The 72,089-nt window shown below is 41.7% G+C and overlaps 1 protein-coding gene across 2 annotated transcripts; it reads left to right on the top strand.

The window, feature by feature from the left end:
• Positions 1-17,709: 17,709 nt before the first annotated feature.
• On the top strand, positions 17,710-67,334 carry mlec (malectin). Of its 2 annotated transcripts, XM_033043669.1 has the most exons (6): positions 18,082-18,193; positions 32,913-33,005; positions 35,373-35,551; positions 54,385-54,564; positions 56,430-56,487; positions 63,637-67,334. In XM_033043669.1, the coding sequence occupies exons 3-6, from the start codon at positions 35,387-35,389 to the stop codon at positions 63,861-63,863; spliced, it is 630 nt and encodes a 209-aa protein (XP_032899560.1). In that variant the 5' UTR covers positions 18,082-18,193; positions 32,913-33,005; positions 35,373-35,386; the 3' UTR covers positions 63,864-67,334. The 2 variants fall into 2 exon arrangements, with proteins under 2 accessions (XP_032899559.1, XP_032899560.1); XM_033043668.1 differs by lacking the exon at positions 32,913-33,005 and having other exon boundaries at positions 17,710-18,193.
• Positions 67,335-72,089: the final 4,755 nt, after the last annotated feature.

Here is a 72,089-nt window from a genome sequence, read left to right as displayed (position 1 = left end):
AGTTTAGTTTAGAGATGCAGCATGGAAACAGGCCCTTCGGCGCAACAAATCCGAGCCAACCAGGGATTCCCGTTCACTAGCACTATCCTACACACTAGGAACAATTTACAATTTTGACTGAAGCCAATTAACCTGTAAACCTGTACATCTTTGGAGTGTGGAAGAAAACCGGAGCACCGGGAAAAAACACACATGTTCACAGGGAGAACGTTCAAGGTCGAGGCCAGTTCATTGGCTATATTTAAGAGGGAGTTAGATGTGGCCCTTGTGGCTAAGGGGATCAGAGGGTATGGAGAGAAGGCAGGTACGGGATACTGAGTTGGATGATCAGCCATGATCATATTGAATGGCGGTGCAGGCTCGAAGGGCCGAATGGCCTACTCCTGCACCTAATTTCTATGTTTCTATGTTTCTAAACTGCATACAGACAATACCCGTAGTCAGGATCGAACTTGGGTCTCTGGTGCTGCAAGGCAGCAACTCCATCGCTGCGCCACTGCGCTGGCCCAGGCTATTAGCAAAGGAATATCATCATCATAATCATAATCATACTTTATTAGCCAAGTACGTTTTGCAACGTACGAGGAATTTGATTTGCCATACAGTTTTGCTAATAAAAAGCAACAAGACACACAAAATACATTTTAACATAAACATCCCCCACAGTGACTCCTCCACATTCCTCACTGTGATGGAAGGCGGGAAAAAAGTTCAAAACTTCTCTTTGTTCTCCCACGGTCGGGGGGCCTCGAGCCATCCGTTGTCAGGGTGATCTTGGCTGCCGTAGCAGGCGATCGGGCCCTCCACGTCGGGGTGATCAAGCTCCCGCAACGGGGGGGATCTCAGCTACCTGCGCCGGGCGATCAAACCCCGGGAGGGGCTGGTCAAACCATCTGCGACTTTGGAGCTTCCTGACATCAGTCTCTACCCAAGACTGCGAGCTCCTCGATATCGGAATCCGCAGGCCGTGGTTGGAGCACGATCCCAGGCAAGGGGTCGCAGGCTCCGATGGTAAGTCCACGGCCCTGCGGTGGGGCTCAAAGTCAGTCTCGAGCAAGGCTGCCAGCTCCATGATGTTAGGCCGCAGAGTGACTGGAGATACGATCCGGAAAACAATCGCGTCTCCGGCAAGGTAAGAGATTGAAAAAAAGTTTTCCCCGACCCCCTCCCCCATCCCCCACATAAAATAAACCAGAGAACATGAACACAAACTTTTTAAAACACACTAAAAATAACAAAAAAGACAAAAAGACAGACAGACAGGTGAGGCTGCCATCGCTGACAGCGCCACCCGGTGGAATATCAGTTAGTGTTTTCGTGAGTAAGGTGTTCTGTTCCATTTAGCGTTTATTTCTGGAGAAAAGGCAATGCCACAGGGACTCTGCAGGGTCACCACAGAGAGTTGCATTTACTGTTGGCAGGTTATGTTTCAGTCTGAAGAAGGATCCAGACCCGAAACCTCACTTGTCCATCCCCTCCAAAGATGCAGTGTGACCCGCTGAGTTCCTCCAGCACTTTGTGTTTTGTTTGTGTTCAAACAATCTGAGTTGGCAGTACCTCAAGTACACAAATTAATGAGCATGACATTATCCGAGCAAAGGTAGACAAAAATGCTGGAGAAACTCAGCGGGTGACTCAGCATCTTATATATACGGAAGGAAAATTGCAGTCCGGGCTGGGTCCGAACTGGGAGGTAGGGAACTGGAGCTGGAAACCATGAGGTACAAGATGGCAAGTCCCAAGAAAGCAAACGTGGCTGTGGTACCGGGTCTGGGTTAGGACGTGGTCGTAGAGCTGGAAGGAAGGGGGAATCCCAGAGGGGGATGAATATTTAAAAACAGAAAACCAATTGGCAGAGACTAAGAGAGCACTAACTAGCCAGGTAATGGGCAATCCTGTTAACATGGATTGTCCTTCAGAGGTCGATATTTTAGAACAATTTTATGAATCTCAATTTATTTTAAGCAATTACCAAGCAGATATTGCTAAGTTTAGCCTCTGTTTAACTCAGGCCAATAAAGAGGATTGATAACACCATGTAATGCTGCCAAGATTGCACTCGTGTTATGAAGCTGGCATCGATGATTTAGAATTGGAGGTCATGAAAATCGAATTAGATATTTTAGTGCAGCTTTATTTTTTAGAAGAGAAGACACCGATTGCTGGAGTAACTTGGTGGGTTAAGCAGGAACTCTGAAGAACATGGAGGTCTGAAGAAGGGTTTCGGCCCGAAACGTCGCCTATTTCCTTCGCTCCATAGATGTTGCTGCACCCGCTGAGTTTCCCCAGCAATTTTGTGTACCTATGGATAGATGACGTTTCGATTCGGAAACCCTTTTTTCAGACTGATTGTGGTGGGGGGAGGGGGGAAGAAGGCTCGAAAAAAAGGAGGGGCAGGACAAAGCCTGACTAATGATAAGTTGTGAGATACAAGTGTGTGGGGTGGGGGGGGAGGTTACAGGCTGATGTTTGGACAAAGGCTAGAGATGGAGAGACAACATATGTAAAATAAGGATTGACGGGTTGCAAATTGTGAAGTCAGAAGAAGGAATATAGGTGGAAAGGGAGGGGGAAATTCAAATTTTACTAATACAATATTGTTCCTAATGAATACATACCCAGTTAAAAGTCTTACAGTAAATAACTTTACTGTAAGGACTCCGCAAGGACTTTGTTCCATTCCCACAGTTCCTCCGTCCCTATTGCTTTTGTCCTGATGAGATATTACACACGGGTGCCCCTGAAACATCTTCCTTCTTCTTTAACCGTGTCTTCCTTTCCACCAGTTGCCTTTTTGAGCTTGCAAAAAACATACACCGAGAAATCAATGAATATGCTCACCTGGATGCTGTCCTTGCACAGCAGTTTGATATTGTTCAGCTATCATTTTCTGGCTTCCTTGCAGGTGCAAGGGGACATGGATTTAATTTGAGCTTCCCTGGTGTCAAGAATTTTAAAGATTTTTCCCTCCAACGTATCCAGGGCTGCATTAATTGGAACAATAGTAATATTACGATATATTTATGGACACTTGATACATTACTTTCTTCTCTGAAGATAGACTCAAAAAGCTGGAGTAACTCAGCGGGACAGGCAGCATCTTTGGAGAGAAGGAATGGGTGACGTTTCGGGTCGATACCCTTCATCAGACTGGTACATAAAAATGCTGGAGAAACTCAGCGGGTGCAGCAGCATCTATGGAGCGAAGGAAATAGGTAACGTTTCGGGCCGAAACCCTTCTTCAGACCCCCCCTTCATCAGACTTCCTTCTCTGTTTTATCACGTGAATTTTAATCTTAAAAATTAAAATGATGATGTTTTGAATTTTTGCAGTCATTGTGATTTTTCATTTTTATTGTTTCACATTGGGTAATAAAGGTATTTGTATTTTTTTCTCAACGCATCAAATGGCAGCATCAAAACTGATGATTGGTTCAAGCCCCTCCCTATCAGGCAAGAGGAACAGAAGTGTGAAAATGCACGCCACCAGATTCAGGGATAGTTTCTTCCCAGCTGTTATCAGGCAACTGAACCGTCCTATCACCAACTAGAGAGCGGTCCTGACTTCCTATCTACCCCTTTGGAGGCTTTTGAACTGTATTTAATTGGACTTTATTTTGCACTAAACATTATTCCCTTTATCCTGTATCTGTACACTGTGGACACCTTGATTGTAATCATGTATAGATTTTTCACTGACTGGAGAGCACGCAACAAAAAGCTTTTCACTGTACCTTTGTACGCATGACAATAATAAACTCAGATAAACAAACCCTCATCTTGGTTGTCTCAGCTCTCTACACTAGAGCTTATGCCTCAAGATTTGATTCTGATGCAAGATCTGCGTGAAGGACCTGTAGAGAAACTACTTAAAAACCTGAACTAGTGTTGTGTTCATATAGAACATAGAATGGTACAGTACAGGAACGGGCCCTTTGGCCCACAATGTTCGTGCCAAACATGACGCCAAGTTAAACTGATCTTATCTGCCTGTACGTGATCCATATCCCTCTATTCCTTGCACTTCCATGTGCCTATCTAAAAGCCTCTTAAATGCCACTGTTGTATCTGCCTCCACCATCTCCCCTGGCATTGCATTCCAGGGCCCCACCACTCTGTGTGAAAAACCTGCGACACACATCTTCATTAAACATTCCCCCTCTCACCTTATAACCAAAGCTTATAACTATGCCCTCTAGTGTTGGGCATTTCCACCTCTGGAGAAAGGTTCTGACTTACTATCTATGCCTATCTATCTCTTATAATTATATATACCTATTCAATCTCCCCTGAACCTCTGACGTTCTAGTTTACAAAGTTTAAACAATCTTAGTTTACCAAGATCTGATTGAATTGTGAAGCAGACTTGAAGGGCCTACTGTTGTATCTGCTCAACACCTCCCTGTGTGCCTGGGTCCTGGACTTTCTCACCGCCAGGCCCCAGGTAGTCAAGATGGGAGGGAATACATCGAAGTCCCTCACCCTGAGCACAGGATCGCCCCAGGGTTGCGTCCTCAACCCCCTATTGTACTCCCTGTACACACATGACTGTGTGGCTAGGTTCAGCTCCAACTCATTAATTAAGTTTGCTGATGACACTGTGGTGGTGGGCCTGATCTCAGACAACGACGAGAAGGCCTACCGGGAGGAGGTGGCTGGTCTAGCACTCTGGTGCCAGGATAACAGCCTCCTCTTGAACATCAAAAAAACGAAGGAGCTGATCATGGACTTTAGGAGGGCACATCATCTGAGGACGTACACTCCATTGAGGATAAATGGGGATCCTGTGGATAGGGTGAACTGTTTTAAATATCTGGGAGTCCACATCTCCGAAGATATGACATGGGCATCACACGCCTCAGCACTCGTGAGTAAGGCAAGGTAGCGCCTTTACCACCTCAGGCAATTGAGGAAATTCAGAGTGTCTCCGAGGATCCTCCAGTGCTTCTACGCAGCGGCGGTGGAAAGCATCTTGTCCGGGAACATTACCATCTGGTTTGGGAATTGCTCTGCCAAGGACAAGAAGGCTCTGCAGAGAGTAGTGCGTTCGGCCGAACGCACTATGGGAACTTCACTTGCCCCCCTGCAGGAATTATACATCAGGAGGTGCAACTCCAGAGCCAACAATATCATGAGAGACCCCTTCCACCCCTGCAACGGACTGTTCCAGCTGCTACGGTCAGGCAAACGCCTCCGTTGCCATGCGGTGAGGACGGAGAGGTTGAGAAGGAGTTTCTTCCCAGAGGCCAATCGGACTGTAAACGCCTATCTCACCAGGGACTAACTCTACTGAACGTTTTTCCTTCCATTATTTATTATGTAAAAGAATATGTGTGTTATGATTGTGTTTATAGTTTGTTTGGTTGTTTGGTTGTTTGTCTTTTGCACAAAAGTCCGCGAGCATTGCACTGCACATCTCGTATGTGTATGTGACAAATAAACTTGACTTGACTTGACTCCTGTAAAATACACATCAATTTTGAACTACAAGTGTTAAAGTTGTTTAAGTAGTCTGGGTGGGTTTACAAGCCAGTCTTGCTCAGACAGAGGAATGTGTAAGGAAATAATAATGTTATGGTTCATGCTCTCACTGAAGTGGACGTTCGACTATTCTGCTCTCTCATTTATTGCCACAAATTTAATATTTCTTATTTACAATTTGGACCAAGTACTCGATCTTAAAATCTAAAATCCATCATATTTATTAGGATTAATGTTTTCAATTTTGGAAAGAATGTAGGAAACATTAAAAATGCATTAGAGGTGCAATAGAGGTCAGGAAATGGGGAGAAAGTGGGGAAAGGGGGAGAGGGTGGCACAGTCACCCAACTCCAAGAGCTAATGCCTCACACTTGCAGTGACCCGGGTTCGATCTTGACATCTGGTGCTGTCTGTGAGTTTATACGTTCTCCATCTGCATGCGTGTGACCTTGTTTCCTCCTACATCCTAAATATGTTAAACTGCCCTTCGTCTGTAGATGAGTGGTCGAATCTAGGCGAGAATTGATGTGAACCTGGAGAGAATAAAGTGGGTCAGTGTATAAAGACTCAACAGCCAAAGGTCTGTAGCCTCCTTTTGCTCTGGTATTTTATTTCATTCTTCACGTGTTTAAATTATGTTTTATTATTAATTGTCTACTGTATATCGTGTTGTTACTTGCGAGCAAAGCACCAAGGCAAATTCCTTGTATGTATACATACTTACCTAATAAAATGTATTCAATTCAATTTAATTTAATATGAGGGCTTGATAGTTGATGTGGACTCAATGGGCTGCATCTCTCTTTAACTACTAACACTAAACAGACTCCAGTTGGTAATTTAAACATTCTTGTTGGTTATATTACGTAGGCTAATCCTTTCTATGGTATCTTACATGCACATTGCTTGATTACATTTCCAAATCTAATTATCGCTGCTCCTTCTTCTTCTTGCGTATGGCATGCACAGCCTAAAGTTGTAAGACAACTTGTTCTGTTTGATCTTCTGTTTGTGCACGCCAGGTTGATTGCATTGAAACAGGGTGGACCACGTGAAGGTTGCAATCTCCCACCCCATTATCGCTGCTGTGTAACCATTATATGACTTACATCTGCAGACAGATAGAAAGTCGTGTTCCTCTTACATGTCAAACAGAGAACAGCTTCCCATTTTCCATTTATATCTTTACAGTTAAGTATAGCCTTTCGTGTGTGTCAGTATATTTTACACCTCATCATGGTATTCAGTGCTTGCTGGCAAGAATACGTTTATAGCGTTTCTGATTTCTACGGGTATCATTTCAAAAATGTATTGACTTTATTCCTCCAGAGCAAACCTTCAGTGCTTTGCACCCAGCTGGTTCTCTAGGGTTTGTCCAAGATGAAGTTACTATTACTTGCACACAGACTCAGCAGAAATTCCTGGCTTAAGTGTCAGAAGTGACTCAGCTGGCAGCAATCCTCCCTCTAGTTCAGAAGGTCAAGAAAAGTCTGTCTCACTTCAAAAATGTTTGGAAGAGTTCCATTAATACTTGAAGAGGAGCGGGAGTTCTCCTTGCCATAAACAAAGGTAAACCTTCAGATAACATCCAAATTGAATCATTTGAACACGTGCTGTCTGTGGGAGCTTGTATTGCACAAAATGATGGCCGTGTTTCTTAAAAGTAAAAGTAGTAAGTAGAGGTGACACAGCGGTAGAGTTGCTGCCTTCCAGCACCAGAGACCTGGGTTTGATCCTGACTACGGGTGCTGTCTGCATGGAGTTCGTACATTCTCCCTGTGACTGCGTGGGTTTCTTCAGGTGTTCCCACACTCCATAGATATGCAGATTTGTATGTTTATTGGCTTTGGTTAGTAAAATTGTTGCTAGTGTGTATAGGTTAATGTATGGGGTGATCGCTGGTCGGTGTGGACTTGGTAGGCCAAAGAGCCTGTTTCTGCGCAGTATGTCTAAAGTAAAGTCTAAAACAGAGCTATATCAAAAGATACATCTGAAGAAGGGTCCCGAACTGAAATGTCACATATCCATGTTCTTTAGAAATGCTGCCTGACCTGCTGAGCCACTCCAGCACTTCGTGATTTTTTTAATCAAAAGACATTGCTGGCTCAAAGGGCCGAATGGCCTACTCATGCACCTATTGTCTTTTATCCATTGGTGTGAAACATTCCGAATGGTTCACAATCTGGTATCAGAACCGGGTCTTCCCGCAATCAATTTTTCTTCTCAATCCAATCTACCTGCCCCGTCCCATCCCATGCATCCTCCTTCCACATTCCATCATTAGCCAATCCACAGTGATTCACGGCTTTCCCCGGGCGCTCCGGTTTCCTCCCACACTCCCAAGGATGTACAAGATTGTAGCCTAATTGGCTTCGGTAAAATTATACCTCATGCCCCTCGTGTGTATAGGATAGTGTTAATGTAAGGGAATCGCTGGTTGGCGCAGATTCGGTGGGCCGAAGGGCCTGTTTCTGTGCTGAATAGATAAACTAAACTAAATGAGGTGCTACCTCAAAAAGGTGCAATTATCATCAAGGATCCTCACCCTCTGGGCTACGACCTCTTCTCGCTGCTACCATCAGGTACAGAAACTCAAAATCACACACCACCAGGATTATGGATTTAAGATTTAACATGTTTTATGAATAATATAAAATCTTATGTCCATGGACAATCTTTTCCACTATACGAGTTTATATTTTCAGATTTATATTTGAGTGAAAGGAGGTTGTGATTGGATTGTAAAAATAAAAAATAATGTTTGTACTGCACATGACATACACTGTTAGTAAATGCAGAAAAATACAAATGTAATGGATTCTCATTGCAATAATAACAAACTTGAACAATAAACGATGAACTCCCACTGTATTAATAATGAGTTCACATGATAAAAGAGATGGATCTCAAAATAAAATTGTTTGATTCCTAGCAAAAGCAGAGGATTCTCACTGTAAAAAATCTTGGATTCCCACTATAAATATAATAGGCTTTCACAATAGAAGTGTTGGATTGCTACAGTAAAACTCAAGATTCCTTCAGGAAAAGTATTGAATTCAACAATGTATGACGGAATCCCTTCCATTGTAGAAATAAAATCTCACCCAATATTGTTATGATGGACAGTCATCATGAGGATGAAGATTTCATCTGGTGAAAACAGCAGTTACAACACTCAAAATGATAGATCCTCAATCTATTTCTGATGGATTGTCATTAAAATCTTATCAACTCCGGCACTATAAAGCATTGGTCTCCCAGAGAATTACTGTGGGAACCAATCATTTTTACAATAAGAAATGTGAAATACACACATTCAGGGTCTTTTAAGAATGTCAACGTAGGATTGAGTAAACGTAGGATTGAGGAAAGTTTACAATTACTAATTTATTTGCAAGCCACTTAAGGCAAAGTTTGGTTTAGTTTATTGTTGTCGTATGTACCAAGGTACAATGAAAATCTTTTGTTGTGTGCTATCCAGTCAAAGAAAAGTTTATGACGATCATATCTACGTCCTCAGCATAGAGACGTAACCACAAAGAAGGTGTGCTTGTTCCTCCCCCTCAATAGAAGCTTAAAGACATTCGGCATATCACCAAATACCCTAACAAACCTCTTTGGATGCACTGTAGAGAGTATGCTGACTGGTTGCATCATGGCCTGGTAAATAATTTCAATGCAAAGCAACACTAGAAACTGTAGAGTGCTGGACTCAGTCCGGTCAATCATAGGCACAGTTCTCCCCACCATTAAAAGCATCTGCTTGATGCAGTTGTTACCATCGGGCAGTAGAAGCAGAAACCTGAGGCACCGGGGACACCATCAGGTTCAAAAACAGCTACAGGTCCACCAGCAATTTTCAGGCAACTGCTGGTCCAGTACCTTCTTTGATCCTGACGAAATTAAAAATTAGGAGAGCGCACTTTAAATCCCCCCCCCCCCCCCCCCCCGGAGGTCCCCCCAAAAATGTGGTGCCGAGGCCACAAAGGGTGAGACGGCCGATCTTGACCTCATCGGGACTTCCTTGCCAATCCTTGGAGGGTCGGATTTGCCCCCGGCATCCAGGGCTCTGGAACTCCAGCTTGGCTGAAACCGGCAGATCCGTTCCCATAGCTGACTTCTGCAGCTAACTTTCAATCTCAGCACCTCAGCAGCCCAGGCAGACCATCCTCGTACCGTTGGACTCCTTGTAGAGGCCATGACCTGTTTGTCCAGCAAAATGGAAAATCCAGAAAGGCTCTGGAACAAAGAATGCTAGAAAATCGGTGGTGGACCTGGACTTTCTTACAACCAACAGGTTCTTGAACCAATCTCCACAACCATAGACCTACCCTGACAACATACTGATGTCTTGTTGTTTGCAGTCTTTTTCTTTTCACTTGTAGAAATTACGTATAATTTATATATGATTTATGTATAATTGATATTTTCATATGTTGTCAGAGTCTATGTGCTTGTGAAGATGTGCAAGCAAGACTTTTCAGCATACTTGCGCATATAATAACAAACTCGACGTGAGTTGACAAATTTATTTTCAAGCCACCACACCATATTTTAATAAAATGTTCAAATCCGGTACTTTTTCTAAAGGAATCAATTACTTTTATTGATCGAATGAGTTACTTTCAACCTAAGAATTTCTCATTTTTACTAAGGGTGTTTATCACTACTACTGCAAGAATGCATTATCTTCACTGATGTGAGAATCGTTTGCTGTCAGAGTAAATGGATATATGGTGTCTAGAATTTGAAAAAAAAAATGCCTGCTGATACTTATGTCTCAATGTTACCGAAGAATATATATTTTCCTTTAGTTTAGAGATACAGTGCGAAAGCAGGCTCTTTGCCCCACCGTGTCCGACCCCCCCTAACATTAACACTATTCTACACACACTAGGGTTACGGTTAACCCCTTTTTTTCCTTTTTCAACCAGTAATAGCGATGAGTTGCTGAAGTGGAAGGTGATGGATTTCCATGGTGAAATAGATCGATCCACACAATAAAACAGATGGATTGCCATGGTACATGTGATGCTCCCTCAAAGTAAAATTGATGGATTCCCACTGTAGAAGTTACAAATTAAACAAGCAAAACTAATGAATTTCTGCAGAATTAGTGACGGACTGTTGCAATAAAAGTGATGGATTCAACACTGGAAAATGCTGGCCAGTCACGTTGTTGGTAATCAACTCATGGTAAAGCTGCAATTCTCTCAGTAAAGTGAACAGATCCAACTAATAAAAGTGATGGATCCCCAAGGTTAGAGGTAATGAATCCTCACAGAAACGTGTAGGAAGGAACTGCAGATGCTGGTCCACACAAAATGCTGGAATAACACAACGGGTCAAGCATCTCTGGTGAAAAGGAATGGGTGACGTTTCAGGTCGAGACCTTCTTCAGACTCTGAAGATAGGCCTCGACCCAAAACGTCACCCATTCCTCATCATACAGCAAGTGGTGGATTCCCAGATTCCAGTGTTTTACATTGGGGGTCACTTGAAGATCCTTGATTAGTAAGGGCATCAAAGATTATGGGGAGAAGGAAGGAGAATGGGGTTGAGAGGGAAAAATAAATCAGTCATGATCTAATGGCAGAGCAGACTCAAAGGGCTAAATGGCCTAATTCTGCTCGTATGTCTTATGGCCTTTTTGCAAATTTGCACTTGTAACCTTTTCCATAAGTCTCTCTCTAATTCCAGCTATTTACAATATATATTAATGATTTGGATGAAGGGATTAAAAGTAACATTAGCAAATTTGCCGATGACACAAAGCTGGGTGGCAGTGTGAACTGTGAGGAGGATGCTATGAGGATGCACAGGGTGCCTTGGACAGGTTGGGTGAATGGGCAGATGCAGTTTAATCTGCATAAATGTGAGGTTATCCACTTTGGTGGCAAAAAACATGAAAGCAGATTATTATCCAAATGGTGTCAAGTTGGGAAAAGGGGAAGTACAACGTGATCTGGGGGTCCTTCTTCATTAGTCACTGAAAGTAAGCATGCAGGTACAGCAGGCAATGAAGAAAGCGAATGGCATGTTTGCTTTCATAACGGGGAGTTGAGTATAGGAGCAAAGAGGTCCTCCTGTACAGGGCCCCAGTGAGACCACATCTGGAGTATTGTGTGCAGTTTTGGTCTCCAAACCCGAGGAAGGACATTCTTGCTATTGAGGTAGTGCAGCGTAGGTTCACGAGGTTAATTCCCGGGATGGCGGGACTGTCATATGTTGATAGATCGGAGCCGCTGGGCTTGTATACTCTGGAATTTAGGATGAGAGGGTATCTTATTGAAACATATAAGATTATTAAGGGTTTGGACACGCTAGGCAGGAAACGTGTTTGCAATGTTGGGGGAGTCCAGAACCAGGGGCCATAGTTTAAGAATAAGTGGTAAGCCATTTAGAACGGAGATGCGGAAAAACGTTTTCACACAGAGAGTTGTGAGTGTGTGGAATTCTCTGCCTCAGAGGGCGGTGGAGGCTGGTTCTCTGGATTCTTTCAAGAGCGAGTTAGATAGAGCTCTGAGGGATAGTGGAGTTAAGGGATATGGAGAAAAGGCAGGAATAGGATATTGATTGTGGATGATCAGCCATGATAACATTGAATGGCGGTGCTGGCTCGAAGGGCCGAATGGCCTTCTCCTGCACCTATTGTCTATTGATGTTGTTGAAATAGCTACAAGGTTTTTTTTTTGAGTTTCCCAAATGATTAGCTCTCCTAGTAAAACAATTGTCCATAATGGTCCATGAATGTGTGGATCTGCCACAGAATTAAGTAAAGTTGGGGTCCGGGTGAGCAAGGCCCGGACCTGTGTGAATCCCTGGTTGGAACATTATGGACTCTACCCTTCCTGAGGTCATTGCTAGCTCTAATTTGTTCTGGCCTTTTCTCACTTCCAGCTCCCCTCCCCAACCTCTATCTTTAAGTCTGAAGAAGGGTTCCGACCCAAAACATCAGCTATTTCTTTTCTCCAGAGATGCTGCCTTACCCGTTGAGTTACTCCAGCATTTTGTGTCCGTCTCTAAGCGACAGTGGGTTATTGGATTTATCCTCAACTGAGTCGTTACACATTACAGTGAACAGGAAATCCACTACAGACAATTAATGGTTCATTTAATTTATTTATGATCACACATAGAGATACAGTGAAATGCTTATTCGGCACGATATCTATTCAAATCATACTATACACGAGTACAATAGAAGAAAGAGACAAAGTGTTAGTTGACTCAGAGTGTCAGGCAGCATCTCTCGAGAACATGGATAGATATTTTGGGTCGAAACTCTTCCTAAACAGGAAGATCCCCTTGCTTACAAATATCTACATTCCCCTTGATCTTCTTTCACTTTGATGCCTCGGTTTCACACCATACCCTTCCATATCTTTGTGTTTCCCTCTCCCGACTCTCAGTCTGAAGAAGGGTCTCGACCCAAAATGTCACCCATTCCTTCTATCCAGAGATGCTGCCTGTTCCGCTGAGTTACTCCAGCATTTTGTGTCTATCTTCGGTGTAAACCAGCATCTGCAGTTCCTTCCTACAGGTAATAGGTGAACACAGGTAAGGGGGGCCTTTTGATTGCCCGATGTAGGAGGAACCCAGATGCAACCACCTACCTGTCAATAACTCCCCTTCTGCCTGTGTTCACCTGTAAACTACCATGCTTTGTCCTGTCGCTCCTCCATTCTAGCTTTATGCCCCCTCCCCCTAACCCCTTACAATGCCTGAAGAAGGGTCCTGGCCTGAAACATCACCCACCTATGATCTTTAGAGATGCTGCCTGACCTGCTGAGCTACTCCAGCATTGTGCCTTTTCCCCCCATAGCTAACAAGTGCCTGCAGACACAAGAGACTGCAGATACAAACAAAAAGGCACAACGTGCTGTAGTATCTCTGGAGGACATGAACTGGCGCCATTTAGGGTCGGAACCCTCCTTCAGACAGGTGACCTTCTTTCAGGGGAACCTTTTTTCAGACAGGGCACCCTCCTTCAGACAAGAGCCCGCCAGCACATGAGAAGTGATCTCATTGAAACATACTGAATAGTGAGAGGCCTGGATGGAGTGAATGTGGAGAGGATGTTTCCATGAATGGGAGAGTTTAGGACCAGAGGGCACAGCCACAGAATTAAAGAACGTTCCTTTAGGAAGGCAATGAGGAGGAATTTCTTTAGTCAGAGGGTGGTGAAACTGTGGAACATTGCCACAGACAGCTGTGGAGACCAAGTCAATGGATATTTTTAAGGCAGAGAGAGATTCTTAAGATAGACACAAAATGTTGGAGTAAGTCAGCGAGACAGGTGCATCTCTAGAGAGAAGGAATGGGTGCTGTTTCAGGTGGAGACCCTTCTGCAGACTCAGGGGAGGGGGATATACTGAGATAAGGAAGTGTAAGGTGTGAGAACAAGACATCAAAGGGGGCAGAGATCAATGAAAATGTAGAATAGACCATTGTCAGCTAGGAGAAGGTAACAACAAAGCAAACAGATAAAATGTAAGAAGGGACAGTTAGACTGGTTGAGAAACTGCAAAGGGGGAGGGATGGAGAGAGAGGGAAACCAAGGGTGACTTGAAATTAGAGAAGTCAACATTCATACCGCTGGGGTGTAAGATCTGTTTCATTTGTTGTTACCTTCTCCGAGCTAACAACAATCTATTCTGCATTTTCCTTGACCTTCACCTCCTTTGATGTCTCGTTCTCACTTCTTTATCTATCTGTATCTCTCCCTCCCCTGACTCTGCAGGTCCTTCCTACAGATAGATTCTTGAGCCAGAAATAAAAACAGCTTTTTTTGCACGAGCAGTAGCTCTACTCAACAGCCAAAAGTCTGTAGCCTACTTTTGCTCTGGTATTTTATTTCATTCATCACATGTTTAAATTATAATGTTTTATTCTTAATTGTTTACTGCATATCGTGTGAGCAAAGCACCAAGGCAAATTCCTTGTATGTATACATACTTGGCTAATTAAATGTATTCAATTCAATTGATTATACGGGTGTCAGGGGTGATTGCGAGAAGGCAAGAGAATGGGGTTAGGAGGGAAAGATAGATGAATGAATGAATAAGTTTATTGGCCAAGTATTCACATACAAGGAATTTGCCTTGGTGCGCCACCAGCATGTGACAACATGACATACAGTTTAAGAAAGAACTGCAGATGCTGGAAAAATCGAAGGTAGACAAAAATGCTGGAGAAACTCAGCGGGTGAGGCAGCATCTATGGAGCAAAGGATTAGGTGACGGGTTTCGACCCGAAACGTCACCTATTTCTTCCGCTCCAAATAGCGATGATACATAACCTACCTTCAGCGGCGCTCCAGATATGCCACTGGCAGTGTGTGCGACTCCGAAGCCTTTGAGGGGGGGACGGGATTAAAATGCAGGTTTGTGTTGCTTGTCGGAGAGGGATTTCCCCGGGCTGCTAGTTGATGAAGAACAATCGATCGGACTTTCATTCCCGTTTTTTTAAATAAATCGCTGGACGCCCTTCAACGTCACGGATCGCAATATCAGGACAAAACAAACGGTAAGTCGTTTATTTCACATCTAATCTTGCTTCTTGGGGTGGCTTTAGTCTAATTTTACGATGCGAAAATGTTATTTAGGCCCCATACGAATCGGCCGTGTCTTGCCTGCCGATATGGGCTTAAAATTTACGGCAATGGCAACGTTCCAATCGATCACATTCCAGAAACATTCACATTAAAGATGATTAAAATTCTCTTTTTTTTGGACAATCATGTCATAAGAGCATCTAAATCGTCTATATCTTGTGTTATTGTCTATCCATAATCAATATTTTTATACTAAATAGCCACAACAGTTTTAGTCACATGTATTGTGCAAAAAATAATAATTTTGATTATATTGAGAGTGGATGTTTCTAGATTAATTTATGGGAATCAAACATTAAATTCCTACCATTTGGCATATAAGTTCATGACAGTGAGATTTAAAAATCATGTTATATTGTGAATTCTTGTATGAATGGGGTCAGTTTGTTATTTGGATACTTAGGCTATTTAAAAATGTTAGCCTTTTCTTAAGAAATGGATAGATGTTTAGATCTAGTTATTGAATTTAGATGAATTTAATTGATTAGATGAATTTAATTGATTTGATGAAACTGATGAATATTAATTTTTTGTTGGGTATTTACTATTTGTTTTAGCATTTAACTTTATCATTTCGACGTTTTTTCTAAAACTGCAAATAATAACTTGTTTCTGTTAATGCTGTTCAGTGTTTTTTTTCCTTTACATTTTAAACAGATGTCTATGAAGAAGAAATGCAAATTGTCGATCCAAATGCCCAGCAAAAGAGACTGATTTAGACAAGATTCGCAGAGATTATTTGAATTTGGGCTACTCCAAATGTGATGATCTGCAGGACAATCTTAATGGGAAAGTAGTGGGCAGAAAGGCATGTCATGCATGGTTTGAATAGCAAAAACCTGTAGTTTACAAAGCCAAAATTGAAAAGTTGAGGAAAAACAAGGTGTACAGAGTTGCTTATTGGTTACAATCTGAGGAGTATGATGATGCTACTGATTATGATAAGCCAATGTACCAGCTAGCAACTGATCTTTTCCATAAAGACTTGGTCTATTGCTAGAAATTGTTATTTATTTACCTATCTGTTACGGACTTGCAGCATATAATACAATAATATTAAAGTTCTGAACTTGCGAATATCACATTTTTTTAATTTTCAAGGCAGTCTGGGTGTTTATTACAACGGTCAATTTTGTAATTAACTACAATTAGGTAACTGACTAATGATATGCTTTAATTTCAGGTCATCCAAGTAAGATGTTTTATGTTTGTTTCAGAATGCTTCAACCTATAATAACTGAAACTTTTGTTCAGTTCTCTTAATGTTTAGGAAAGTTATGGGCTTTTGACTGTCCTCGATCACAGCTTTTGTGTTAAGTCGATGGAAAAGCAATAGGGAACAAGATGCTAATTTCTGAGTATGAAAATGGCCATAACTTTTTTAATACTGAAGGTATGAAAGTGAATTAGGTGTCAAATTAAAGTTCTTTTTTATGCTTTATCTGATGGGATCAATTACAGGCTTGATTTTTTAAATCTCAAAATGTTGTAACATTCTTACTCCATGGACGCTGGAGTTCTCCCGCATGTTGTTTAAGAATAGTTAGAGATGAGGTTAGTCTAGAGGAGGTTAGACTCCAGCATGTTAGTCTACCTTACATGACATACAGTGACAGTGAGCAATGACACATAAAACTTTAGATCAGCCATGAATACACGCTAGAATTCAGAAGATTGAGGGGGGATCTTATAGAAACTTACAAAATTCTTAAGGGGTTGGACAGGCTAGATGCAGGAAGATTATTCCCGATGTTGGGGAAGTCCAGAACTAGGGGTCACAGTTTAAGGATAAGAGGGAAGTCTTTTAGGACCGAGATGAGAAAATCATTTTTTACACAGAGAGTGGCGAATCTGTGGAATTCTCTGCCACAGAAGGTAGTTGAGGCCACAGTTCATTGGCTATATTTAAGAGGGAGTTAGATGTGGCCCTTGTGGCTAAGGGGATCAGGGGGTATGGAGAGAAGGCAGGTACAGGATACTGAGTTGGATGATCAGCCATGATCATATTGAATGGCGGTGCAGGCTCGAAGGGCCGAATGGCCTACTCCTGCACCTATCTATGTTTCTATGATTGAATGGCGGAGTCGACTTGATGGGCCGAACGGCCTAATTCTGCTCCTAGAATTTAGGGACTTGTGAACTTACTCTCTGGCCAGTTTGCATTCTTTCATTCATTCATTCATTCGCTCCCGCCCCCTCTCCGCACCGCCATAAAGTGTGCGTTGGATCTCTCTGGTTGGCCGAGCGGGACCGCTTCACTTTACACAGAGGGGAGGGGGAAATGGAAAGGCAGAGTTGAGAAAATCGAGCAGAGAATGCCACAACATGCCTGCATCTCAGGAGGAAAAAATCGGTACGGATTTAAATGACATTGTATTTTATGCGGGATGTCATTGACCAAAGCAATTCAAGAAGATGTGAACATGGACCCGTACTCCTCCCCCTCTCTCTCTCCCCGCGCCCTTGCCCCAGTGATCCCACTTCCGCATTCGGTTGGAACTTGCCAACGGCCGCCGCTCCCGCGCAACCGAACTTGCTCGCGGAGAGCCCGCCCCCCTCGCGCCGATTGGCCCACCCCCGCCCGCCCACGGCCAACCTCCGCGGCCCATTGGCCGAGCGCGCCGTCCATCACCCAGGCCGCAGGTCGACCCGCCGCTATCAGGTTAGGTTGAACTTTTCACCTCAACCTGCGAAAAAAACATCTTTTTTTTTTGCACCGGGGCCTTCCTTGCAGCAAATACACCCCCCACCCCTCCCCATCCCACCCCCCTCCCCCCAAACTCAAGCTTCAAACCTTATTTGCTGTTTTTGGTCTTTGAATGGCGGAGACGGGGCGGCGGTTGCAAGGCTCGGCTGCTGCTCCCGCCGAGGCTGCTGGTGGTGGTGGTGAGGAGATGAGGAGAGGGAAGCCATGCAGACGCAGCTCACATTGCCTGTGGTTGCTAACGGCGGCCTTGGCGACGGCTCGCTGCTGCCTCGGTGCGAGTGCCCAGCCCGACAAGGTGGTGTGGGCCATCAACGCCGGCGGGGAGACTCACACCGACGTCCACGGCATCCAGTTCAAGAGAGACCCGCTGGAAGGCAAAATCGGCAGGGGTAAGCCATGGTCCACGGTCGCAGGCCCGCGGGGGTGGAGTATACAACATTTAGTTTAGTTTTAGTTTGGAATATACAGCCCCTTCGGCCCACCGAGTCCGTACCGACTAGCGATCCCCGCACGTTAACACTAACCTACACACACTAGGGACATTGTTTTACTTATGTATGCCGAGCCAATTAACCTACATACCTGTTTAGAGTGCAGGGGAAGCCGAAGTTCTCAGAGAAAACCCACGGAGGTCACAGGGAGAAGGTATAAACTTCGTTTCAGACTGCACCTGTAGTCGGGATCGAACCTGGGTCTCTGGCGGTGTAAGGCAACAACTGTACCGCTGCACCACTGTGCTGCCTTAACATGTGAAGGGGCCGGGGGGGGGGAGAGTTGGGGTGGTGGTGGGGACAGTAGGTATTTATCGCACCGAAAAGGCCACGTGTTTCTTCCCTCTACTAAGGGGTCACAGCTTAAGGATAGAGGGGAATGGCCTACTCCTGCACCTCTTTTCTATGTTTCTATGTCTAACCAATGCCGACATGCTCACTTTGCCCCTTATGTTGGAAAAGAACTGGAAAACTTGCATGTTTGCAAAATCAATGCCCCCCCCCCCACATAAAAAAAACTTTCCAAATACTCGTGTGTAGATTAAAAGTAAAAGCTGATGGTTCCATGGAGAGAGAAACAAAATCACAGATGGGAGATCTGTCAACTTTTCCTCATTGATCGGTGAATCTCAAGTGTAGATTAGTTTGTCATATAAATTGATCTACCCCCTTTTTATATGCTGCCAAAGGTTCAAAAAGTAATCTCCTGTCTAATACAAGGACTGGACTATAAAAGACTGGACAAGCTAGATGCAGGAAAATGTTCCCAATGTGGGGCGAGTCCAGAACCAGATGCCACAGTCTTAGAATAAAGGGGAGGTCATTTAAGACTGAGGTGAGAAAAAACGTTTTCACCCAGAGAGTTGTGAATTTATGGCATTCCCTGCCACAGAGGGCAGTGGAGGCCAAGTCACTGGATGGATTTAAGAGAGAGTTAGATAGAGCTCTAGGGGCTAGTGGAGTCAAGAGATATGGGGAGACGGCAGGCACAGGTTATTGATAGGGGACGATCAGCCATGATCACAATGAATGGTGATGCTGGCTCGAAGGGCCGAATGGCCTACTCCTGCACCTATTTTCTATGTTTCTAATACGGATGGAGCTTTTGTGTCGAAAATCTGCGTTGCGACTACGTTGTAAATGTTAAAATAGTAATTGCAAATGTAAAAATGTTAAAATAGCCTGCAGATATATGGAGAATGGAACACGTGCATTAATATTTCTTGTATTTGCATGTTAATCCTGTAAATGGAAAACTAGTTACTCTTGACAATTCTTACTGGATTGGCACACTACTGAAAACCATTCTCCTCTCCCCATTCTGTGCAGCATGGCATTCTTTGAATTGGCTGTTAATTTGCTTCTATGAATGGCATTTTGCTATTACTGATTATTGTGCAAAATACCATGACCATGACTTTTTTCTTATATGAACAGTCGCACCATCTCCACACAGATGTTGAGAACTTGTAAGAACTACAGAGGTTATATTCCTTGGGATTACTCTGTCATTCGCAACAATCATCTTCCCACTTTCTACTCAATTCATTGATAGACTTTTGCACACTAAGGCAATCAATATTAGTGTTGCTTTATTGTTATCACATTTACTAAGATATGGTTAAAAAACGTGCTATCCAGTCAATTCATACCAGATGCAAGTGCAACAGAGTGCAGAATACAATGTGAGAGTTACAGACGAAGTATAGATAAGAAAATGTGCAAAGGACACAACAAGGTTGATTGGAGACATGGACTATACTCCCAGTTTATGAGGAATCTAGTGACGAAATAACACCAGGAAAAAAACTTATCCTCAAACTGGTGGTACATGCTTTCAAGCTTTTGTATTCTCTGTCCAACTGGAGAGGAAAGAAGAGGGAGTGACTGGAATATAAGTAGTCCTCAATTATGTCAGCTGCTTTCCCAAGGTGAAGTGAAGATGGATTCTGTGTTGGAGTGGGGAGAGGAAGGCTGGTTTTCATGACGGATTGGGCTGCATCCATAGATCTCTGCAATTTCTTGTGGTCTTGGGCAGAGCAGTAACCAAACCAAGTGGTTGTGATGCATCCCAGTAGGATGATTTCTACAGTGTATCTCTAGACATTGGAGACATGCTGAATTTCCTTATTCTTCTGAGGAGGTAGAGGTATTGATGTGCTTTCTTGGTGATAGATTCAGTGTAGTTGGACCAGGATAAATGTTGGCAAATGTTTATGCCAAGGACCTTTTGCCATCTGCAATCTTGTAAAATATGCTCCAGAGGAATTTGGCTGCACAGTCGAATGCAGTCGAAGGAGTACAGTAAGGAGCTGCGAATGCATCCTTGTGGGGCACTGGTGTTGAGAATTATCCATCTTGAGTCTTGAATGCAATTGCTGATTGAGTATACACAGCCATCTAAGATAATGAGTTCTGCACGAGCTGCCTTCTGCACCCGTGCAGAACTCATGAATTTCATTAACTTCGCCACTAACTTCCACCCTGCCCTTGGGTTCACTTGGGCGATCTCTGACACCACTGTCTCCTTTTTATTTTATCTCTCTGTTGCCGTCACACGGACAGTGTATTGATTAATGTCTAGCCCAAACCTACCGACTCCTACAATTAACTGGGCTGTACTTACTCAAACCCTGCCTCTTGCAAAGACACTATTACCTACTCTCGATTTCACCGTCTCCATTGCAACAACTCTCAAGATGAGGCTTTCAATTTTAGGACATCCAAGATGTCCTTTTTTTTTAAAGTAAACTTTGTCCCCCCCCCCCCCCTGCTGTCTTTTAGGCATTAGAGATACAGTGTGGAAACAGGTCATTAGGCATGCTGAGTCTGTGCTGACCAATGATTACCCCAGCACTACCCTGGGTACCCTACACACACCAGGGACAACTTGCAATTTTACAGATACCAATTAACCTACAAACCTGTATGTCTTTGGAGTGTGGGAGGAAGGTAGGGCACCCGGAAAATACCCACGTGGTCACAGGGAGAACGTACAAATTCTGTACAGACTGTACCATAGTTGGGATCGTACCTGGGTCTCTGGCTCTGTAAGACAGCAACTCTACTGCTGTGCTGCCCAGATGGATCACTCGCCCGCGTCTCTTCTGTGTCCCGTAGCCCTACTCTCGCTGCCCCCCCCCCCCCCCCGGTCAGTAGGTCAAAGGCCCCCCTAGACCTCGCCTTTCACCCCATCAGGCTCCACAACCAGCACATCATCTGACATTACCGTAACCTCCTCCAGTCACATCTTCCCATGCCTATCCCTATCTACCTTTTGCAGAGACCGCTATCTCTGCAACTCCTTGGTTGACTCGTCTCTTACCACACAAACCACCCTCTTCCCAGGTACTTTCCCCTGCAACCGCATAAGATGTAAACCCTGTCCTTATAATTCCTTCCTCGCCTCTATCCAGGAACCTATCCCCATACCTGGCGAAAAGACTATGTATTCATCCTATCTAATCCCCTCTTGTGTATATATACACCTCTGTACGATCACCCCTCAGTACCCTACTCTCCATTGAATAAAGTCTGAGCTTGCCCAAGCTCTTCATAAATATTTTTTGTATTCTTTCCAGTTTAATGGAGTTAATTCACTCAGTTCTAAATTGCCTGCTTTTACATTAGTCACTGCTGTCATCTCGAGACCAGCCTTTTACCTTCAGCTAAATTTTTTCTCTGTTAATCCTTCCCTGTCTTTGTCTTAAAGCCCTATCAATATCCTTTGCTATTCAAGTTATCTGGATATTGGTCTCAGCCCAGTTTAAATCACATCCATCTGAACAAAATACATCTTGCTTCTTCCCACTATTGGTGTCATTAACCTATGAACTGAAAGCCCTACCTCTTTAAGGCATGTGTTTAAACGTTTAATTTGTTTGCTGATGTGCCAATTTCTGTGGCTTGAGCAGCAATCTAGAAATTCCTTTTTCAATTCTGTACTTTAGTTGTACTCGGCCTGTCAGATTGCCTCAGCAATTTATTTCTTTGGTACAGTTGGTTCCAAAATAGACCATCTCAAAGAATCCTTCAATCCATCCGAATCAGTTTGAAGAAAGGTTCTAGCCCAAAACGTCACCTATTCCTTTTCTCCAAAGATGCTGCCTGACCCACTAAGTTACTCCAGCTTTGTGTGTCCACCAGTCCTTCTTCAGATTCAAAGAGACCCCCTTAACTCTGAAATTATCTGGAACTGTAGCTGTGGAGAATAGTATTTTCCTTATTTTGTATTATTTCCTAGCATTCTCCAATTTCACTTCTTTGCTCCCTGCTTGTTCCATCATGTTATGGTCAATTTTGGATATCTGTACACAATCTATACCAATTTCCAATGCCTACTTAGCTTTCCGAAATAGTTTTCTGTTACTGACTGAATGCCGAGGTGATTTCCTCCCACTCTCTGCTACCAATGATCTTATTTGCTCAAACTGCAAGAAAGAGTAACTACAAAGTAGCAAACTGTATCAAGATACTTCAACCGCATGATTGAAAAAATCCATTTGGTTACATAAGGAGATGTTAGGGCAGAAGAACCAAACTTAATCGAAGAAGATAAGAGCAGAAAAGTTGAGAGGTTTCATTCAATACTTCCAGAGTTTGAATCTTTCACAGGTGAGGAAAATATAATAGTTGCTCGAACAATTAACTTCGGAGGTGGTCAAAAGACCTGTAAAAATTTGACTTTGGGAAAAGAATTGTAAATTTACGCTGTCGCTGAAGAGAAAGTCAACATGTGTCAATAGGTGCAGGATTAGTTAATGGAGTAAATCTGAGTGTAAACAGAAGATGTTTAGATGACCTCCAGATTATAGAGAAGCAGAATAAAGAAAGTCAGTGAAAGGACATTGGAATAGCTGAGGCAGGAGATAAATTGGACTAGGTGATCTGTGGAAATGAAAAGAGTCCAGGGGTGTTTAATTGTTCTATGAACTGGGACCAGAACAATAAAATGCTTGCTCACTGCAGTTTTGTAGGCATGTTAAAATGTTACAACACAACAAATAAATATGCAATAAATGAACAAATTTACCAGGCAAATCAGACGACGATAGTGCAAGCTAAAGTGTGTAGTGCAGTCTCAGTATTGCAAAGTCCATACTAGTTTGGTGCTAATGTATAGTTGTGGGTAGGGTTGAGCCTGCAGGTAATGGTTCTCAGGCTCCTGAACCTTGATATGAATTGCCGCCTTGAGGCAGCACCAACCGTAGACCCATTCGAAGGTGGGGAGTCAATACCTGTGATAGATCAGGAAATGTTCACCGTTTTCTGCAGCCTCCTGAGCGTTTTCTAAAGCTTATCTCGATGTCAAAATTGTGACCAAGTATGTACATAAACCGGTTTAGTGTCAGATCATTGCCAGGGAGAAGCATGGACGTAATGTCAAGGGAATGTATTTTCTGCTGCTTTGCTGGATAAGCAGTCTGCCACTGTAAAGAAAGTGGAGAGCTTGAGACGTAGTGTTCTGGTATTGCTGATGATTTCAGAATAGATGTGAAAACTAATGCTGTGCTTTTGAATGAATAACAAATATTTGGGTATATATATGGGAGGGAGATGAGAAGCAATGTTTGGTAGGGGAAGCCAATTTAACAATGTAGGAACAAGGTGCTGATTTACCAAAAAAGACACAAAATGCTGGAGTAATTTAGCGGGTCAGGCAACATCCATGGAGATCATGGATAGGTGAAATTTTGGGTTGGGGTCCTTCTCCAGATCGAAGAAAGGTCCCAACCTGAAACACTACCCATCCATGTTATCTATGGATGCTATCAGACCCAATGAGTTACTCCAACCCTTTGCCTCAACATTTGTAAAAGACGCAAACTGCTGGAGTAACATAGCGGGTCAGGCGACATCACTGGAGAACATGGATAGATGACGTTGTGGGTTGGAACCCTTCTCCAGACAGAAGAAGGGTCCCAGCCCAAAGTGTCACGTATCCCTGTTCTCCAGAGATGCTGCCTGACTCGCCGAGTTACTCCAGCACTTTGTGTCTTTTAACAATGTTGGGGCAGGAATTGAATTAATTGCAGGTGATTCTTTGCCTATGATTGAATATAAGAAGATGTAACCAATAAATGTAGAGCCACCCAACCTGTTGAAAGTGGAGCAACAATGGAAGGTATAGTGTGGCTAAGGATTTAGACTGCTAGTGGATCAGGAAGAAGATGATATGTAGAGTACCTCTGTCATAGTTGCGTAAAATGTCACTACTGATTTTTGCTGCGTTTTTTTTAATACTTTGGCATAGGCAGAATACCAATTGAAGGCAATCAAATTAGTAAGTCCTGGAATGATGGACACAAATGTGGACAGCAGCTGCATGTTCAAAAGATTGCAATAGATAAGGAACTGGGAAATGGGGCACTTGTTTGCTATGACAGAATGATAATTTTTGTTTTGAGAGGTGGTGATTACAGATTTATAGCTATGTAAAAATAAAATATTGTAGATGCTGAACATCTAAAATAAAATCATAAATTGCTTCATATAAGCAGCCATTTGGGTTGTGATTTGTGTTGGAGGAAAGTGTAAATGATTTAGTTCAACCTCAAAGTCATCTTTATTGAATAGTTCCAGTGTTAAAATGGGATCCAAGGTGGAGTGGATAGGTCTGCACTTCCCCGGTGAGAAATTTAGTGAGAATAGTTTGTGGGGGGAAAAAACAGGTGGTGAGTCTTACGGCCAAGATTGTGAATTTGTAGTGAGCGTGAGAGGAGATTAAAGAAATTGGACAGGAAGCAGGGATGGTGGTCAGAGGGTTTTTTTCCATTGGAAGTCTGTGACCAAGTGGCTAATTGAGGTGATCGGTGTTGGAAACCCTACTTGTTATATGATACTTTAACAACCAGCTTATGCATAAAAGAGGTATGATTAGTAAGTTTGCACATGAAAATTTGTGGTGTTGTTAATTGTGAGTCGGGTAGACTTTGGTTACAGGACAATTTAATGAGCTGATAAAATGGATAGAGTAATGGCAGATGGAATTTAATCCTGAAAATGTAATGCATCTTTGAGTGGGCAATTAAGGCACAGGGAAATAATTTGGCTATGAAGGTGCAAGGGGATACTTGCCTTCTTTGGGCATAGACTTGAAGAACAGGGAGGTTATGGTACAACTAAACAAGGCACTCGGCTGGAGAACTAACTAGTTCCGGTCACTGAAAATGATGTGAAGGAGAATTTGCAAAGCAGATTCACCAGGACTTTATAGAGCGTTTTAGCTATGAGGAATGATTAGATAGATTGTTTTTTTTTCCAAGTGGGAAGGTTGAGGGTGACCCGACTGAGGTATTCAAAATTGTGCAGAGTAAGGATGGTAATATAATGAGATTTTTACTTTCCCTTTTTAGTAGAGGTGTCTGTGACCAGTTGTCCAAGGTATAAATCAAGTGTTAGGATATTTAAAAAGAAAACTTTCATCCACAGGTTGGTTGAATCTCAAGTGCACTGAGTGCTGGGGTGGAGGAGGGAGCTACTCGCCAACAACATTTAAGAAATGTGTAGAAAGGAACTGCGGATGCCAATTTATATCGAAGACAGACACAGTGCTGGAATAACTCAGCGGGTCAGGCAGCATCTCTGGAGAAAAAGGATGTGTGGCGTTTTGGGTCGGTACTCTTCTCCAGACTGGAACATTGCCCATCCTTTATCTCCAGAGACGCTGCCTGAACCGCTGAGTTAGTCCAGCACTTTGTATCTGTCTTCAATACTTCAGAAATATTTAGAGGAGCATCGGAAGTGTAAAGCATAGGAGGCTTCGGGCTGATTACTGGAAAATGGTTGTAGGTGTTTGATCTATCTGCCTTCCACAAATGCCTGGACAGTGTTGATGTGACACTACCTGCACTGTCCTTGCTACCTCGTCTCGTTTGAAATATTTAATTAAGGTTTTATGCAATTATTTCCCTATGTTTTTTTTAAATAAAAAAACAATTAATGTAAGTAGTTTTAAATTATTCATTTGATATGGGTTTTCATAGGATCCTGTTTTTAAATACCTCATGAAAGTGATTGATGTGAACTGGCTTTTTTGCTACATCACGCGCATTAGTGTTTGGTAGACTAATAAGTTTACATATAATTACAATGTTCCTACTCATTTGAGTTTAATCAGTCTAGATTCATGAAGTAGTAAATACTAAACTGTCAATGCTATATTAATTCATCTTGGCTGTACCGGTGCCACATTTGCCCTGCAGGTCTGCTTTGCAACGAGGCAGGGAGGAGTGGGTAAAATGAGGCTTCTATAAATATTTGTCAATGTTGAGAAATGTTTGGCTGATCGGCAAGATAAATTGGGTTTTGTTTATCTTTTTGAAACTTGTAAATATATTAAAACGTTAATAAACATAGCCTCTGCCAAGCTTAACATTTTAATACAAAATTGTGTTGGTAGCTTTTAATTATTTGGATATTAATGGGACGTTACTCTTTTTTTCTATATCATTAGTTGCCAAAAGTGAAAAGCAGAATACAGGGAAAGAGAACAAATCGGTTGATGTAAACTGCATATTTTACCTTGCATCGGGAATTTTCTGTTAATATTGATACTGTACATCAAGGAATCTCCTGGATTGATCATAAGATCATGGAATCACCATAGCAGGGAAGAAGGCAACATAGTCTATGTGGCTCTTGTTAGTCCTTTGTGGGACAAAGGCCTTTGTTAAGCTTCCGCAAGGTAAGCTGCTCTGAAAGGTTAGATCAAATGACATCCAGGGAGAGCTTTCTATCAAGATGCAGAATTGACTTAATGGAAGGAAGGTGGTGGAAGGTTGATTTTCAGACCGGAAGCCTGTGATTAGTGATGTGCCTCAGGGATTGGTACGGAGCCATTGGTGTTTGTAGTTTATATCAACAATTTAAATGAGAATGTACAAGACAAGATTAGTAAGTTTGCAAATTACACTAAAGTAAGGTATTGTAGACAGTGAAGATGGTTATCAAAAATTACAGCACGATCGTGATTAGGTGGGCAACTGGGCTGAAGAATGGCTTCCAATGTTGAATGCAGACAAGGGTGAGATGTTGCATTTTGTGAAGTTAATCCAGGGCAGCACCTTTACAATGAATGGTAGGGGTGTGGCGAATGCCGTAGAGCAGAGGGATCTGGGGGTGCAGGTGCACAGTTCTCTGAAGTAGCATCAGAGGTAGATAGGTTGGTTAAAAAGGCTTTTGGTAAATTGGGCTTCAACAGTAATGGGCCTGTCCCACTTTCACGACCTAATTCACATCCTCTGCCGAGGTTGCCCTTGACTCATACTCGCAGCATGGTCATCACAAGATCGTAGGTAGGTCGTAGCAGGCCGTGATGCAAGTCTTAGGTATCAAGTAGGCCGGGGCGTCAAGTAGTTCGGGGCGTTTTTCTAACATGATGTAAATTGTCCACGGGCAAAAAGGTTGTGAATTAGGTCGTGAAAGTGGGACAGGCCCTTTAGGAGTGTTGAAGTTGGGATGTACAAGATGATGAGTCCTTATTTGGAGTACAGTGTTCAGTTTTGGTTACCCTGGTGTTGGAGGATGTTAGTAAGTTGTGAAGGGTTTAGAGAAGATATATGAGGATAATGCCAATACACAATGGCCTGAGTTATAGGGAGAAATTTGGCAAGCTAGGACTTTATTTCTTGGAGTGCAAGAGGCTGAAGGGTAATTTTATGGAGTTGTCTGAAATCATGAGAGGAAAAGATAGGGGGAGAGCCTGAGCCTTTTATCCAGGGTAGGGGAATCGAGAACCAAACGGCATAGGCTTATGATGATGGGGAAATATTTAATAGGAAACCAAGGGGCAACCTTTTCACTTGCAAGATGGTGGGTACATGGAATGAGCTGCCATAGGAGATAGTTGAGGCAGGTACTTTAAAATACATTTAAAAGACACTTGGAGAGGTATATGGATAGGAAAGGTCTGATATGGATAGGAAAGGAGAGATATGAGCCAAATGGGGTTAGCTTGGATGGGGCATCTTGTTTGGCACGGACAGCTTGGGCTGAAGGAGTTTTTTGATACTCCTGTGTAATACTCCAGAACCTGCTGCTTCCTATTTTCTTTGCTGCAACTTACACATTTTCTGTTTCATGCCTATCCAGTTGCCCGATGAAAGTCCTGATTTACTTTGTGCCTGCTATCCTTGTAGATAGTGAATCCCAGGCCATACGGTGATCTGCTTAGTGGGTTTGTCCCACTCCTCGCGATCTTTAACCCCTACCTTTACATCCTTTAATTATTGAACTTCGTTTGTGGGGGCAGCTTCTCTCGATTTACTCTGCAAATTCAGAGATCAAATCTCCTCTCAATTTTCTTTGCTAGAGTGAGCAAACCAGTTTCTCCATTCCAAGCTTGTACTTAGAACACTTCCAATAACTTTTTTTAGCACACTTTTGATCCTCCACATTCTTCCTAATAGGTCTCTAGGTGTGAATGCAGTTCCAGTTGTGGTTGTACGAATGTTTTATGGATGTTTGACGTAATTTCCCTATGCTTGAATCCGGTCTCTCTGTTATTAAACCGAGGGACACGTGTGCTTTACTGCTGCCATCTCAACATAAACCTCCTTTTCATAATTTATGTATGTGTGGTACACCTCCAGGTTACAAGTGTGCCATTTAAAAAAAATAGTTTGTTCTAGGTGTCTCACACAGGTGACCATAAGGTGTTAATCACCCATCTTTACACATGAGTCTGCAGAGTTTTATGGTGTGCAGGTTTTGCAGAAAATTAATCCTTTACATTTTTGATGTAAGTTCTGATCCAAGTAAAATGTGTTAATGGCATGAACCGATTTTTTAAAATTTCAATTTCCTACCCATTTATTATAGGCTGTTGTAATAATATTCTGACCCAGCTTGTCTGCTTAGCTTGGAATGCGAAATTTGTGTTGCCAATCCTTTAAATCCTTTCAAGCTGTTAATATGGAATTGGCCAAAATATGTTTTTGTAATAAAGAAATGTATTTTTAAAGATAACAATTTTGAATGGCATTAGGTCAGCACAATGGTGCAGTGGTAGAGTTAGTGATTTACAGTGCCAGAAACTACAGGTGATGTCTGTACGGAGTTTGTACGTTCTCCCTGTGACGTGTGGGTTTTCTCTGGGTGCTCCATTTTCGTCCCACGTTCCAAAGGTGTACAGGTTTGTATGTTAATTGGCTTCTATCTTATCCCCAGGGATAATTTACAGAACAAGTATGCGGGTGATTGTTGGTCAGCATGGACTAGGTGGGCCGAAAGGACTGTTTCCACGCTGTATCACTAAACTAAACGTGGAAACTGAACTGTCGGAGCTCTGTTCTCAAGCTCCTGGTGCAAATGTCCTTGATAAAATCTACATTAGTCATTCTTGTGCGTTAGAGCCATTCTCAGAATGGTATATATTGATCTGTCATTTTTTGATATTACCTTCTTAAAAAGCCATAAATCCTTGTGATGAATGCTTTGATAGTTTTGGAGCGTACTGATTTTTTGATGAATATTTACGTTATATAATAGAGCATTTTGCAATTTCAAGTCACTTTATTCTGCATCCAGTACTGCTAGATCATAAATAGCCCCTCCAGGTCCATTTGCCCTGTTTAGCTCCAATCTTAAAAGATAACCAGTAAGGGAGTGTGACATTTTCCATTTACTGTACTGGGCACCTCTGCAAGAAATTACCAATCCAAGCACTTTATATTGGCATATCTCTGCTATGAATTTGGTTGCGATAGACCCAACTTAATTCTCCATTATATCCTCAGAGTTGCACACAGGGAGAGGAATTTATTTCCTATCATTAGAACTGAATTTGAACCCTGGTCATGCTGGCTATGATGAAAGTATAGCGTCTAAAGTGTATCTCAGTATGTCTTCACTTGGCTTGCTCTGTGCGAACAGCTACTTCATGTAAGGCAGTATGGTGTCTGTGAACAAAATTATGGAGAAGTCCTGGGCATGAAAATATCCAGTTGTTTAGTACATTAAATATACAATTGTTTTTATTAGAAACGTAGAATCATAGAAAATAGGTGCAGGAGTCGGCCATTCGGCCCTTCGAGCCTGCACCGCCATTCGATATGATCATGGCTGATCATCCAACTCGGTATCCCATCCCTGCCTTCTCTCCATACCCCCTGATCCCTTTAGCCACAAGGGCCACATCTAACTCCCTCTTAAATATAGCCAATGAACTGGCCTCAACTACCTTCTGTGGCAGAGAATTACTTTGCTTATTAGTTACAGATGTCTTGAACCAACGTAAATTTAAATTGCTTGTGACCATATTTTTCATTTTACTTTCAAAATTTAAATTTTATTACCAATACTTTTGGGTCATATAATATATTGGCTATTGCCTAGTATGATGATGTAATACCTCATTGGTTCAATTACAAGAACATGGGTCAAATGTAGGAATTTGATGCCCTTTGAAAAAATTAAAAGTGATTCCTTCAAATTTTGTTACATTGGTAGTCTACCTTTATGGTTCTGCAGATAATGGTGCTGTCTGTGTGATTGGACTTCAAGCCCATTTAAAGTCCAGGTTTAATTATTGATGTAATTGTCTGCAGAACACTTGCCCATGGGCTGTGTTGGGAGATGGAGATGAAATTAGTCTGGGTTTCTGTATTGCTAGCATAATTGAAAATGTGTGTTCAGAAAATACAGAATTGTTCTTAACTCTGATGACCAATTACCCATGAGACTTCTTGTCCGGCTAATGGTGTTGAATTGAGCAAGATACTAGGTGTTAAGGACAGACTATGAAACTATTACAGTTGGCTAATCCTTGTCTTTTGAGAACACCAAATGCGAGATTTCAGTGATGCAGCTAAATGTCAGCAAACATTATTGGCATGTTGCATTCAATTCTCTCTTTTAAAGAGGAAATCAAATAAAAGCAACAATTGTGCAGAGTCTGGCATAAATAGAACTCATGACATTTGAAACGGATAGCGATAGAAATGCAATTGAACTGATTCCTTGGTGGTCTTTTTATTCATTCAGATTGTTTGCTTTCATTCTCTCTGTTATCAATCTTGGGTTTTTAATTTCCCCCTTGCTCAAATTAGGTTCTGCAAGTTAACCGCTTGCCACTTTATGCAACTGACTGTTCTTAACTGAACTGAGCAAGTGATTGGTGGCTGTTCCACTGTGAGGGGAGGTCTTGAACAAACCTGTATTCAGCTGCTGTGCAAATTAACTTTTAAAGAAATTCTGAGTAGCATTCAGCAGCAGGTATCAGAATGGACAACCCAAAGCCTATTTTAGCATCCTTGTCACTGTCTCAACAGAAATTGGGAAACAATCTTTGTACCCCTCTAACTTGTGGTTCACATATTGCAATTACCTAATGTTGCCTCCAGTTAGGGATTTTAACAAAAAGCTGTTAATACGAGTTAATATTTTCAATTTAAAAAGACACAAAATGCTGGAGTAACTCAGTAGGTCAGAGCGCAGCCCTGGAGCACATGGATAGGTAACGTTTCGGGTTAGGGCCCTTCTCTGCCTTGTTCTACTATTAAGTTGCTCTGAAAGGTTTCATTTAGAAACACAGCACGGAAGCAGGCCCACCGAGTCTGCGCCAACCACTGAGTCCGTACACTTGCATTATCCTACACACACACACTAGGACAATTTACATTTATACCAAGCCTATTAGCCTACAAACCTATACATCCTTGGAGTGTGGGAGGAAGCCGGAGATCCCGGAGAAAACCATGCAGGTCATATAGAGACATGGAAAATAGGTGCAGGAGTAGGCCATTCGGCCCTTCGAGCCAGCAACCCCATTCAAAATGATCATGGTTGATCGTCCAAAATCTGGCTTTTTCCCCATATCCCTTAACCCTGAGCTAAATCTAATTCTCTCTTGAAAACATCTAGTGAATTGGCCTCCACTACCTTCTGTGGCAGAGGATTCCACAGATTCACAACTCTCTGGGTGAAAAAGTATTTCCTCATCTCAGCCCTAAAAGGCCTATCCCTTATTCTTAAACTGTGACCACTGGTTCTGGACTCCCCCAACATTGGGAAAAACTTGTCTGCATCTACCCTGTCCAATCCTTTAAGAATGTTATATGTTTCTATAAGATCCACTCTCTTCCTTCTAAATTCCAGCGAATACAAGCCCAGTTGACCCATTCTTTCATTATACGTCAGTCCCACCATCCCGGGAATTAACCTGGTGAACCTACGATGCACTCCCTCAATAGCAATAATGTCCTTTCTCAAATTAGGAGACCAAAATGCACACAATATTCCAGGAGCGGTCTCATCAGGACCCTGTGCAACTGCAGTCGGACCTCCTTGCTCCTAAACTCAAATCCTCTCACAATGAAGGCCAGTGGCTTTCTTCACTGCCTGCTGTATCTGCATGCTTACTTTGATTGACTAATGTACAAAATCCACACAGACAGCACCTGCAGTCAGAATCGAATACGGATCTAAGACAACAGCATCTCTTCCGCTGTGCCACCGTGTCGCCCATGAAAGATGTTTCTAGTGTTGCCTTCTGTTGAATACTAGATATGGATAACCTAGGGCAACAGTGAATATTTGGATATTCAAATATTCATTTGTGTGAGTAAGTATTACATGACATTGCCTCTGAACATTTTGTCTCTTGGCTTTGATCCAGACTCGTCTCCATGTAAGTTCTGTAGAGGATACACATCGGGGACCGGTGGTTTACCGAAAGTGGAGTGGCGCCGGTTGCACAGGCATGACTGAGGTATGGCGGCTGCAACACTAGTGGTTTATTTTCTGTAAACCACATTGTCCCCAGTGTGTATTCTGTTTTGTACAAAGTGCACGGTTTGCATTTCTATAGCCATTTTGGATATTTATTATATATATATATATATATATATGAGTGCATATATGCGGACATTTATTTTTCTTGTAATCCTGAAGGCACTGGCTCACTTGAGTCTGGTTTCAGTTTGTTGGCTATCTTCTGGGCACCTTAGCTAAGTTAATGCTAGTGATGTACATGCCTGCACAGAGAGGTCCAGTCTTTACTTATTGTGCACACATTCCCATTTTAATCACTTGGATGCAGTGAATATGGTAACAGAAAGAGACAGAAGGTGGACTTTCTCAGGCACACTGTCCTCCCCACCTGATGGGTTTTTTAATCTACTGGGGATGGTCCAGTGCAGAAGGTACACAAAAATGCTGGAGAAACTCAGCGGGTGCAGCATCATCTATGGAGTGAAGGAGATAGGCAACGTTTCGGGCCAAAACGTTGCCTATCTTCTTCGCTCCATAGATGCTGCTGCACCCGCTGAGTTTCTCCAGCATTTTTGTGTGCCTTCGATTTTCCAGCATCAGCAGTTCCTTCTTAAACACGTCCAGTGCAGAAGGTTTAGCCCCAATGATTAGCTCGTGACAGGTCACAAACACCTGAAATTAACCGTATGGACCCTTAAGTAGAATGTTAAAGTATATTGCATTGCACCTTATGCTGGAATATGAGGAAAATGGTCAAGAAGAGCAACAGGCCATGTGCAGTAGTTAGAATGGTAAAAATATAGTTCAGTTTAGTGATTCAGTGTGAAAACAGGCCCTTTGGCCCACCGAATCCACGCTGACCAATGATCACCCCGTGCGCTAACACTATCCTATGCATTAGGGACAATTAATAATTCTTACCATGAACCTATCTCCAATGACGTATTATAAGTAATTCATTCCACCTTTTTTCTTTTTTGATATTTGTAATTCTTTTTTTCTCTTTCTCTCTCTTTCTATCTATATAAAAAAACACGAGAAGCAGAATTAATCGAAAATTGAAAATTTTAATAATGTGTGATTGATGTATATGAAAAGTTTTTTTACTATAATATGTAACTATACTTTATCATAATATGTTTGCTTCTAATAAAAATATTTAAAAAAAAAAAATAATAATTCTTACCAGTCAATTAACCTGTACATCTTTGAAATGTGCGAGGAAACCGGAGCACCCGGAGAAACCAGGGAGCCAATAAACACCGTGCAGACAGCACCCATAGTCCGGATCGAACCATGGTCTCTGGTGCTGTAAATCAGCAACTCTACTGCTGCGCTACCGTGCCACTGCTCACCACTGTGCTGCCCTGGTGGTTGTGGTAGCAACTCTTTGAAACGGTGAACCAATGCCAAAAATAAAATAATTTGCTGTCCTTCCATAAATACTTATCTCTATCGTATATGCTCAGTGTAACAAAATCCTGCCTAGTGAAACAAGACAGCATTTAGCAAATGGGCTCTTTTGCTTTTTCTCAAAATGCTAACTTTAATGGTGTTACAAACAATTGCAAATAATTTGTGAATATGAGAGAGAGTCTGTCTTGCCTTTCCTTCTTTGCAAAACAAGTAAAGGCAGGATATTATCCGATCATGTTTTATTTCCATACACCTTGTCCGGGGTTTCTATTTCTTCTTTGTTTCTTAAAACTAATTACTTGATAATTACTCAACAATTGCTGAAAAGCAAAATTCAATGCTTCCTGTTAAAAGAAATATGAGCCGTCACTCCTCTTTTGGAGCCTGGAGATTATCGACTCTCATTTCAGTCCAGAAACTTGAGTTCTTAATCGATGCTGACATTTTGTAGTATCGGAGGTGGTGTCATTTGAGTGAGATGTTTAACTGTGGCCTCGCCTCGTTGTCTTCTCGAGGGAATGCTGAAGAGTATATGGATCTTATGCCATAATTTCATATGTCTTATGAAAAAGAGCAGGCAATTGGCTCTGGTGTCATGCCCATTAGTTGCCTCCAGCAATGTAACCCAGCAAGGTAACTGGTCATTATTTCATTTCTTGGGTTGCAGTTGGCTTGTTAGCAAGAACTTTGCTTCAAAAAAATGCATCGTTGTGTATAAAGCGATTTAAAATGTCCTGAAATCATGAACAATTCTTAATCAATTCAAATTGTTTTACTTTGCCCACTATTTGTTGCCTAATTAGCTGACCTGGATTCTTGTAGATTTGTAATATTTTGCTTGATAATTAATTTAGTGCATACGAGTGAGTGCATATTAGTTAGCTGAGAGCTGGAGATTATTTTTTTCCGAATCCTTTGTAACACTTGGCCGTCTTTCTTTTTCCTCAAGCGTCAGACTATGGGATGAGATTACCTATTTTTCGATCAATGCCTGAAGATCAAATTCTGTACCAAACTGAACGCTACAATGAAGAAACGTTTGGATATGATATTCCAATTAAAGAAGAAGGCGACTATGTATTGGTTTTGAAGTTTGCCGAAGTTTATTTTGCTCAATCTCAACAAAAGGTAGTTTTATTATCTTTTTGGTTGTGAGATGGAGGTTTGGGGTTCTATATGCAGGAAGTATAGAATTGTTTAAAATATATATATAAATTGGTTGTTAAAATGAACAGAATAATCTCTGATAATAATTAGTGAGTCAGGCAACAATAACATGGAAATTCACTGTGGTGGTCCACGGAAGCATTTCATAACTGGAAAACTTGGCTCCAGTTTTTAAAATGTTCTTTTGATTCCCAGTTTCCATAAAGTGGAAATACTGTAATTTCTTTCTTCAATAAATGTTGATCAAATCATTCCATTAGTTGTTATATTCCAGGGAACACAGCCCTAGTTTCTGAAATCTCACCTTGTAATTTGATGTTTTGGATCCCCGTATCATTCAGGTAAATCCATGCTGCTTTCCAAAGACAGTATGTTGTGTTGTGTTATGCTGTGCCCAGAATTGCTCGAAGTGGACCAGCTGTATCTAACTTCCATCCCTTTTATGCTGTAGACATTAAGATGTAGGAATGGTCTTGAGGAATGATTGGCTTATTTATGTTTCCAATCAAATGTTATGCAGTTCTACTTCTAAAAAAGAAATCTGAAAAATAAAAATAGAAATGAATTATTTTTCAATACCTGTGTATATGTTCCTTTCCATTGGAATATGGATAGTTGTGTGTATTATATTTTCAGTAAAATCTATTTAGCAATTATAATTGTTCATGTAGTTTATTTTGAAACACCATGTTATTTAAAATTATTAGTGCACTGTTACAGAGACCTTACTTATCTGCCATTTTATGCAATAAGGACCTTTCCATTGGGTTTCATTTCAACTACTTAGAATCTTCTTAAAATCCCGCCCGTCAACTCACTTGGATTCCAGGCCCAGTTCCAGACCGAGAGTCTGATTAAGGGTCTCGACCGAAACGTTACCCATCCATGTTCTCTATGGGATGCTGCCTGATCTACTGAGTTACTCCAGCACGTTGTGTCCTTTTGTGTATTAACCAGCAACTGCAGTTGTTTGTTTCTACTACTAATGATAATACCATACTCGGTTATAGTGGATAATCACCAATAACGGACATCTTTATCCCCTCTATGATCCAATGTAATGACTGGTAACTATAATATGAATTAGGAGCAGACAACAGACAATGGGTGCAGGAGTAGGCCATTTGGCCCTTCGAGCCAGTACCGCCATTCAATGTGATCATGGCTGATCATCCCCAATCAGTACCCCGTTCCTGCCTTCTCCCCATATCCCCTGACTCCACTATTTTTAAGAGCCCCTATCTAGCTCTCTCTTGAACGCATCCAGAGAACCTGCCTCCACCGCCCTCTGAGGCAGAGAATCCTGCTTGATCCTGCTCTGCCATTTAAATCCTGCTTGATCCTGCTCCTTCCACATTGTCACTTGCAAAGCCACTATTCCCTGTTCTCAATTTTTCCAGCTCACCACATCTGCTCCTAAGATGATGCTTTTCATTCCAGGACATCAGAGATATTTTTTTTAGTAAATGTGGTTCTCCCCCTGCAGTCGTGGATGGATCCCTCACCCGCGTCTCCTCTGTAACCTGTATTTCTGCCCTCGTTCACTCTCCCTCCAGATGGAACCAGGATCGAGATCCCCTAGTACTTGCCTTTCACCCTACCAACATCTGCATCCAACACATCATTCTCCTCCACCAGCCACATCTTTCCATCCCCACCCCTTTCTGCCTTCCACTGAGACCGCTCCCTCCACAACTCCACAGCCTTGGTTCACTCATCCCTTCACACTCAAACCATCCCCTCTCCAGGTACTTTACCCTTCTACTTGTCCCATACCTGCTCCCTCACCTCCATCCAGGGACTGCAGCAACCTTTACAGGTGAGACCGAAGTTCATGTGCTCCTCTTCTAACCTCATCTAGTGCATCTGATGTGGTTCCTGATGTGGCTTTTTGTATATAAGAGGAACCAAGCATATACTCAATGACAGCCTCACCGAACACTTGCACTCAGTCTGCCAAAGCCGACCAGATCTACTAGTTGCTAACTATTTTAGCTCATCTTCCCCCCCCCCCCCCCCCCCCCAATTCCCATACTGATCTTTCTGTCCTGGGCCTCTGCCATTGCCAGAGTGATATTGGAATGCTTTCTGGGCTGCAGTTTCAATGTGGTTGGATGAGGACATGTGGTCAATGATATTTACACCTAGAAACTTGAAGCTCTTAATTAGCTCCACTTTGACACCATTTACGTGCACTGGGGTGTGTACTCCACCCTGATTTCTGTAGTCGGTGATCAGCAACTTAATTCTGCTGACATTGAGAGAAACATTGTTGTCTTGATATCATGCTACTAAGCTCTCCATGGTCTCGTCTTTTGTAAATGGAGTTAAAGCGGAATGAGGTCACACAATCGTCAGTATGCAGGGAGTATAATAAAGGACTGAGAAAGCTGTTTGTGGGACACCGACCGGTGTTGAGAATTGTTGTGTTGCCGATACTTCCTGGTTATAATCAGGAAGTTGAGGATCCAGGTGCTGAGGGGATCCAGGAGTTAGGAGAAGTGTTTGGTTGATGTTATGGTGTTGAAAGCAGAGTTCTCGTCTATAAATGGAAGACTAATGTCGGTGTCTTTGTTATCTAGATAATCCAGAGAGCCAGGGAGATAGCATCTGCCGCAGACCGGTTATGGCGATGGGTGAATTGCAGTGGGTCAATGCTGTCCGTGAGGCTGGAGTTGACATGTACCATGACTAGCCTCTCAAAGCAGTTCATGAAAACAGATGTCAGAGCCTCAGGAAGTAGTCATTTAGTCATGCTACCTTAATTTTCCTTTGGGATCGGGGTGGTAGCAGTCATCTTTAAGCAGATGGGAACCTATGATTAGAAAAGGAATAGATTAAACAGCCACAGCCAGACATAAAAACCGTTTTTATACACGAGTAGTTGCTCTACTCAACAGCCAAAAATCTGTAGCCTCCCTTTGATCTTGTATTTTGTTGGTTCACATGCTTGATCAATTATGTTTTATCTTTAATGTTTTATTATTATTAATGTTTAGTGTTTTCTGAGTCATTCGTAACTGTCACTATGTCATGTTGTTACTTGTGGGCGGAGCACCAAGGCAAATTCCTTGTATGTGAATACTTGGCCAATAAACTTACTTAAAGATGTCTGCAAATACTCCTGCCAGCTGGTCTGTGCAGATTCAGAGGATAAAAGCTCACCCTCTGCTCTCAGAACAGGTGAAGGTCATTCCACTGACTTGCTGTTCAAAATGAGCATGGAATCCCTCATTAGGTGACTTTGGTTAGTTTGGGATGCTAGCTTGGTTTGGAATTGTCTCTTGGGACCCCTGATGGCTTTGTGCAGACCATATCTAGGTTTACTGTATCGGTTGGGATCCTTGGATTTGCCCTTCAATAGGGAATTGATCTTGTAGTATATACTGACTGACTTACTGATGAAGTCTATGTTGGCAGTGCCATACTCACTTAGGTTGGCTGCTGATGGACTGGTCCACTGACACCAAGCAGTCAGGTAGGAGCTGATCGGGTTTTTTCTGACTTTCTGTATCGGATCGTCAGGTTCCTACACGCATATAACTCTCAAGATCTGTCTTGTGCCCAGCACATTGATGCAATAGCGAAGAAAACACATCAATGCCTCAACTTCAAGGATTGAGGGTGTTTGGCATGTTGCCAAATACACTATCAAACTTCTACAGATGTATTGATTGGTTGCACCACGGATCGGTTAGGTAACTCGAATGCCCTGGAATGAAAGAGGCTGCAGAAAGTTTTAGACATAGTCTGGTCCTTCACAGGTATTGACCTCCCCACCATTGAAGAGATCTATAGGAAGAGTTGCATCAAAGACCAATGCCGCCTTGGCCATGCTCTCAACTTACTGCTACCACCAGGGAGAAAGTACAAGGACCCGAGAACCATTACCTCCAGGTTCAAGAACAGGTCCTTGCCAGCAGCCATCGGTCTGTTGAACTACACTCCACACGCCTAACGACACCCCTACCATAGCAACAATCTACTGTGGACTGAGTTTTCGGTTGCACTGTGTACTTTAGTTTTTGTACCATTATGACATGGTTACCGAGTATTACTAGTTTATTAATTTATTGCATATTCATTGCTGTATTGTTGCATTAAAAGGCGTGGAAAGCTGTAGCAAGTAAGAATTTTACTGTTCCATTCCCGATGCATGACAATTTGCATGAGAATTTTACTGTTTCATTCCCGATGCATGCTCTTGGTTCTTAATGTAAAAGTGACTTGTCAGCACTTTGTCTTGGTCCTCTGGTGCTTTGTAGTGCAGAGAAGGAATGAGTAATATCATGTCTGTTATCATCAGCTTTTGTTCCCAGAGGCTTTCTGCTCTAATCACTGGCCTGAAAGAAGCATGGCTATAACATTCCACATAGGTGGGCAGGGCAAGGCAAGGATTTCAGGTACGCCCAATGTGTTTGTATTAACTAATTTATTGAAGACATTGCAAGAGGATTAGAAGGCACATTGCTTTGCTCGCCCTTTTGCCTGAGGAGTGAACAGGGAATTATTAATTATGTAAAAGCGATTCATCTTGCTCCATGCATCTCCCATGATGTATAGTTCAATTATAAAGGCCACATAATGGAAAATATAATCTGCTTTCATTGTCGAAACAAATGAGTGGAATTCTGGATTTTACTTCGGAGTCACGTGAGTGACTTCGTGAAGAACCCCGCCTACGGCGCATGCGTGTCATATCGCATACACGCATTGAACGTGTCGGACCTGGGGAGGACGTCCCCTTGAACGGGAGAGTTAACAAGCCGGTCGACGGCAGGTAAGTGATTCTGCATTTTCACCGTTTTTTAGGAATGGATAGAGGACGCAGAAAGGCTGTGAAGAAGCTGCAGGATGTCGGCGGTAAAGGTGCCGGGGACCAGCAGCAGCAGCCGACGGCACAGGCAGTTTGCGTTGAGCCAGCTGTGCCAGATTCAAACCCCGCGCCGGGGAAAAACTAATTCTAGACCGGGCGGGAAGGCGAAACGCAAAACGAACCGCTGGGAAAGTGAGCCCGAAAAATCGCCGGTAAATACTTACTTGTATAGCAGTGATGATGACCAGCTGCAGGGCATAGAGCAGCCGGCAGCGATCGCATCTGCAGAGCTCGGAAAACAGTACGAGTGGCTGCAGCATGTGGGGCCGTCATCTATCTGTTTGGAGGAGTACCGGGACGGCGGAAAACGGCGTTTGCAGCGGCCGGGAGCAACCAGAGCCGGTAGGCATGGCGACGAGTTGCGATTTAAACCGCGTGCGACTAGTGCCCGAGGGCACGAAAGTCGGCAGGAGCGGTGGGCTAAAAAGAAACACCCGCGAGCGACTAGTGCGGGAGAGCACGAAAGTCGGCTGGAGCGGTTGTGGGAGGAACATCTCCATAGTGTCAGGCTCCAGAAAATGGATAAAAGCCGCACACATACAGGTGTAAGTCCCTCAGAGCATGGCCAGAAAAGGCTGCTGGACATATCATCCTCATCTGAAGAGGGTGTTCAAGGGCTGCCTGACTCGGACTCTGAACAAGAGTCAGAGCCACGTTCCCATATGGAGGATGAGGGAACACAGTTGCTGGACATGGTGCACACATATTTCCAGCAAGAAGAAACTGGAAAAGACCTAGAGGCCAGGATGGCGGCCAGCATTGATTATATGACGACCCATCACCTCAAAACTGATACCTTAGCTGAGGTATGGGCAAGACATTTACCTCCGCGAAATTGTGCGGCTCTGAATGTACCCAAGGTGAACCGAAGCATTTGGAGACACGTGGGGCAGGATATTCGGAGTCTGGATATAAAAATACAGAATGCTAGTAAAGGACTCTCGGCGGGTATAACAGCTTTGGCCCGTAGGCTGGAAAATGTGGATATGTCCAATGACATGAAAGACGCTTTAGCACTGTTTTGCAATGTTCAATTTGAACTGAACAACATCAGGAGGGGCTATTCAGCCAACGTTAGACCCAAAATTTGCAATCCTGTGCAAACAGAAAGCCATAAAACCTCAAAATTTGTTGTTTGGGGGTGACCTATCAAAACAGGTCAAAGATTTGGAGGAAGAGGCCAAAACGTTGGGCCTAATAAAAGCGACCAAAGGATATGTCGGAAAACGGTATCATCCTTATGGGACGACTAAAAAAGCAAGTACTAGTATGTATAGTACGAAAAATTGGAGAGAGGCCAGAGGAAACCAGCAACAGCGTCCTTTTTTAGGGGTTGGCCCGGGACGCCCACAATGGAAAATGCGGAAGCCTCCACTTCAACATTTACCCCACTTTCAACCTCAAGGCCCTCCGCAACCTCGGTTAAGACCAAGAAAGTAACACCACCGATAACCATGGAGGTAGGTGGGTCTGTGCCTCAAAAATTAATAAGGAGCACAGAACTTGGAGGGAGGTTGCAATTTCATTTGGAAGCATGGTGTAAGTTAACTGTGGATAGGTATATCCTTAGCAGTATTAAGGGATATCTTATAGAGTTTATACACATACAAGAACCTCCAGTACAACATACACCGGACAGAACTTATATGCTTACCAAATTAGACAGAGCTAAAGCAAAAATTGAAATACAAAGGTTGTTCACGAAAGGAGTAATTGAAAAAACCAAACATGAACAACAGGAATTTGTCTCAAATATATTCATTAGACATAAGAAAGATGGGGGTTGCCGGATAATTATTGATTTATCAACACTTAATAAGTTTGTACAATATGCTCATTTTAAAATGGATACTTTTAGTACTGCTACAGAGCTAGTGTCGGCAGGCTACTTTATGGCAAGTATTGATCTGCAAGATGCTTACTATACGGTACCCATCAGAGAAGAACACAGACGGTTTTTGAAATTTAATTGGATGGGTCAGCTATGGCAATACAAGGCGCTACCAAACGGGCTAACGTCAGCCCCTAGATTATTCACAAAAATTCTTAAACCAGCTTTGGCATTTCTTAGACAACAAAACTATAGAGTGATGGCATATTTGGATGATATCTTGATTGTGGGGAAAACTTATGAATTGGCTAGTAGAGCAGTGGTTGCCACAAGAAAATTGATGGAACAGCTGGGATTCATTATCCATCCAATTAAGTCAAGATTAACACCTGCAACTAATATTGATTACTTGGGGTTCACTATTAACACACTTGATATGTTAGTGACTTTACCTATAGGGAAAGCCACTGAGTTCCAAGAGGATTGCACAGAGCTTATTAATACCGTTAAACCATCCATTAGACGGGTAGCCAGGATTATTGGGAAAATTATAGCCACGTTTCCTGCCATTCAATTTGGACGATTGCATTACCAAAATTTACAGAGGGCTAACAATTAGAGCTATAAAAGAACTACAATGGTGGGAACAAAATGTTATATATAGCTCCAACCCAATAGTTATTCCAAACCCATCTGTGGTATTACAAACAGATGCCAGTGCACTGGGTTGGGGAGCAACGGATACCATCTCGAGCTCTGGAGGGAGATGGAATATACAGGAAACTAACCTACTTACCACAAAGGGTATAAATTACTTAGAAATGTTGAGTGCTTTTTATGGTTTAAAATCTTATTGCTCGGGAATGATTAACCAGCATGTTAGATTGCAGATAGACAATACCACGGGGGTGGCATATATAAATCATATGGGTGGAAATATATCAATATCCTGTGATGAATTGGCAAACCATATTTGGGAATGGTGTATCCAAAGGAATATTTGGTTATCGGCTACGTATCTACCAGGGATACTTAATTCAGTGGCAGACGCCAGGTCACGAAAATTTAATGAAAATACGGAATGGATGTTAGACAGAAAGATATTTGCTGATATCACAGCAAAGTACGGAAGGCCGGATATTGATCTTTTTGCATCCAGGTTAAATCATCAGTTACCTAGGTATATATCATGGGAACCAGATCCTGAGGCAGAAGCTACAGATGCATTCTCTTTGCACTGGGGGAAATGGTTCATTTATGCATTTCCTCCTTTCTGCCTCATCAATCGGGTACTACGGAAAATTCAGCTAGACTCGGCATCTGGGATTCTCATAGTACCTGATTGGCCTACCCAACCATGGTTCTCGGTGCTGCAGGATTTGGTGCTTACACCATATATTACTTTAAAACATAGTCCTCAGTTGCTGGTGCATCCGGTGACTGGGGACAGCCATCCTTGCCATAATTATCTAAATTTATTGGTTTGTAGACTCTGAAGGAACCATTTCGGCATATGGGTTTATCTGATAGAACTGTGGACATGATCACAGCAGCACAGAGACTTTTCCACTCAAAAACAATATTTATGTCATGTCAAGAAATGGACTAAATACTGCCTGGACAACAATCTAGACCACAGAAAGGTGGATATTCCAGCTGTCCTAGAATTCCTCACAAGCCTGCACTTTGAAGGACTCAGTTACAGCACGGTCAATAGTGCTAGGAGTGCCTTGTCCAGTTATTTATGGGAAGGCACAGAAAGACAGGGTGTCGGCTCACATCCTCTAGTAATAAAACTGCTACGAGGCATCTTTAACACTAACCCACCAAGGGCTAGATATAGCCAAATCTGGGATGTGAGCGTAGTCCTAAAAATGTTACGGAATTGGTCACCGGCTACGGCATTACCGCTAAACTATCTAACTATGAAAATGGTTATGCTTATGGCGCTGGTCACAGCGCAAAGGGTCCAGTCATTACAGAAGTTAAGATTGGATAACTTGACGGAGGCGACAGGAAGGCTGATTTTCGTGATCCAGGGCCTTATTAAGCAAAATAGACCAGGATCAGCGGGTCAGGTGATAGAGTTCATAGCCTATCCACAGGATGAACGTCTCTGTGTAGTAAAACACATCATGTTATATATGGACAGAACGAAGGCTATCAGAGGCAATGAAAAGGCTCTTTTAATTAGCCATAAGAAGCCATACCATAAAGTCTCGACTCAGACCATTTCACGGTGGCTGAGATATTGCTTAGTTCAGGCAGGAGTGGACACTAATGTATTCAAATCTCACTCCACCAGGGCTGCATCTACATCAGCAGCTAATCGCCTGGAGGTACCGATGGACAATATCCTCAGAACTGCAGGATGGTCATCAGAGAAAACGTTTCGCACATATTACAACAAACCAGTTAGAAAAGAAGAAACGTTTTCGGGCAAAATTTTGAGTTCTATTTAATTTACACCTGAAGCTTATAAGGTTTATAAATTGATTTAATAAATATTATTTACAATTTTTGCTTAAAAATGTTGGTATCATTGTATTTTTTTTTTTTTTTTTTTTTTTAAATACCAGTAACAATTTCTCCCAAACTACCAAGGCAGTTGTGAAGATTGGACTCGTTCCACGGCATGAGGTCACAGAGCTTTGAAGTCTTCACGAAGTCACTCACGTGACTCCGAAGTAAAATAGTAAGATTAAACGAGAACTTACCAGTTTGAAGTTTGATCTTTATTTTATGAGGAGGAACGTTGAGGGAATACGTGCCCTCCGCTCCCACCCTTATATGGTCATATCTTAAACTGGTATCTCTTTAATAATCTTACTATCTTAGGTCATTATTTTCTATCTGTGACCTCACACCGCTGCTTTGAAGAATGACACGCATGCGCCGTAGGCGGGGTTCTTCACGTATTCCCTCAACGTTCCTCCTCATAAAATAAAGATCAAACTTCAAACTGGTAAGTTCTCGTTTAATCTTACTATTCTAATCCATTTTCTGTATTTATAGAATAAATTTGATTTTACAGGATTTTTTTTTAACATTTGTTTTCCCCACAGTAAACTTTAGAACCATTGTGGTTTTTTCTCTCCTTTTTAATCTTAATATTCATCTTTCTTGACAAACTAGTTGAGCACTTGTGACACCTGTGCTTTTTTTTAAGCCAAATATGAGGTTCTTAGTCTCAACCTTTTCAGGCATGACCACTAAATACCATAGTTTGAATAGTTTTCAGTCCCAACCTCCAGAAATTCCTTTCCCAAAGTTGATTATGTAGCCTTGCAGAAAAGTGCTTTGGAGACCTTTCTGAATTGGAATTCAGGAGGGTCAGATCCTTTTTTGTACAGAGCATACTACATTATTCCTGTATACAGCCATCCCTCCTGGTTTGCCAGCAAAGGACACCTTTCCCATGATTTTCCCTACCATCATTGGTTATGTAAAATATTATCAAATTTCTCATCTCAACTCCTTCTAATTGACCTGAATTGGTACAGAGTTTAAAAATTCTATATTTATAGGTATAACACTATTAGAAAAATGTGGCATGATACACAATTTAAAGAGATTTTGTAAACTGCTCTGATTTAAAAAACAAAACAAAACTTAAAGTCATGATTTCAGAAATGTTTGTAGTCCTTTTTGGACATGAATGTCCCAATGCCATTGAGTCATAGTTATTTCATGGAAATGAGCCCTTCAGCCCTATTGGTTCATACTGACCAATTTGCCTATCTGAACTTTTCCCATTTGTCCCATATCCCTATAAATCTTTTGTGTCCATGTAACTGTCTGCCTTTTAAACATTGTAATTGTAACCACTTCCACCAGCTCGTTCACATAACTACCAACCTCTTTGTGGAAAGAGGTTGCCTTTCCGGTCCCCTATAAGTCCTTTTCCCATTCATCTTAAATCTATGCACTCTAGTTTTAGATTTCCCTACTTTTGGGGGATGGGTGGGGAGGGGGGGTGGGGGAATAGACGGTGACTATTCACCTTATGCCTCATGATTTTTATATACTGCTATACAGAAACCCCTTGATCCCCTACGCTGCAGGGAGAAAACCCTGGCCTATCCAGTCTATCCTTTTAACTCAAATCCTCCAGTCCTGGTATCATTCTTGGTTTAGTTTAGAGATACAGCGCGGAAGCAGGCCCTTTGGCCCACTGAGTCCGCACCGACCAGCGATTCCCGCAGATTAAAGTTATCCTACACACTCACTAGGGACATTGTACACTTATACCAAGCCAATTAACCTACAAACCTGTACGTCTTTGGAGTGTGGAGAAAACTGAAGATCTTGGAGAAAACCCACGCCGTCATGGGGTGAACATACAAACTCCATACAGACAGCACATGTAGTATGAATCGAACCTGGGTCTCTGGCGCCGCAGGTGCAGTAAGGCAGCAACTCTACTGCTGTGCCACCGTTCCGCCCACGAATGTGAATTCTTGCCCACGCCCATTCTTGTGAACCTTTTCTCCACCATTTCCAGCTTATTGGCATCCGTTTCTCTAGCTCGGCGACCAGAACGGCACACAATTCTCGAAGGGTTGTCACGCCAACGTCTTATGCGGTTGTAACATGACATCCTGACACTGGGATATCTGATCCATTTTCTTACCATTTCCAGACTCTGAGAAGATCTTAAAGAGCTTGGCATTGTAAATGCTAATCTTGTGCCTATTGAAACTCATTGAATGCTGATGCATGCCTCAAGTTTGGTTAATACTAATCTTGTGTCTAAAACAAAAAGGTAATGGGTCAAGACACTTTCCAGGATTTAAGAACATTTAGGCTGATGCGTGTAAGGTACTTGGTTGCCAATGGTGTTGTTATTTTTGTTTGGGTTCCATTTTTGTTGATAATGGTGTTGGCATTTAACTGGTCATAAGTACTATTTAAATAAATTCTGGTAAATGATGTTAAAAATTACATAATGTTGCTTGAAGAAGGATTAATGCTTACCCCCAGCTTCTTGACTACCAACAAATGCAACTTATCATGCCACATTTCTGAATGTTAACTGCAAGTCACAGTAATTAATTTTATTTCATGTGCATTGAGCCCTTTCTTTAAGAGACAAATGATGGTGTGTGAATGCAATTTTGTTCCAGGCTTTGACGGTTTTAATTTTGCACCTTTTTGGTTGTTGCGAAATTGGCTCTTTATTAGTTCCAGTTTAACTGGTTAAGCATGAAAATAAATACTGCTCATTCACTAAAGTGGCAGCTGGTGGGTGTATGATCCACGTATCAAATTCTTCGTATGTTGCAAAACATACTTGGCTAATAAAGTGTGATTATGTGCTGGAGATGAGATAGTTTTTCAGCTATGTTCCAATTTTCTGGTGCAATTCCCGTGTTGCTTTGTGTAGGAAGAAACTGCAGATTCTGGTTTACACTGAAGGTAGACACACATGCTACTGTAACTCAGCGGGTTAGGCCACATCTCTGGAGAAAAATAATAGGCGACGTTTCAGGTTGAAACCCTCCTTCGGACTGAAAGTAGAGTTGGGGTGAGAAATAAACCCCAGGACATATCAGGGTCGGCAAAAGATGACCTCAGGAAGGGTGGAGCCCATAATGGCCCATTGTTGGCTGTGAAAGGTATGATAACGAGGGATTGTGAGGATGCAACCAGTGGAACTGGTATGACGACTAGGTTCTGTTCGTTCCAGAATGGATGAAGATTTTTTTATAAAGTCGACGGGAAACGTTGGTTGACCTGTTGGTGGAATACAAGTAAAAATGCACGAGCTCAAATTAAATGCTGAGTCGTCAAAAAATGCAAAGCAGACTGACTGGTATAAGATATTCAGTAGGCTGTTTAACTGTTGGTGATTCAGGCATTAAGTTGTGAATCTAGGTGCTGACTTTTCTATGTTACTAAGGGATTCTTGCAGAAAGTTAGCCCTGGTCAGTGGCTGCTTTAAAAACGGAATATATTCCAGTCATCAAATCAGAGAGGGAAATGAGGTGAAAAGGAACTAACTTTACTATCATGAAATATTTTAGGGATGTATTATTAATTATCAGGGCAATTCTGTTTTTTTAATCAACTTGGGGAGGCATGGTGGCGCAGTGGTAGGTTGCTGCCTTACTACGCCAGAGACCCAGGTTTGATCCATGCTTGTCTGTACGGGGTTTGTACGTTCTCCCCGTGACCTGTGTGGGTTTTCTCCAAGAACTTCGGTTTTCTCTCATACTCCAAAGATGTACAGGCTTGTGGACAAGCTTGTATGAATGTAAAAATTGTCCTTAGTGTTGGATAGTGTTAATATGCGGGGATCGCTGGTTGGTGTGGACTTAGTGGGCAAAAGGGCCTGTTTCCGTGCTATATCTCTAAAACCAAACTAAAAACTTCCATTGAGAAGAATAGACAAATCTCTACTAGTCATTAGAGAAACAAGGAACTACAGAAGTGGAGTCTGAAGAAGGGTTTTGGCCCGAAACGTTGTCTATTTCCTTCGCTCCATAGATGCTGCCGCACCCGCTGAGTTTCTCCAGCACTTTTGTCTACCAAGGAACTACAGAAGTGGAGTCTTAAACAAAACGCATCTGCTGGAGGAACTCAGCGGCTCAGGCAACATCTGTGGAGGAAATGGACAAGTGATGTTTCGGTCCGAAGAAGGGTTCCGATTCGAAATATCATCTGTTCATTCCCTCCATGGATGCTGCCTGACCTGCTGTGTTCCTCCAGTACCTTGTGTTTGGCTTTGTTCTGAGAGAGTGTATTTTATCCCCTCTAACTTTGTTTGTTGGATAAACAATTAACAATTAACTGCCAATTACTAAATATTGTATACACATTGAGATCCATCGATACACATCAATATGCTAGTTAATAGTATTTATCTTGGCATAATAATTGTTCAAAGCCAAAATGCTGATGATATCTTTGAATAATCCATAGCTAAATATGAAGTAAATACTCAGCTTGATATTGCTTATTAATGTTATAATTAAATTGCAAAAACAGGTATTTGAGGTTTACTTGCAGACTGAGCAAGATAATTAAGTCAAATACAATATTGCATTCAATGGCTGTTACTGAATGTAGGATTATGCATTCAAAATTTATATTAATACATTGGATTTTCAAGATTGATGTTTTTGTTGACATTCAAGGTTCTTTGTGTTCCTAATATAGAAAATACTACAGAGACCTGAAAATTTGAAATGTGAGCACAAGATTCTGGAAACACTCAGCAAGCCAGCACCTAATGTGGGAGAGTTGCTGGCTTGGGTGATTGTTTCTTTGAATCTGAAATCTAAAATATTGGCGATTACAACAGGTTTTGAGCAACATGAAAACAGGGAAATGTTAGCGGCATTGAAAATGGGAGATTGGGGAGGTGGGGGTGTGCATTTTGGACATGGTGAAGAAGAAAAGAAAAGATCATGTGTGGACTCCAGTGGAGGCAGGAAGGAATAAATTTAACAACACAATCATTAACATCTGCTGTCTGAAAAATTGTATGCAGTAGCAATTATCTACAATTGTGCTCAGGAACAGAAAGCTGTATCAGAAACCTTAATGCAGCTGGCTTGGGGGGCTGTTCGTGGTGAATTTTGTTGGAATTGTGTCAAAGATGGGGACAAGAATCAAAATCTTGGCAATGTAGAGTTTCTTACACTAGTGTGGATCAATGTGGAGGAATGGTTCATAAACACCCTTAAGATACTAATTTTCTCCCCTCTGGCTGAAAAGCCTCCTCTGTAGAGCCTTGTCTTTTCTTTGGTTCTACATTCAAACATAGAAACATAGTAAATAGGTGCAGGAGTAGGCCATTCGGCCCTTCGAGCCTGCACTGCCATTCAATATGATCATGACTGATCATCCAACTCGGTATCCTGTCCCTGCCTTCCCTCCATCCCTTTAGCCACAAGGGTGACATCTAACTCCCCCTTAAATATAGCCAATGAACTGGCCTCAACTACCTTCTGTGGCAGAGAATTCCAGAGATTCACCACTCTCTGTGTGAAAAATGTATTTCTCACCTCGGTCCTAAAAGACTTCCCCCTTATCCTTAAACTGTGACCCCTTGTTCTGGACTTCCCCAACATCGGGAACAATTTTCCTGCATCTAGCCTGTCCAACCCCTTAAGAATTTTGTACGTTTCTATAAGATCCCCCCCTCAATCTTCTAAATTCTAGCGAGTACAAGCTGAGTCTATCCAGTCTTTCTTCATATGAAAGTCCTGACATCCCAGGAATCAGTCTGGTGAACCTTCTCTGTACTCCCTCAATCAATCGTCAAAGCCACAATGTTTGCAACAACATGGTCATGCTAAAGTTTAACTGTATTTTCATTCAACCTACTTGCTGAAGACCTTTGAAACTTTCCTGTTAACCTAAGATAAAACACATGCAAATATCAGTAAGCTCTTCCAAAGCTGCACCCAGTTGATCAGTTCAAATATCATATATTGTTGGGCAGTGGATATGGACTTTGAATCCATTTACAAAACATTATTTTTAGGTGTCTCTCAAAGTGGAAAGTGAAGTTCTTTGCTTATATCTGTCATCGCTTTACAAAACACTGGGCCGGATTATGCGGTAGCAGGCATTCAACATTATCCATTATTAAAAATGTTATTACAAGGGAATGTACGAATGAGACTTTATTATCCGCTGTGACATGTCACAGTGAAATTCTTTGTTTTGCATCCCATACGCAAAGTATGTAAAGTCACCATGTAAAGGGGGCGGACAAAGTTACAAGTGTTTAATGTATATCCCAATGGCCCATCTTTGTTCTTGGCGGCCCCCAAAGCCGGGCCCCTCTTTGGTTTTGGTGGGCTCTCCTCTCCCTGGGTCCTTTTTCCCCCTTTTTTTCTTCTTTTATTTTCTCTCGGCGGACCGAGTCCCTCTTTGTTCTCTTAGCGCCATGTCCACGACCGACCTCCTGCGCCCACCGCTGGCCCATCCGACCTCCGGCAGGGGAGTTTAAAACTAGAGGGTATGTGTTTAAGATAAGAGGGAACATCTGAGGAGCAGACCTTTTCACAGAGGGTAGTGGGTATATGGAACAAGCTGTCAGAGGAGATGGTAGAAACAAGTATTTTAAAAATCATTTGGACCGGTACATGGATAAGAAAGGGATAGAGGGATTATGGGCCAAATACAAGAATATCACAATAGCATAAATAAGCATTTCTGTTGGCATGGGTGAGTTGAGCTAAAGGATCATTTTCTGCGCCGTATAACACTAGCTCTCTATGATTTGCTATACATAGAACGTAGTGCAGTACAACAGGAAACGGGAACAGGCCCTTCTGCCCATAATATCTGTGCTGAACATAATGCCAAGTTATACAAATCTCTTCTGCCTGCATGTGATCCATATTCCCCAATCCCCAGCAAACACATGCACCTATCTGAAAGCCTCTTAAACATCACTGTCGTATCTGCTTCCTCCACCACTCCTGGCAGCATGTTCCAGGCTTTTGTCCGACACATCTCCTTTTAAACTTTTTGCCCTCTCACTTTAAACTGCTAGTCCTTGACATTTCCATCTGGGGAAAAGTTTCTGACTGTCTACCGTATCTGCACGTAAACGCAGCCGAACCAAAGTCCTATAAAGGTGCAAGGTTGCTTCCTGACTCTTATGCTCAGTACCTTGACCAATGAAGGCAAGCATGCCACAGGCCGCCTTAACCACTCTATCCGTTTCCATTGCCACTCTCGGGGAACTATGGACTTGGTTCCCAAGATTTCCCTGTACATCAATGCCATCAAGGATCTTTCCATTAATTGTATTCTTTCCCCTTGCATTTGCCCTGTGCCAAAGTGCAACACTTGTGTGTTGTTGATAGTGAGACGTTTTGAGCAAACAACATGATATTGAGCAGATGATAAGTTGTGCAGAGCAATGCTAGATTGATTTTATTCTTGATAAGTTTACAGTATATAGATACAAGATAAGGGAATAACGTTTAGTGCAAGGTAAAGCCAGCAAAGTTCGATCAAGGATAGTTCGAGCGTCACCAAAGAGGTAGATAGTAGTTCAGCACTGCTCTCTGGTTGTGATTGGATGTAGGTTTAAGATGAGGGGTAGGAAATTTTGAAGATATCTGAAGAATTATTTTGCACCCAGAAGGTGGTTGCTATCTGGAATGCACTGCTTGAGAATGTGGTGCAGGCAGGTACTTTCATAGAAACATAGAAAATAGGTGCAAGAGTAGGCCATTCGGCCCTTTGAGCCTGCACCACCTTTCAATATGATCATGGCTGATTATCCAAAATCAGTACCCTGTTCTGGCTTTTTCCCCCATATCCCTTGATTCCCTTAGCCCCAAACGCTAAATCTCACTCGAAAACATTCTCTTCACATTCTTCACTCTCTTCACAACTTTTAAGAAGAATCTGGGCAAGCACATGAATCGCATGATGAGCAAAACATAAACTGCTGAAGGAACTCAGTGGATCAGACAGCATCTGTGGGGGCAAAGGGTTCATTGACATTTTGGGTCGAAACCGTGCATCAGGACTGAGTGTGGAGTGGATCTGCCAGTATAAAGAGGCGAGAGGGAGGCATATGGTAAAAGTCGCCCCTCGGGTTCCTATTAAATTTTTCCCTCTCTCAACCTAAACCTTTCCCCTCTCCTAAACTCATCCTCTGGTCTGTGATACTCTAATGCGGCCTCACCATTGTGTTATACAGCTGTAACATAACATCCCAACCTCTGTACTCAATACCTTGACTGGTTTGAAAAAAACAGGGTCCAATACTGTCTGAATATAATTTTGTAAGTAAATGTAAAGTGAATGAATCTTTAAAAAGAAATACAATCAGTATTTCCAGCGTGCTTATTTTGATACAGATTAAAATTTTGTGTCAGCCATTATCCATGAGCAACATCTAAAATCTGTTAGATGACGGTTTACTATGAATTTAATTATATAAAGTGATATCAGAACACTTCGGAATGGTGACCCGCTGTGCTGTACAGGATCCAAGACCGGGAAAACTTTGGATACTCTCAATGTAGTTTTGAACTTGGGTTTGGAATAAACAGCCTTCCCCTTTATCTCATGTCATCACAACATTTGGATCCCACATGGGTGTGGAATGTGATTCAACCATCGCCTGTAGTTCGTGAGAAGCTTCTCAGAAGTATTATAAGCGAAATCTAACGCCAAGGCCATTTACAGAGTTGTGTGTGAGAAAAGAGATAAGGGCATTGTTAACAAAGTGATGCGGAGGGGAGATAAGATACTTGAGAGATGGGGCCTTGCCAGCTGAAGGGGTGGCTACCAATAATGGTTATTTCATTTGAAGATGAGTAGGAGGAGCACAACGTTTTAGGTGATTGAATTTTCAGTTGATTCAACTGGGCAGAGAATGCCACGGAGGGATTTTGTGTTGAAGTGGAGTTAATTTGTCAGTTTATATGTAGCGTGTATGCTTTCACAGTGAGACAGAAAATGTTGGCGTAACTCAGCGGGACAGGCAGCATCTCTGGAGAGAAGGAAAGGGTGGCGTTTCGGGTCGAGACCCTTCTTCCGACTGAAGTCTGAAGAAGGGTCACAGTTCTACAGGAGCTGACTGCCTTGTGTTATTGTAGCTCGGCGTTGATACGTATGCCAATAATTTATTATTTTATCTGTTCATTGTTAAGCAATTTGTGATGAGCTCATCAGCAATTCCTGTGATCGTTGGAAGGAAATCTCTGTAATCATGTAACATCTCCTTTTCACTAAATTAGCCAAAAAGATTTTGGGGCTTAATTTCATGCACATTCATTTTTTTACTGGATAGCATGCAAACGAAAGCTTTTCACTGTACCTCTGTACACAGGACAATAATAAACTAAACTAATACATAAATACTTGGATTGGTTTGCCATTGTGGTAAAGTTTGGGACATTTGCCTTGTGGTCAGAAGTGATATCTTAAGATAAATGCTGTTTAAATTTGAATAAAACGCATACATAAGTTGTATTATTAGCTACCAGATCAAATTGTGTAGAAGTTTTCCTCTTATTTAAAAGCAAAAGAAAATCTATTTATATGTAGTTGTGGCCTACTTATGAATAAATTGTTTGTAATTTTCCTTCTTTCTCTCTCTAGGTCTTTGACGTGAGACTAAATGGGCAGCATGTGGTGGTGAAAGATCTGGATATCTTTGATAAAGTGGGACACAGCACGGCACACGATGAATTGGTGACCTTTTCCGTCAGGAAAGGAAAACTCAGTGTTCAAGGAGAAGTCTCTACATTTAATGGGAAACTGCTCGTAGAATTTGTGAAAGTAAGAAAATCTTTTAATGCTACCGAATAGGACTTAACAAAAAAAATCCATTGATTCAACGTGTGTGTGAATGGATGCTGCAAGGCACATTGTTGCGGGATGCCTGATTTTGTTGTTGTTGTTTTCTTCGCTTTTTTTACTCCAAAGGGTGGCACAGTGGCATAGCTGATAGAGCTGCTGTCTCGCAACACCAGAGACCAGGGTTCAAACCTGACCTCGTATGCTGTCTGTGTGGAGTTTGCACGTTCCCTCTGTGACCGTGTGGAGCTTTCCTCCAGGTGCTCCGGTTTGTTACGATGTCCCAAAGACGTGTGGATTTGTAGGTTAATTGGTCTCTAAAATTGTCCCTATGTGCAGGGAGTGGATAAGGTGAGATAACGTAGAACTAATGCAATCAAGTAATTAATGGACTCGATGGGCCAAAGGGCCTGTTTTCATGGTGTATCTCTAAGCTAAACTATACTCAAGGACTAAAATTCCTTTTATTGTTTCGCTTCATCAAATGGCTGATAAATATCTACTGTATATTTACAGAATTTGTATATTGGCTTGTGGTTCAGAAGTGACTTTTTAAAATAAATGTCAGGGCTGATAAATATTTGCAATATACCATTTTGTGGGCCACTGATGCAGCATCAAACAGCTATTTCCAAGTCCACATATCTAGTGAAAATAAGCAGGGGGTGAGCTAGATTTTTGATCCAGTGTTTTGTTCTTGCAGCACATGTTCTGTTTCATTGTCGGTAGCTTCATTTTATCTTATGCAAAACCTGTGGAACATTGTGCTGGGCATTGAATCTCTCTCACTATAGCAGTGCTGTTCAAATATTTGTCTATTCGTTCCTTATCCTGATGTGCTTAATTTCTGGTTAGGTACAGTTTATCAGAACTGTATTCCTCTTCTAACTATTCATGTGTGAGATGTGAATTTTGGGGGAATATAATTGCTGCATCCAATCCTGGGAAAATCCCACTGAGAATCTGGTATGATCTCCCCCCCCCCCCCCCCCCCCCCGCCCATGTCGCCAAGATACTGAAATCTGTTGTGGCACTGGCGCGACAGTAAAGCTGCTGCCTCACAGCGCCAGAGAGCTGGGTTTGATCTGACTACGGGCGTTGTCTGTTTGGAGTTTGTCCGTTCTCCCTACGTGGGTTTTCTCCGGGTGCTCTGGTTTCCTCCCACATTCCAAAGTCATGCAGGTTTTTCGGTTAATTGGTTTCCGTAAAGTGCCCCAGTGTGCAGGATGCGAAACTGGATAACGTAGAACCCGTGTACAAATTGTCAGTGGGCGCAGACTCGATGGGCTGAATGGCCTTTCAACGCTGTATCTCTAAACTAAACTAAACACCACTGTTGATGTTCAATGTGTCATCATCAATATTAAGGTGGGATAGAGATAGAATGCTGGCTCTACATTGTCCACCTGCATCTGATTTTGCTGGATGGGCTTACACTCGGGGGCCCATTGTCGGTTATTATTGAAAATGCAACTGTCTGGTATGGATAATATTTTGTTTTAAGCGTTCAAATCAGCACTGAAGTCAATAGAGCAAGGGTTTTGAACAACTCCCAGGACAAACTGCAGGATAGTTTGTAAGTCTATTTCAGATGTTAGTGGAGAAAGATGAATCCACTTGCATTTTAATATAAAGGAGCTTGCAAAGCCAAGCCCATATGCTCCTCCCTGGAGTAAGTTTTCCGAATATTACAAATTACATCATCAATTTAACGTAACAATTACTTTGACTCTACCTATTATGCTACGACCTTAAAAATCTAGTTATATTAATTATGCTGTTGTAACATATAGTGAAAACACTGACTTAACACTAATCATTTTCTTTATGTTGATTCTTTGTTCTAGGGTTACTATGACAACCCTAAAGTCTGTGCAATGTGCATTATAAAGGGATCAGTGGAGGGTAAGTTGATTATTGCAAGTCGTCTCACAACTCTTTCATGATTGTCAATAATGCCAATACTGCTGGAATTCATCAAGTTTAATGGTTTATTGAGAACGTAGCATCCCTGACAAATGCATTATTAATTAAATCAATGTTACAATTGAATCAGTTAACATGAGAAAAGATAATTTATTTTATTTCCTTTCTTACTTGGCTTGTATAGAATTATCTGGATTTCAAATCAAATCTATTACATTGAGATGATTTTGGGGGGCGTGGGATTACAGTAAAGCCACAAAAATACTTCAAGGGATATATTGACAGCTCTTCTGTTCTGCATCTCAAATAACATTTATCTTTAAAAACATTCCTCCAATTAATTAGTTATTAATTCAATTGACGCAACTTGTGGATTAATGGCTTACGTATCGATCTTACTCCACTTCATTCTCTCGCCCTCCTGATATCAGCACTTAAACAAAAAATAAGCACAAAGGTGGAAGGGAAAGAATATTGAAAGTTGATGACGTGCCTTCATATTTTTGAAGGAGAATCAATGATGTGATGCAGAAACACGTTGTACGTGTAGATAAATTATCATGGAAGTAATTTATATAACAACATAGGTAGTACCAAGCTGACCAGTCAGTAAGTTATTCATTTGTTACCACATGGGCCTAATTCTGTCCTCACTCATCATCCACACATTGATTGTTAGGAGGTTTATTTGGATGAGTACAGAATGATTTATTTCTTCCCACCCCCCCCACACACTTTGATAGCCAGAGTACTGAGAATATTCACCTCAACGCCTACAATCCTTCACATTAATTGATCCATCGGGCAAATTCTGTACACAACAACACCTTGTCCATAATTCTGCAACGGCAATGCCTTTAATGGATGTCAGGAAATGAACTTGCAAATGATTCTTTAACTCTAGTTTTTATATTGTAATCTGAATTTGCATGTCCAATCTCTGGATAGAAGGAATGGGTGATGTTTCGGGTTGAGACCCTTCTTTCAGTCTCAGTCTGAAGAAGAGTCTCGACCTGAAACGTCACCTATTCCTTCTATCCAGGGATGCTGCCTGTCAAGTTGAGTTACTCCAGCATTTTGTGTCTATCTTCGGTGTGAACCAGCATCTGCGGTTCCTTCCTGCACATGTCCCATTATTTACATGCATGAATGCACGAGAAAAAGAAAAGCAATAACATGAAAGACATTTGCTCAAGCCTGGTTATGAAATTAAATTGGTCGCTGGTCAGCACGGACTTGGTGGACCAAAGTAAAGTAAAAAATGACACTTTTAAAAGAAAAAAGACTCCCTCTTATAATTGGTTAAATTATTTCCTGTTCCAGTAAATTGGTAATAATTATCCTGATTATTGTAAACTGACTTTGAACTCCAAGCAATGCTGACATCAAATAATCACGTTACTTAATTATGAGTGGTCCTTCTCACTAACTTTGAGCCAACCATGGATGTCATTTTTTCCCCTTCTGTTCACTCCCCACCCACACCCCCTTGCCCACGACTAAGATAATTGAAGCGAAATTTGCATAAGACCCCTGTAAAATATTGGAGTTTTTAAAAAAAACTTTTTTAAAAGCGGCGTAAAATCACCCCACATCTGATAAGGATTAAAGATTGAGATTACATGAATTGGAGACATCCTAACATACTTCCTCAAAAGGTGGATTATATCAATTTTCAGCAGAGTTGCATGAAAGGTTTCCTGTTCTAATAAGGAGCACCAAATGCCATTCGTTTAGCCTCATGATTACATTACCAGTAAGCATCCATGTAGCACTTTATTGAATGCTTTCTGGAAATCTGGGTAATGAGAGTTTTTTAAATTAATCTTGTTATGGAAGACCAAAAACAAAATGTGAAGCCTTAAATGGTGAGACACTTGTAACTATTGGCATAAAGAGGGAAACTGGGTTGTGTTTGCTTGTAAAGTTGAAGTTGATCTGTGGGGAGAGTGCACAGTTAGGAAAGTAAATGTTAGGTTGGCTTTTACCACAAGGGGTTGAAGTACAAGTGTCGTTAACTTTTGCTGCAATTGTACATGATCTTGGTGAGATCAATCGGGAGTACCATGGTTTTATTTTACTTGCCTAAGGAAAGATACTTGCAGGCAATCGTTATAGATCCATTAGCGTGAGAACTGAGATGACAGTTACTGTTTCTCTGTGGAGAGTATGAGTAGTTAGGACCTATATTTAGTTCTCCTCTGTGAACAAGAATGGGAAGCGATCTCATTGATTCATAGAGAGGTTGGTGGGATAGATATTGAGCGGTTGTTTGTCGTCTCTGAATAGTCTATAATTCTGCACCGTCAAAGATGAAAGGAAATTCCTTTGTCGGGAGGATTTTACTTCTTTTGAATTCTTCTCTCCAGAGTCTTAAAATTATTTTGAGCACTAGGGAAATCAAAAGGCAGGAAGATTAGCTAAAAAAATGCAAAGAGGATCATGATTCTATAAGGTCTGAGCTTTTCTTCACTGATGGGGCTCAATCCTAGTTCTGTTCATTCAATACTAATTATGTACTGTTTCTCCTTGGAATAGAGAAGCTTAAAAGGAGATTTTAGTTGTTAAAATTATTGTGGATTTACATTTCCAGTAAATTAGACGAAACAGTTTGCATTAGCTGAGCTTGGTCAACAGAGCGCACAAAATGAAGGTGATTGCCAAAAGTGAATACAACTGAGGAGATATCTTTGCTGCGGTTAGTTAACTCTTGGAATATGTGTAGGGTACAATTGTGGATATGGATTGATATGATATAATGCATCAACCAGAATTGGAAAGTACTTGGAAGAGAAAACCTGATTAAGTAGAAAAGGGACTACATGGGTAAATTTTGGCAAGAGCCAGCACAGGCTTGATCAGCGCTCTCTTTCTCTGCTGGGCTATTCTTTGATTCTGCAACTCCATAAGTTCTAGGAGCAGAATTAGGCCATTCGGCCCATCAAGTCTACTCTGCCATTCAATCACGGCTGATCTATCCCCCTCAACCCCATTCTCCTGCCTTCTCCCCATAACCCCCGACACCCGTACTAATCAAGAACCTGTCAATCTCCGTCTTAAAAAATATCCACTCACTTGGTCTCCACGGCCTTCTGTCGCAATGAATTCCACAGATCAACCACCCTCCGATTAAATAAATTACTCCTCATCTCCTTTCTAAATGTATGTCCTTTTATTTTGAGGCTATTGACTCTGGTCCTAGACTCTCCCACCAGTGGAATCATCCTCTCCACATCCACCATCCAGGCCTTTCACTATTCGATTTTGAATTTCCTTTCATTTTAATGAATTACATTTGGGAAACTACTTCAAGATGTTTGTTTGCCCTTCGGGTTGGCAGGTTTGGTTTCACAACTACTTTTTGACCCAGGAAATGATGTGACATCTAAACAATTTACATATAAAAAATCCCCGTGGCAAATATGTTCTCTCAATAATGTATCTCATCTGGACCAATTTCTTTCTTGAAGGAACTATTAATAGCAGAATTGGTAGACAAAATATCCAATCCGACAAAGACTGAAAATAATGCCAATTATCGACTAGATTTCACCTTTGCCCAAATGTATGTAGGAACAAAGATCTGTGGTTGTTGGGTTATACCAAAGATAGTCACACTGCTGGAGTAACTCAGTGGGTCAGGCAGTATCTCTGGAGAAAAAGGATGGGTGACGTTTCGGGTCAAGTCTGAGGAAGGGTCCGAACCCGAGTTAACCGCCCCCAAAATATAAAACCTGCTTCTTCCTCAACAGAGAAAATGTAGAAACAAGGCACTGCAGATGCTGGCTTACGAAAAAAGACCCGAAGTGCTGGGAGTAACTCAGCCGGTCAGGTCGCATCTCTGGAGAACATGGATAGATGACGTTTAGAGTCGACTAGAAACATCACCTATTCACGTTCTCCAGAGATGCTGCCTGACCTGCTGTGTTACTCTAGCACTTTGTGTCTATCCATAGTATGTGTGGTTCAGAATAGCAATAACACTCTGCTTGTGCAGTGTGAAGTTGTAGTGGGGTAAGTTCATATGCTGATGTAGATTTTCCACACTTCCTTTACTGTAGTACCTTGAATCGCAAAAGGGGGTAACATTGCAATGCAAAATTGGAACCATAATCTTTTGCTTTGTGTGGAACCTACTCTATGTAAACACATCGCAGACAAAATTGACTGAATATTGCCGCCATTTCTGGAAATTCTGAAGATCAACAAATTTGATGGCGAATGTTATGATTTTTGCTGATTTACAATGAGCGTAATGTTTCCTTTCCCTCAGTTGGGCCGAAGCATCTGATTTTGATGATCTTCGAAAGAATCTTTCACTTTTGAATTGAATTTAATATAGAATAGTGCCACTATCTTTCCTGAAGTCAATTTTGCATCTATTAATAAATACTAAAAAACGTTTGTTGGTTTCCTAACCCTGCTCCAGAAAAACTGCCACTGTGAAACACTTCTGTTTGAAATTCTTGTATCTTTTGGCATATCAATTGATCAATGAAAATCCCTATTTGTAACCTCATGATAGAGGCAGTGTAATAAATGAAAAGGTTAAAGATTCTTATTGTTGATTTGGACCTGGATTATAGGTTAATATTCTGAGGTGAGATGATTTGAGTTTTAACACCAGGAACACTGGCAGACTGGATGGTTGTGAGCAAGACCGACTTCAGTATCATTAAGGATGTGTGCCACTCTCTTGTGAATGGTATCTAAATACTTGTACTATCTCTGGAATTCAACCCTGGTAATTCAAATAAATGTATTACTGGCCAGTAAACTCTTTTACTGACCCCTTTTACCAAGTGATTGAAAATCTCCCTCCATCATTTGGTTGGCAATTAGTTTTGAGCACATGGGGACAGACACATGCCTGAACAATAGTGGGCTGCACGGTGGCGCAGCGGTACAGTTGCTGCCTTACAGCACTTACAGCGTCAGAGACCCGGGTTCCATCCCGACTATGGGTGTTGTCTTTATTACGATTGTGCCTTCTCCCCGTGACCGTGTGGGTTTTCTCCGAGGTCCACAGTTTCCTCCCACACTTCAAAGATGTACAGGTTTGGAGGTTAATTGGCTTGGTATTAATGTAAATTGACCCTTGGATGGTAATGTGCTGGTCGGTGTGGATTCGGTGGGCCGCAGGGCCTGTTTCCGCACTGTATTTCTAAACTAAACGGAAATATCCCTTTTTTTCAGTTTTCGTTGCTAAAAAAATATTTAAGTAAGGCAAGGGTTATTCTGGTCAATAATTAATCTGCACTAGAACTAACAGTGGAGGCAATTAGCCTATTTAAGTTCACTCATCCATTTAGTGATATTTGGAGTTAATCCAATTAGCTGAAGTCTATGCAGTCTTGCCTCATAACTAATTCTGGCATTTTTTTAAGTCATTTTATTCTGTCTTTTTAAATTCATTTACTGGATTAAAATGTTACTGGCAAGACCAGCATGTATTTGTTGCTCCTCAATTGTCCTTCAGAAGATGGTGCTGACCCACTGCCTTGAGCTGCTGCAGTCCTTCAAGTGATGCTGCTGGTAGGGAATGTCATGTTTTTTAGATCCAGCGACAGTGAAGGATTGGCAAGAAATGTCCAGGTCAGAATAATGTGTGAAATTGTGGGAAACCTGCAGGTGATGGACTTCCCATGCACTTGCTGCTCTTGCCCTCTTGATCATAAACATTAGGGGGTTTGGAGATGCACTCGGAGTAGTCTGTATGTGGACTGCAGTGCATCTTCTACAACTTTGCAAGCTCTTGCATCTTTTTGTCGTGTGGTTACTAGAACTGTACACTGCACTGCAGCTGACTACTGTAGCTGTAGTATTATTTAACGCAGTTCTAGCGTGACCTTCATGCTGCAGCTTTCCATGCCACAGCCAATAAAATCTAGTGCCCTATATCTGTCTTATCCACTCCATATGTTTCTCCAACCACTTTAGGGATCTTTCTAAAAATGTACCCATTATCAATGACTGGCCTCCACTTGTAGTAACTTTTATATTTTAATCAAAGACACTCTGTCAGCATTCTCCAAGTTCACTGAGATTACGTCTATTTAAGGAGCATCAAATATTATAGTCTAAGCCTGTACTCTCACATCCTTTTGTTAAGAACTTGGGGGTACATGTCATCTTGGTCTGGTAATTTCTTAACCTCTTGCTAGTTGCCCTAATTTTAACACAATCACTTTCAGTACTTCGTATGCTACCCCCTTAATGCAAATGCCTACGATATCCCCATCTAATTAACAAAGTTAATTATTTTAGCTGTCGGCATTTCAGAAACGATGAGTTGATTAGTTGATCTGGTTTGGAATCCCAAGCATGGCATGCAGGCCATTCACTGGTAACAAATGGGTTCCAGTTTTACAGACGTCCATATATCAATTTTGTCCATAAGTTCGAAAACGCACAAAAACATCATCCTGTGGTAAACATTCCTGCCCCTGTTGTGATGAATGGTATCGAAAACACAAGACTTACAAGAATTACTAAGTATAGAGAGAGAGAGAGAGAGAGAGGGAGAGAGAAAAAAAACTAGTTCTGCTGCTCATATTAATGTATGTTCATACATCAAACTTTTGAATGTAATAATATTAGTGGAGCTTGCTCTATCATGTCATGTGTTCAAACCCCAGGATTTTCCTGTAGGAGAGAATGTTAAAGAGTTAATAGCATCCCCTTTCCCATCAGAACTGCCCCCTCCATCGACTCTTTTAAGTCAAGACTAAAGACTTACCTATACTCCCAAGCCTTTCCTGACGTCCTCTGAGTGAGGGCTACATGTATATATGTATGTAGTTTGTTTTGTTGTGCTATTTTTATAACAAATGTAAAGCACTTTGTCCAACGAGAGTTGTTTTTTAAATGTGCTATATAAATAAATGTGACTTGACTTGACTAATAGTGTTTCCAATTGGGTTGCTTGATAATTGATAAACTTGCCTATCAGCATGGCCTTTCTAATAATTATAATAAAATTAGTGTTGTGCGAATTGAAGAAAACAAATCTAAGGAATATGAAAATTGAGTTGAAGTTTTTTCCCTCAGAATTTGAGCTTTACATTACCATGTACTGATTACAAATAGATCTCTTGTTTTAAAAAAAAATCTTCTGCCGAATTACAGATGTCCCAAAACTCCTGCCTCACCCTGGTTTGGAAAAGAAGGAGGAAGAGGAAGAGGAGGAAGATTATGAAGAGGGTGCTGAAAGGAAGCCATTAAGCAAAAAGAAGGTGAAGTCAGGACCTCGAACTCCTGACCCATATGCCTCTGACAACAGCAGCCTAATGTTTCCAATCTTAGTTGCCTTTGGGGTCTTCATTCCCACTTTGTTTTGTCTATGTCGATTATGAGAGATAAACTTAGCATGTACAGTGGTGTGTGTGGGCGAGGAGCTATGTAACAGCATGGGGCAGTCTGTTTAAAACAGTATGTTTCTGTTCCCTCTAGAATTGAGGGGAGGGGGAAAAGAGAAATGGTTTGTACTGACTTTTGAAGGTTTGAATTGCAATAATTTTTGTTTTTGTTAAAAGATTTTTTTTAAAGACTCCTCCAATAATTCTGAAGTGTAAAATTGAAAATCCCAAAAAGTTGAATGTTTGAGGCCAGTACTCGCTGGAACAATTTTTTGCTGTGTTAAAGGTATGGTTTAATGGGCATCCAGGTTGGGAAAAAATGTGCCTCAATGTGAAGACTGTACAACTAATATAGAACCATTTGCCACTAGTGTGTAAGGAAAACTACAATTCCACTAGTAAAACTTGAATGGAGAATTTTAATAGAGAAAACGTACTGTAGGCAAATTAATGGTAATCTGACTACAAATTCCACCCCCTCTGCGGTAGCATGTCCACACGTTGACATGGGCATTATCCTTTTTTTTCCTTGAATAATGAGCTGACCATGAAAATCAGATTCAAGCTGGTTGTTTGGTAAATAATTGGGTGAGTATGAAATGTTCAGAGTGTGAAAAGGCAGTGTTTGTTTCACCAGCATCTTCAGATTTCACCTCTATGGCGTGGTGCAGTGCTCAAATGCTTTACACAATAATTTTTAAAATCTTCTTTCTGTTGGCCAACTTTGCTGGATCACCGCAGCAAATTTCCGTAAAACTGTTATAATAAAAGCAAGAGTAATATGTAACGGTTTGTCAATAACTGAAAGAAAGAAAATGCTTCAAGCCGAATAATTTCATCAGCACAAAAGCTGCAGCCCATCCCCAAACTCTGTTTGAATGAATTTGCTGTGAACTTTTATCATTTTTCTTTGTCATATTTCCTAATATATGTAGTTTTAAAGAATTCCGTTCTCTATTTTTTATTCCTATTCCAGGGTTCCTCTGTGAAAGGTATTTGAAATGGATAGTATTATATTAGCAATAACATTTGAAACCCCTCCACACATGAATACATATTTTAATAAGGCCCTGCTGAGTGACCACATACCAATTGTTTGGCAGTGCTCACTAAAGCTCACAAAAGATGTATAACTCTCAACAAAGGGAGAAACATTTAGAACAGTTACTTGAACCCTAAAAAGTTGTGTTTACTGTAACACCCTGCCATGGAGTCGGTATAATCTGTTAATCCCTTGGTGCTTAATACAGACTTTGGAAGCGTGTTGTGCTGAGTGTAAGATGTAGTGTCTTTATGAAAAGGGATTCTTGCCTGGATGAACTTGGCAGCAAGGGACTGCATTCATAATCTGAGAGAAAGTCTTTACCTGAAATCATGGCAGTAAAGTTCTCAATTGTATCTGTCTCTTCCCTCACTTTGTCCCATTCCCCATCTCACCGCCAACCTAACTCAAGCATTCCCCTTGTTTTTTCCCCAACCACTGTCACCCCTGCCATGTTACTAACATAACGGGCTAGTGCACAGCATGACCATAAATCTGTTGCCATTTGATCTTTATTCCCATTCACTTCCACAAATTAACTGCAGAGGTTACTATGTAGATTACTGTTGAACCTGAGATTTGAAGGCTGTTACCTCTCGAGCAACTCCGAGGGAGGGGAAAGATTGATTTTAGCTCTTTTTAAGAAGTTTAGTTTATTTCAGGTAGGACAATGAAAAGGAGCCATTGCTGATATTTGATATTACAGTTTTAAAATTAGACGCTGTGTTGCCTGCAGAGCACAGACGCAGCACTCAGAATACAAGCAAATCATAGAAATGAAACATTTCAAGTCATTTTATATAAATAATTGTATTATCTTTATAAAGTCCCACATACGGAAGAATCCTTTTGCCTTTCTTGGATAATTCTAAAAAGCTACTTTTGGATTTTGGAAATTAAATGTACAATTCTTGAATACAATAATCCAAGTGTGATATTAAATGACAGGAGAAACCCTGTACAATTTAGTCATTGCCAGTTTTAATGAACATTTGTACTATGGAATTAAAATGCTATATTTCCCCAAAATTATTTTGAGCATCATGCACAACTTGAATCTACATATTCACAAGCAGGCTTTAACTTTCTTTTCCTCGGGAAGAAAGGTGAGAAGGGAATAGATTTTTTTTTTTTTTTTCGAAAGTGTTTGAAGTTTAGAGTTATTCATTCCAAAGAGAGAACTGCTCTTTACCTTTGGAGGTTCAATCAAAATGTTTTTTTTCTTTTGTTGGCTAACCTGAATCCTGGACGGTGTAGGTAGAATTTGTGCTTTATGGTGTAAAGTTGATTTTTTGTGTGTCTGGCGTGTGTGTGCGTGCGCGAGTGTGCGTGTTTAAAAAAAAAAAAAAATTCATTTCAATTTGTAGCTTGGCTTTTGTTTGGAGCTCTCAGGAACTTGGGTTGAGGGTATATTTGTATTAATTTGCACTCTGGTGGTTTTAATCAGCAGTATATAATGAAAAGGGAGAAGATAAAAGTTATTTTTATGTCACATGTGTTCAGACGAGCGAAAGACTACATTTTAGTCCCTGGATAACAGTACGTGTAAAATACTTAACCTGTCAACCCAGGATTTTCTGCCTTTTGGGTAGAAATATTTGTGTGCTGTGCACCAACTACAATGTGCTTAATTTTTTTCCGCAACTTTCTGCCTTTTTATTTTTTGATAATATTGTGTTTGTGCCAGTGCAGCAATGGCCATACTGCCAATATCACCAAACAGACTTGCCTATACATGTAAACTGCAATGGTGGGGCTGGAGAACAAAACCTGTTCATTGAAGTAGGGGAGCTGTCAGCTTCATCCATCCTGACTTGAGTTCGTCTTGATCAACCTAATATTATTTGAATAGATTAGTCAATAAGCCTAATTTTAAATGGATTCTGGTATGACAATTAATTTAACTGTAACCTTGAATTGATTATTGAAAGAACTGTGTCAATGGTTTGTGCACCCCAGTCTTATTACTAACAGTAATTCTGCACAACAAGGATCCCAAAAAAGTATTTTCTTTTCCCCCGAATTTTTCTTTGCCAATTGTTGTTTCCTCCCGGTTTGTTAACAGTGTAAGCTTGGCATTCATCACTATCTGCCTTCTGCGTGCCCGAGCTCAAGCTGTGACGGGCTCTTGGGAAACAGGTAGATGGTCGTCCTGAAGATGGAAGGTCCCCAGGCTGACTGGTAAGCCAATGTCCATCATGGGGGAAGAAAAATAAAGCAGACTCCGAGATCCATAAGCGTTTGCATTTAGTGGTGTCTGTTAATGGTTTATGCAATTGTTGCACAGAAGACATTGTATTAATTCCACCTGTTTAGACAAACTATTATTGAATGTCTGAAAATCTCTACATTCACCAAATAGCAACAAATTCTGCTCTGTTGCCATTACATTTTCTGCAATTTGGAAATAAAACTTTATTGAAACACGTTTTAGTTTCCCCCTTCTATGATACAGGTTCTGTAGAAAATTAAGTACGTTAAGATCATGTAACGATGGAGCCTGTATTAATTCTGACGGGCAGCTGTTTCCTCTGGTAAGTTGGCCAAATGACCAGTTCATCCTATTCACTGTACCTCGGTACACGTGACAATAAAATAAAACTATTTGCAATTGTCCTGCTCGATTCCTCCGGCTCGACGATGATGTTTTAACCCGACCAACAATGGACCATTGTGGGCTCCACCTTTACTTGGCTATGATTTGTTCTAAACCTTTTCATACCTCTAGTTTAACCTCTCCCCTGACTCTCTGTCTGAAGAAGGGTCTCGACCCGAAACGTCGGATATTCCTTTTCTCCAGAGGTGCTTCCTGACCCGCTGAGTTAATCCAGCATTTTGTGTCTACGATCTAAACTATTTGAGTTTTTTTTTGTTTTTTTTAAATTGGGGTGAATTCAAATAGAGGTAAATCTGATTTTCAGGTTAACATTTGTAAACGGAAGATAAATTATCCAAGATTTTTGAAAGAAACACAAAGTAAATTGAAGTGGTTAAAATAGTCTTCAGTGGGAGCTGTGTTCATTATCTCCCACAGTCCTTGCAGACGTATATCCCTGTCACAGGTAAGGATTATAAGGTCCACGCAATGCTGCTTAGAGTTCATGGCAAGCAAGCAGTAATATCTTTAATATTGATTTTTCTTGGGATCTCCTGAGATGGAGATTAAGAAATGATTAATTTGGACAAATACAGGGATTTCTCCTAATAACTTAGCCAGTCCTTCACAGGATCTTTTGGGATTTAAACTGGATGAGAGTAGTGGATGTTGGGCCCTCGATGCTGATCAGCTAGGATAAAGGTTAATGGATAGACACAAAAAGGTGGAGTAACTCAGCGGGACAGGCAGCATCTCTGGACAGAAGGAATGGGTGATGTTTTGGGTTGAAGGGTCTCGACCTGAAACGTCACCCATTCCTTCTCTCCAGAGATGCTGCCTGTCCCGCTGAGTTACTCCAGATTTTTGTGTCTATCTTCGGTTTAAACCAGCGTCTGCAGTTCCTTCTTGCACATAAAGGTTAATGATATTGGGTATTAGTTTATTATTTGTTGCATTTACGTGGATACATTGAAAAACTTTGAATGCTAGCCAGTCAAATCATACATCATAAATAAGTACAAAAGGTAATACAAAATCACCACAGTGCAGAATATAGTGTTGCAGTGTTATGGCGTGACAATTACAGTGAAACGTGTGCAGATTTTAAAAAAAATGTGTAAAGGCCACAATGAAGTAGGCTGGGAGATGGGGATTACACTCTTAGTTTATGAGATGACCCTTCCATAGTCTGTTTACAGCGGAAAATAAACTATTCCTGAATCTGGCGGTATGTGCTTTCAAGGTTTTGTATCATCTGCCTAATAGACATTAGGTGCAGGAGGAGACCATTCGGCCCCTCGAGCCAGCACCGCCATTCACTGTGATCATGGCTGATCATCCACAATCAGTACCCCGTTCCTGCCTTCTCCCCATATCCCCTGACTCCGCTATCTTTAAGAGCCCTATCTAGCTTTCTCTTGAAAGTATCCAGAAAACCGGCCTCCACCACCCTCTGAGGCGGAGAATTCCACAGACTCAGAACTCTCTGTGAGAAAAAGTGTTTCCTTGTCTCCGTTCTAAATGGCCTACCCCTTATTCTTAAACAGTGGCCCCTGGTTCTGGACTCCCCCAACATTGGGAACATGTTTCCTGCCTCTAGTGTGTCCAATCCCTCAGTGGTAGAGTTTCTGCCTTGCAGCGCCAGATCCGACAGCGCCAGAGACCCGGGTTAGATCATGTCTACCTGTATGAAGATTGTATGTTCTCCCTGTGACCTATGTGGTTTTTCTCTGAGATCTTCAGTTTTCTCCTACATCCCAACGGTACAAGTTTGTAGGTTAATTGGCTTGGTATAAATGTAAATTGTCCCTAATAGAACGGTTTTATAGTACCTGTACTGTTAATTTCCGGGGATCGCTGTTCTGCGCGGACTCGGTGGGACGAAGGGCTTGTTTCCGCGCTGTATCTCTAAACTAAACCAAGACTGGGCTACATCCACGACTCTGCAATCTCTTGCATCTTAGACAAAGCTGATGCCAAACGAAGCTATGATGCATCCTAATAAAATGCTTGCTGCAACGCAGCTGTAGAAGTTGGCAAGAGTTGGTAACGCTGTGCTTGATGCTAAATACACTGGTGTTTTTGGATGGGATGCTATTTATTCTTAAGTAATGCTATTAAAAGAGACTTTGGCTTGTGACAGTGTATTGGTCAGATATTAGAGGCACTCTCTTCTACTTTAACAATTTTCCCGCCCATTTTTACCATGGATGTCCAATCCCTCTACTACAACCCTCAAGGATGGCACGTGGGACCTTCGCAATACTTGAAGAGAGATTTAACTAATTACCCCACACCACCATCTTCTCTCACATGGCTGAACTCATTCTCATGCAAAATTATTTTTTCAATTGCACATTTCCTTCAAAACTGTGTAGCACCAAGTTGCATAATTCATGTTGTGGGGAACATCGTCCATTCCTTGCTTCAGCCCGAAGATAGACACGAAGTGCTGGAGTAACTCAGCGGGCCAGGCAGCATCTGGAGTGAAGAAATTGGAGATGTTTCGGGTCGCAATCCTTCAGACTGAAAGATGGAGGTGAGGAGCAGAAACTGGAGGCGATAAAAAGCCAGAACGAAACGAGGCTGGCAACAGATGACCTCGGGAAGGGTGGAGTCCATAATGGGATATTGTTGGCTGGGGAAGATGTGCTAACATCAGGGATGCAAGGAGGCAAACATTGCAACTAGTAGGACAACTGGGGGGGGGGGGTAGTATCCACTACAAGCATACAGAGTCCCACACCTATTTTGATTACAATTCTACCCACCAAAGATCCTGTAAGTACTCCATTACCATCTCCAGCTTTCTGTCACTGCCACAACCGTTCTAACATTGATACCTTCCACATCAGGGCTCCGAAAATAGATTCCTTTTAACTTAACTGGTGTTGCAAAAGATCTGCACCCGAATGTCTTATCTCAAACATCCCAGCTTTGTTGAAAACTCATCAGCCTGAAACTGACATTTTCCTTTCACCGCAGTTGCTGACTGACACCACCCATCTCACCCTGAGTATTTCCAGCATTTTTTGTTTATATACTCTAATATTTTATTTCTCACCAACCAAAAAAAAACCTCAAACCAAAGCATTTCTCTGAGAATTGCCATAGAAAACAATCAAATATTCATAATTTCCAGAATGTCTACCTGAGCTATGATGGAACAGGAGAATAACTTTTTGGGGGGCATTTTCAGCTAATGTTGTTCGTTGATATTTCATAATTGGAGAAAATAATTCCACGCTTGTAATGCATGAATGGCAAAGGGGCAACATAAATGTAATATCCCCCCCCCCCCCTTTTTGCCTCGTTTGCCAGTCACCTTAAACATGCCCGTCGGAGATTTATCCTTGCACCGTTCCAAATGGTTTCTTATTTACTTTTTGTGAGTTTGAATGCTTCCTAAATGTTTTAACTTTCTTTTCTCCAAGATGAACAATGCCTGTCTCTCCTGTCGTACACCCCTCTCTGAGTTTCTTTTAATCTCTTCCCGAAGTTTAGTTTAGAGATACGGTGCAGAAACTGGTCCTTCGGCCACCGAATCCGAGCCAACCCCGCACGCTAAATCTATCCTACACACACGAGGGACAATTCACAAGTTTACCAAACCAATAACCCCTGTATTTCTTTGCACTGTGGGAGGAAACCGGAGATCCTGGAGAAAAAGCACGCAGGTCACTCCAGGACAAGGGGTCACAGCTTAAGGATAAGGGGGAAATCCTTTAAAACCGAGATGAAAATAACTTTTTTCACACACACGAGTGGTGAATCTCTGGAACTCTCTGCCACAGAGGGTAGTCGAGGCCAGTTCATTGGCTATATTTAAGAGGGAGTTAGATGTGGCTCTTGTGGCTAAGGGGATCAGAGGGCATGGAGAGAAGGCAGGTACGGGATACTGAGTTGGATGATCAGCCATGATCATATTGAATGGCGGTGCGGGGTCGAATGGCCTACTCCTACACCTAATTTCTATGTTTCTATGTCATGGGGAGAACATACAAACTCCGTACAGACAGCAACCGTTGTCAGGATCAAACCCGGGTCACTAGCGCTGTAAAGCAGCAACTCTGCTGTGCCACCATGCCGCCCAAAGGTCTTGACTTTCTATTCGGACCACCCTTTCTTTAAAATCATCCTGCTACTATTTGTATGGTTTTGAAAGACTTGATTCCCTTTGAGGAAAGGTTATGAAAGGAGTACTTTGATTCTGTCCGCCATGCACATTCAGCTTGCATTGTAATAAATGCAGTTTAAAACACCAGTCTTTCCTCTCTCCTTGCTCTCTCTTTGCCATGCTCCTGATTGTCGTGTCTGCTAAACTTGCTGTGTGAGAAGGAACTTCAGATTGCTGGTTTACACCGAAGATAGACACAAAATGCTGGAGTAACTCAGCGGCTCAGGCAGCATCTCCGGAAAGATAGGAATGGGTGATGCTTCAGGTCAAGACCCTTCCACAGGCTTGCTGTTTGACTGCAGTATTTATCCCCCAACCTCTTGCCTGCCTCATTCCTGTTCTTGGACTCTCCTTCCTTCCAATCGAGTTGAAACCTGCCTGAGTAGCACGAGTAAATCTCTCCCAGCA

The sequence above is a fragment of the Amblyraja radiata genome, chromosome 25 (assembly GCF_010909765.2).
Source record: "Amblyraja radiata isolate CabotCenter1 chromosome 25, sAmbRad1.1.pri, whole genome shotgun sequence".
NCBI lineage: Eukaryota > Metazoa > Chordata > Chondrichthyes > Rajiformes > Rajidae > Amblyraja > Amblyraja radiata.
The sequence above is the reverse complement of the archived record's forward strand: the minus strand, read 5'-3'. Positions and strand labels throughout refer to the sequence as shown.

Excerpts from the sequence above, each read along its gene's own strand:
- mlec (XM_033043668.1), top strand. The coding sequence starts at position 17,917 with ATGGCGGAGACGGGGCGGCGGTTGCAAGGCTCGGCTGCTGCTCCCGCC. Across the intron at positions 18,194-35,372 it reads GGAAGGCAAAATCGGCAGGG|CGTCAGACTATGGGATGAGA; the intron begins GTAAGCCATGGT and ends TTTTTCCTCAAG. Across the intron at positions 54,565-56,429 it reads TGCTCGTAGAATTTGTGAAA|GGTTACTATGACAACCCTAA; the intron begins GTAAGAAAATCT and ends TCTTTGTTCTAG.